Source organism: Catharus ustulatus, chromosome 4 (genome assembly GCF_009819885.2).
Source record: "Catharus ustulatus isolate bCatUst1 chromosome 4, bCatUst1.pri.v2, whole genome shotgun sequence".
Lineage (NCBI taxonomy): Eukaryota > Metazoa > Chordata > Aves > Passeriformes > Turdidae > Catharus > Catharus ustulatus.
This window is the reverse complement of record NC_046224.1, coordinates 54,237,490-54,309,578: the sequence shown is the minus strand read 5'-3', so window position 1 is coordinate 54,309,578 and position 72,089 is coordinate 54,237,490. Positions and strand designations below refer to the sequence as shown.

The 72,089-nt window shown below is 40.1% G+C and overlaps 1 protein-coding gene across 1 annotated transcript; it reads right to left on the bottom strand.

Annotated features, from left to right (window-relative positions):
• Positions 1 to 33,094: 33,094 nt before the first annotated feature.
• On the bottom strand, positions 33,095 to 53,164 carry SLC38A4 (solute carrier family 38 member 4). Its single transcript, XM_033058945.1, has 16 exons — positions 53,073 to 53,164; positions 49,205 to 49,435; positions 48,690 to 48,780; positions 47,272 to 47,387; positions 44,374 to 44,447; positions 44,147 to 44,239; positions 43,039 to 43,120; positions 42,865 to 42,947; positions 42,698 to 42,756; positions 42,048 to 42,326; positions 41,850 to 41,929; positions 40,671 to 40,771; positions 39,574 to 39,698; positions 36,875 to 37,019; positions 35,811 to 35,908; positions 33,095 to 34,390 (listed from the first exon to the last, which is right to left on the bottom strand). Exons 2-16 carry the CDS (start codon positions 49,321 to 49,323, stop codon positions 34,289 to 34,291), a joined length of 1,647 nt encoding a protein of 548 aa, XP_032914836.1. The 5' UTR covers positions 49,324 to 49,435; positions 53,073 to 53,164; the 3' UTR covers positions 33,095 to 34,288.
• Between the last annotated feature and the right edge of the window lie 18,925 nt (positions 53,165 to 72,089).

Below are 72,089 nucleotides of genomic sequence, written 5' to 3'. Positions count from 1 at the left end.
AGCCCAGGCAGAGCATCATGGTAATGCAGCTCTCACCTTTCTGCACTTGGAGCCTATAGTCCTAGACAATGACCACAGCCACAAAGACAACAAAATCCTACCTGAAATTCTAATGAAAACTGTAACAATATCTATTGGCCTAGAGGCGCTTTAATTTTTACTAGCATTTTCCTAGAGGTGCTCTCAGTTTGGTGGCAGCATAGAACATGTCAGCAATGCCATGCTGGTTAAGTGGTGGGCTGCAAGGTGCTTCTCCCAGCCAAGACCACATACATGTGCCTTGGCATCAAATCTGGAGACTCAACTCCCCAGTCGTGGGGCCAACATGTTGGCTAGTCATCCTGGGCTGTCTTCCTATTCCAGGAAGAGAACTGAGTGTGAAAATCTCACAGCTGAACCTCTGAGAGCTGGGACAGGCAGGGATGAATGGGAAAAACTGAATTTTGGATGCAGGCACAGGAGTTGTTGGCACATCCCCCGGCCATCAAGGCAGTGCCTTGACTGGCAGCTCATAGTGGGCAGCTGAACATGTCCCCAGAAGCACTGGCAGCATCTGCAGGGCCCAGGGCCTTTTGGCACTGCAAACCTGGGGACTGCTACAGGGCTGAAGCACTGCTCTGCCTCCACTGCAACAGGAGGAGTGATCTCCCTAGTCAACAGAAGTGATCTGCCCAGTACCAACTGAATATTTTAATCTGCCAAGGATTGATAGGCATAGGGGCCTGCTTTGCTCTTTTTTGAAGAAGAAAGTTTTGGCTTCTGGAGAAGTTTCACAATCTTTTCTTGCCTTGCAATAGGCATAGGCTTTTTAAAAAGGCTTCAGATTTAGATGTATCCCCCAGGCCATGTCTCCTGTACCCCAAATGCCTGTACTGCATCCATGAGACCGTGCTCAGCCCCATGTGGCTTATCCTATAGCTGCTGCTGCCCAGAGCCACATGTGAACTTCACCTTGCAAGTCACTAACTCTTACAAAAAGGTCATCCTGGCTGTAACTAGCACTAAAAAAGGACTGGCAGCAGTTGGACCTCCCCCATTTCTCGTCCCCACGTGAATTATCGGTGGCTGGTCACACCTAGCCGCACTGCTGATGGGGCTGTGCTGAGGTGTGGTGCAGTGCCAGTGCTTGGCTTGGGGACCACCCTTCCCAGGCACTTCTGAATGCACCGTCAGAGTGGTGAAATGTGGTACCATTTTACCAAGATAATATTCACCAGTAAGTTTTCCTTGTTATGCTTTTCCTTAGTAGGTTGCAGAGGATGGTCTTTGCCTCAAATATGAGGCATGGTCTGGTAAAGCCAGGGAGTGAGCTCCCTGGATGGAGGTGGCTGCAGTCTACCTCCATCAGCCAGCAGTAGGGTTGGGTTGTTAGGAGCTCTCAGATCCCGGTGTGATTTTCAGGAATCAGCCTCTTGCTTCCAAGGACTGATCCTGTTCCTTCAGCTTGTGCACTGACATGAAAATCCAACAAGGAGATGAAGAAAAGCAGCAACAACCCAGATGACTAGTGATGTATTTCAATAAACACAATGCTGCTTTTCATCACATCCCTCTCCTCTCCTCTTGTTACCCCAGGATGCTCTTAAAGCCTGCAGTGAGATGCCAAATTGCAGCTCATGCATTTCAGGGACCTAACTGAAAACAGATGCTGTGTTCCTGCAAGCTGCCTCCCTGGCTGTGGCAGATCTGCCATCTCAGGGATTGCCAGAACGTGGGGTACCCTGGGGGATACATCCTCCATGCCGAGCACATCACCCTACCCTTCAACTCTCCCCAAGAGCCTTGGCATGGGTTTTTGAGCCACTTTTCTCACATGGAGAGCAAGATGCCAAAAAGAAAATCAAGAGCAGTATCCAACTTCCCCTTCTCGCCCTCATCCCACCATTAGTGTTCAGGGAACACAGAACTAAAACAAACATGTTTAGGTACTGGCTAAAATTAGTACTCCTCATGAGTGATGACATTCTCACCAGACAGGCAATTAGTTATGTTTTTTTTTTCCTGCCATAGGTAGTGCTTTTTCTTGGTGTTACAGAGCACTTTGCTGTGCAGTTGGGAAAAAGATGTCCAAATCCCCTGCTTCCACTCACAGCAGAGTTGGCTGCTTCTTCATTACAGGAATTAAAAAAGGAGTTGGAAACATGATAAATGCATTCTTTAGGTGAGCTTGCCCTTTACTTGCTTGGACTTTTTCTGCAAACATAGTGCTGGTAAGAGTTCCCAGGAAGGCCATGGGAGCATGCATCATAATTCCTCCAGGATTTAGAAGGAGGGGCTGGAGGTACTGTGGTCCCTGCATGGGCTCACTAGCAACAGCTCTGCTGTGCTACAGTGAGGTTGGTCCCCATGGAAGCCATGGGGATGATCTGGCCCTGTGATAGCAAATAAAACTTCAGCCAGGGCTAGTTGCTTGTGACAAGTAGTGGCACTGTTTCAAGGCTTCATGAGCCTAAAGAAAGAAGAGGTTGAAGGGAGAGAGGTGTCCTTTATGTATTTGTTAAATAAATCAAGTTTGAGGGAGATCTACTATTGTGTACGGAAGAAAAGACGGTTGTTATGGAGCAAAGGAGCTGGAGTGTCTGCCAAAGTGTCTAATATGATTCAAAGCCTTTCAACTCTATATAAAGAAACTACACGGCCCAACTAAGTAGGCTGGTTAAAGCCAAGCAGTCTCTTACACTTTAAACAAAGACCAGATAAAAGCTTCTTTCTGCCACGTGGCTGGGAATAATGTGCTGCCTCTGGACTCCTTGAACCTGACCTGGCAGGCACTAATTTATCTGCCATGACTGGGCAGCACAGAAGAGCCCTTCCTTACTTCAAGGAGGCTGTAACTATGCCCACGGTGACAAATGTAGCTCTTGTTTACACTATACTAGGAGAAAACAACTTGCATGAAGAACACTTGACTCTAAGTTGGCAAGTTTTGGAGAGTATAGCACCAATCAAACCTTTAAAATCAGTAAAAATGTGCCATGGAAAAGACCCCAAATTCCATTGTGTTAAGTGTCTTGGTGTTTTTAAAGTGGTGATTGTTAAGGCGACGTAGGTTGTATCTGTCCACTTTAGAGTATTTTAACAACAGAAGAAATATTTTCATGTCTGGAATTCAGACACTGAAGGGAGTCTGTGTGGTCCAGGGCCTGATATCCTGGGAAGAGGGACCAGCTGGAGGCATGGGAAGGCCCATCTTACGGCTCTATAAGAAATCGTTTGAATGCTCTCTTCCACCAAAATACTAAAAATGAAAAGTCCACTCTTTCTAAAATAAACATTTTAATAAATAAATGAGAAAATGTGTGTGGAAAGGGCTGAGTGCCCTTTTTCTTCTATCATTATTGTGTAAGGTAAATCAGAGATATTCAAAATGTGTCCAGTGAGGCTTGAATGAAGCAGTGACTGGATGGAGGATGCTTCCTCCTGAAACAGCTACTGGCATTAAAACTACCCTTTGAATTTATGTCAGACAATATGCTGGATAGAACTGTCAATAGGCTACAAAATATATGTGTTCTTCTTTCATGACTTAATTTCTATGTACATACCTTGCTTTTTTTCTGGTTGGTTGGATTTTAATTTATTTATTTTTTTAAATTTGTTTGCTTGTTTGTTTACTTTCAGGATGTTTTCAAGCAAGTGCTCAGTTTTTCTGTTGGCGGGTGATACATCCACCAGGATGGGAAAACTCACTGACGCTTGCCAAAAATTTCATTTTAAGCACTCATATTTTTAATACAGTGACAGAGTTTTATTTTAAAACATGTCTGGTTTTGTTTAGGTAAGCATAGTGAACTTGGTGGTGGGGAAATAATGCCCATTACTGCTATTATTATATGTTAAGCCAAAACTTTTGAGTGTGAGTGGGTGAAAATTAAAAAAGTCACATTCTAATATGCCTTCGTCACATAACAGAGATTTTTTTTAAAGACATATTTGGAAATTGTGTGTTTCCTTGTGTTGACTACACAGGTGTATTTTAAAATGCTGGGGTTTTTACCTTCATTATTGACTCCATCTCAGAAATCAATTCCATGAGTGTGAGTAAAATGGGTTTATGTGTACTCTAGATACAGTCTCGTGGGGTGAAGACACTTTTGCCAATGTCTGTAGACATTTCTCCATCTACCCAAATCTACCTACCTGAGGGTAGAGGACCTGCTGTGGGAGTACAGAGGGGCAGCATCCTGCAGACCTGTCTGCCCATGGGATGAGGGCTCTGATCCTGCCTGTGAGGAGGGCACGAGTCCTGCAGGGAGCATAGCACTGGGACTGAGAGATCCCCTTGCTCTGCTTGCCTTGTTTTACTGTGGGATGTAGAACTTGATGCCCTTGGAATGCAGAGATGCAGGTACAAAAAGTAAGACAGAGGTTTCCCCGCTGTGATGAGGATGCCTGTGGTTTAGGATCAGCAGGGGTTTTATAACTGTAATTTTGGCCTCTGTGGATTTATAAATTGAAGCATGCTTTTTGGGAGTTTTATGTGTTCTGAAGCCTTTGTCCAAAGCAATTATATGATTTATTAAAAATTTTTGATATGAAGGGAATCTCATATAGCAAGGATGAAACAGGAGAGGTTCATTGTCAGAAGTCATTAATAAGCTCCAAGGGGAAGACACTGTCAGGAAAAGGAAATTCTCTGGCACAGAAAAATGGCAGGTAATTAATAATTGCTGCAATTATACTACATAATAACTAGAATACATTCTGACTTGTCATCATTGGCTTGCCAGTCTTTATCATTCCCAGGTTCTTTCTGGTAAAAAAGCCAAACCAACTAGCAAATCTCATCATGTCTTGGTGTGACGTCAGCTCTTCATGATATTTAGAAGGTGGTGTTTGATATTGAATCAGAACTGTTCTGGATTTGAATTTAGGGAGAGAAGTCCTTCTGAAGGCTTTGTCACAGCTGGACAGGGCTGTCACCAGAGCCTGACAAGACCTCCGATTTAAAAGAATCGTGACAAAAGTGTGTAGTGATTAAAAAAATTAGAAGTTTTTATTGTGTTAACTGGGAAGCTGAAGTTCTTGCGAGTAAAATTAGTGCTACTTAGTGATCTCTGATAGCCATTAAAACTGTGTGTGGACAATGACTTGTTTATTTTCATTCATGAAAAACACACAAATGCCTTTTGAATGCAGTGATCCAATGGTATGGGTGAGAGCTGGTCAATCAGCTGGCTTTTGCGGAGCTCAGTGAAAAAATGCCTGAAGACTTCCTACCTAGGATGGAAGATGTCTCAAAGAAATGACAGTGTTTCTTGACCAGGGAAAGGTCAACTGTATTATGGCAGCCTCAGTGACAGGGTCTTGGAATCTGCTCTCAGTAGAGTATAGGCTTATGAGAGGAATGTGCAGCTCTAGCAAATTAAATGTTTTGTTATGGATACCTTAGGATGATTTATTTGACTGACTGAAAGCATCCATGAGTCCTGAATTATTCTTAGTTATACAGGGCCTTTAATTCTGCTGTGTAAACACCAGAGCATTGACAAGGAGGCCATTTTCAGTGGCAGTCATGTTTGAGCCAAGCCTGTGCAAGTGTTGATGCTGTTGTGATGTTGCTGTTTTCAGGTAACTAAGCCCTGGTGGCACAGGCTAGAAGTTTTTTCCTCCACTATTGTTTAATGGATTATCTTTGTAAAAAAACCTTAATGATAAAAGATGGCTAAAGAAATGTAGCATGTCTAGTGGGCAATTTAGGGCTCAAGAAGTATTTTAGACTCTGAAATTTCAGTTCATGGCACACAAAGCAATGATACAAATATTGTTCACTAACAGGTGTTGGAAAGGAAGCAGAGGATGTAGAAATCACAGGTGAGGGGTGACCTTCAGAGGAGGATGCAAAGCCTCGAGCAGAACTTGTCATCTTTCCCAGAACTGGCTCTGAAGGTGTGCAAATGTGAGGGAAGGCAGTGGTACTCCAGGCTCTTAGGTAGGAGTTTCAAGAGTGATGTCATTTTGTAAATTATTATAAAGCTGTTGATAAACCCAGAGCTTTTGGCTGTGAGGAGCTCCCTTGCCATAAGCTTGGCAAGGTGAAACATTGTACAGGGACATTGGAAAGTATCTGGTCGTTGCTGAAGGGAATTCCATAATCAGACCAATGGGGTGTCATAAATATGACAAAGCAGATGAAGACTCCAAGACCTTCAGCAAAACAGAGCTGACTCAGTTAGGGTGTCAAATACTCCCCCTGACTCTCCCACTGAGCAACTGAAGGCAGAGGAACTGAGTGTCTCCTCATTCCAAAACTGCAGATAACCAGCAGCACTGATCGTCCTTCTGGCTTCCTCAAATTCATCGGGGCGCTCCTGGAAGTGCTATTAATGAACATGTGAAAGGGGAGAGTTTTCTCCAGAGAAAAAGGATTTCTACCAGCTTCTCTATGCTTTAAGTATAAAAAGTCACAATCACCCTGCTGGTGTAGCAACAAGAAGAGGTGCAATGGTGGCATTTGGTGCATGGAAAACTTCCATGTACCTTTTAAGAAGGCATGGAATTTGTGTGGCATTTTTCTCAGACAGCCAGACATGCTGCTTTCCTAAATTATCCATTTGACCCAAGCAAGTAGTGCTAGGGTTTCTGTTGTGGTGGTTTGAAAAGGGGAGCTTAAATGTAGCACTTTCTTGGTTGTTTACCAAGACAGAGAGATGAGACATCTGAGAGCTTGTGGGGATGCTGAGCCCTTTCCAGGAGTCCAGAAATTAAACTGAACAGTGCAAGCTAGATGGCATGGGAATAGGGTAAAAAAATAGGAGGCATGCCTTCAAGATGGTGAGAAACAAAGGTCATCATTGGATGGTCTCCCAGATGCCTAGCTTGTGACAACATTAGTAAGCAACCCAGGAAATATTAAAACACCTGTCTCCTTCCCTCTATATGGTTATGCAGCAGGTTGTGACCAGCTTGTGAACTGTGAGGTGGCATCTTCCAGCAAGGAGCAGCAGCAAAGTGCTGCAGAGGCAGACAAATGAGGAGGGCAATCATGTCTTGCTGCTGTTTAGCAGAGACCTTGTGAACCAGGAGCTGAGAGCTCCATTTTTATTTCCTTCCATTCTCTACAGGAGCTTTAACAGTGCACTCGAAGTCTGTCATATTTGCCAATAATTTTTCTAACATTAAGTAGGAGTTTTTATTCTTTTTCTGCTAAAAAACTCCACAGTAATTCCCTCCCCCATCACCTTTAGAGTTGCAGGCAGGCCTGTGTTTTGATCATGGTTATATACAGAAGGTTTTTGCTGCTTTAATAAATGGTTTAAAATCCTGTTTAAAATGCTTTCCTCTGCTTAATCAGTATTTTTTCAAAATAGTTTAAAAGGCCTTAGGATTTCATTGCTCATCTTGTTTTTCTAGGCTTAAAGCCTAGGTATTTTTTGATAGATTGCTTGTCTCACTGCAGATGTACTTTGAAAAAGTTTTGTTTGGAGAGGTGCTGCATACCTACACCCTGTAATCACCCAGTGTGTATCTGCAGCTGACCCCACCTATTGCTTCTTATAAAACTTAGTTTTGCTGGTTTGGGGAAAATATAGACAGTCTATAGTTGTAAAGCTGTTTTTTTACCTGCCTCTGAATTATTATTTCTTTTTGTTGCAGAGGGCTGATGCCCTTTTAAGCCCAAAATCCCATTGAGGCTGCAATAAATCTTGAAGAGATGCTTCAGTGCAGTCGGGACTGGTAGCTGTGCTGTCATGTGCCAATGTGAGAATGGAAGTCCTGCTCACACCATAAAAACTGACATAAAGATAAAGAACATTTCTATGGTAAAAAATAAAGTTTCCCAGCAGCTGGAGGATAGGATATACCTGTAAGTAGAGTCCCTTAAAACTACACTTATTTAGCTTACCCTCTTAAACAACCATGCTACAAAAAGGGGAAAAAAAAATGTTAAATGAGAAAATATATGTACAGGTTTGAAAAACCTCCAATGAAATTTTGCATTCAATATGAAGAGACTTTAAAAAGAAGTGAAGGTAGTGAGGCATGCTGTTGGGTTTGGATATACCTGGGATCATTTCTAAGCCAGAACCATCTACTTCTGGATGTTTTTTTCTGCAGAGACCTTTGGTTCGAACCATACACTGAGCAGTCCCAGCATGGGCTGCCTCTGTGCCCATTTGTTGTTAGCTTGTTAGCTAATGAACCACTCTCCTTGTCCAGCTCAGATCCTGGTTGCTGCTGCTCTCCTGCAGCCAGGCCAGCTCGCTTTGGTCCAGGGCATCCCTGGTCAGCTGGTTTTGACCTCACAACAGGGCTGGACCTGGGGCTTGTCTCCTGCTGGAGATTGTCTGGAGAAGATGAGCGCCAGGAGATCCTACTTTCTGCCTCCACTCCTACTTTAATAAAGATAGAGGCTTGTGGCACAGACTGTAAAGGCAGGATTTTGGATGTACTTGGCCTGTACCATATTACACCACATTTTTTTGCTTAGCACAAGGTATGGAGGTGTGCAATCTGCTCAGATGTTTACAGATGTCAGACCAGGCATGCTCTGCTATTCCACTGTAAGTTGAACTTGTGTCTTTTACTCTCAAAACGACCCCAAACTCAGCTGTAAGTTAATATATATTTGTGGACCCCCTGAATAGGCACCACTAGGACTGACTCTGGATGGAAGTGCCTACTTTGGATGTCAGAAGAGCCGTAACTTTTGCGTTATTGATCTGTTAGAAAAAAACTCCCAAAATTATTGGAGAAGAGTGAAAAAAGCCATGGCTGAATTCCTGATACAATGGCACATAGTTTTGCTTTCCATATGTGAGTTCCCCTAGCAGTAGTAATAGTAGTAATAATAATAATAAGCAACAACAACAACAAAAACAACAACAACAACAACAACAACAAAAACAACATGTTTATTTTGTAAATTTAAACGTTTGAGGAGATATTAAACACCTAAATGTGACCTCTTCCAATTTGCTCTCTGGTTCTTTGTTTTTGGAGCTATGACAAGCAGCACCAGCAAGATCCTGCTATGCTCCAACCCAGCGGTGTTTCCAGATGGTGTAACCCAGTTAGAAAGGTGGTCCATTTACAAGCAATTTGTACCTAACAGGTTGGATTACTTATTTGCAGCCAGCACCACAGTTGAAGTTTATTCTTCACAACATACTTCTACAAAAATTAATTTAAAAAATATTTGAGACTTTTGTACTATCTTTAACTCATGCCATATGCTGATGTTCCTGTCTGAAAGTTTTATTATAAATCAGCTGGGACAAGAATTTTCACAGCTCTCTTCATTAACATGAATACTGGGACAAGCAGTGATTGAATAATACTCAAAATTTCAAGCTGATGGTTTTGATAACAAAAGCTCATCCCGTAACTGTATATTTCTGATTATCTCTCAAAATCTTCTGCATGTTGTTTTTGAATATGCATGGAATGAAGATTGTAGTTGTGCTGCAGCATTGTAAAACTATTCAATTCGTGAGTCTTTGAAATCTTGTACATCTCTATCTTCTGCAACAAAAAAGGAAATCAGAATATAAAATTAACTTTTTTTCCATCAAAATAGCCTATAACAGCTAGTACTCTTTTAAACAAGAGATGGAATATGTGTGGATGACAAATGGTAGAGCTATCTGAATTGCCTGTATTTGCTCTTCTATTATGTGCTTGTGGTAATTGAAATTATGTAGAGGTTGAATACCAGCAGGTGTGTCTTTATTTCAATTCATTTTTTAAAAATAAAGCCAGAAATGAATATTAAAAATATGTACATATATGCTGCTAGGAAGACATTTGACACACTTGCTACAACTGTTGCCTTTTAGAAGTTGTGAAATATTTTTGGCTGCTAATTATATCCATTTCATTAAACAGAATTAATGAATTAAAGAGAATTAAAAAGTGGAAGTGTTTTGATACAAAAAAAATGTCCTTTTTATGTTAATGTGAATTCCAGAAGGTTTTTGCAGTTTGGATGTAGTGCTTGCTGGACAACTGCTGTTACTGAAATGAGCTGCAATAACAAGATCTTAATGGCTAGCTTTGGTACGGGGAGACTCACGGGAGCCAGGAACTTCCATAGAGCACAAGTCAAAGGGGCAGATTTTCAGATTTTTTCCTAAATATAGCTCTTTCTGGCAATCCCAGAAGTTAAACAAGCTTTGAATGTTGTCACTACAGTCTCTAGAGTGAGATTGGAGGTATGTGAGAGACTCCACCTTGAGCTCCCGTGGAGGTCAGGGCCAGAGAGCAGAGGTGAGGGGTAGGTCAGGTGAGGGTTGCACTCACATGGAATTGAGTACCACAGAGTTTGGATAACTCACTGATAGCCTACCTTGATATAATCCTAAGGGATGGGGCCAGAGAGGGGAAAGAAAGTATGAGTTATGTCAATATGGGATTTATCTAGATTCCTTTCCGGCTCTTGATTTTGGCTGTGCATGACAAGGATGTGCTGCCCCTCCTTTCTTTCATGCTGTGATTTAGAGCTGTATTCTTGCCTCTTGATGGATGTGAGGATTTTGACATGGGCAAGTTTTCCAGACACTTAATTTTTAAATTTCTCCTCTCTGTCTCTGAAAAAATAAATCTCTCTTGTTTGTCTTAAAACCCATTTGGATATTAAAACAACTGGATTTTTATTTCTTTCTTCAAATAGTTTGTGCCCTGCAAATGCAACTTTGGCTTATCATGGGCTGCCTATGGATTGGGGATAAGCTTGGCAACAGTATGGATGAAAAGAACAGGAAGAATGTCTTATAATTTTAAGAATGGTTTGCTTTGATGTTTCAGAAAGAAACCATATTTGCTACATAGAACAGTTGCAAAAAGAAGCCAATAGCTTGGGGGAAACCGATGACGTCTATCCCTTCTCTTGCTTCTCCCATCAAACATCCTCTACTAACCTGGCTGGGATTCTTCCTGAGATGGTTGTTTTCAACCCTTCTCTGAATTGGACCTGTTTACCTTCTGTAAGCTTGTTCTACCTGCTGGGAATAGGAAATTGGGTGGAATGTCTCCTTCGGGGTAACAGCATGTTGTCTAGTGGCATGAAAAATACAGTAAATAAAGGTTGATATTTGTCATCAATTAAAAAAAATATAAAAATTCCTTTCTTCTGTTCTCATTATACCTCAACTCTCACCCATCATGAGAGGTACTATGGATAGCTTCTGAGAAGAGCAGCCTGGGAAGAACAACACTGTTTGCATGCTCATACTGCCCTTCCGTTCCCTACTGCAGGATTTAGCAGCTGGAGATGTTTGCCAGTAGCAATATTTGGTGCAAAGACTGCTATACTGTGTTTAATGGTGATGAACAGGAATTGACTCTGCCCTAATGTATTTGTCCAAGCAAGAAAAATGAAGAGGAGTGTCATAAGGGACCTTGTATTTCCAAAATCAGCTCTGAGACACTGTGTACTCACAACAGTGCTATGAATACTCCCACGGACTTAGCATGGGTTTCCATGCTGGAAAGTGACAGATGCCAGTCCTCCCTCCCATTGGCAGCACTGCCAGTGTAGCTGCACCCTGGTGCTGTGGCAGTTCCTCTCACATGCAGACATGCTTGTCCCTTTCCACTGGCACAGGGTCTGTGTCATGCTTTCCATGGAGAAACTATTTATGCTCCATACCCAGAGGTGGGGTGACTTGTCATTTCCATGGTGATTTAAATTTAGTGATGGCTCCTTCTCAGGTGTCTTGCCAAGGCTTTGCTTGGAGCTAGCTTTGTGCCACCCTTGATGGCACTCATCCCTTGCAGAATTAAGTTGCCTGCATTGGGAAGGGAGAGCTACTGGGAAAGGTACAGCAAGTTGGTGATTTCATCAGGGGGACCTTGGAAAGGCACAGATCCTCCTTGTATGGGTGTCTGTGAGAAGTGCAGTGGGGGAAGCAAGAATGTTTTTCATGGCAGTCCTGGCACCTTGACAGGTCTGTTAACCCACCTGCCTGACTCACCTTCCCTTGGTGTTGTCAGCAGATACATTGGCCATCCTGAGACAGGCCAAGGGCAAAGGGGCCCTGGTCCATTCTGCTCTCCTCAAGAAGTTTGCTGCCTGTTCTGCCTGTACCAGGAACCAACCCTGCACTGGATACATTTTGCTGGTGTTCTGGCATTTGGTGCAGTCCCTTCCAGGCAGCCACCCCTAAGAATTTCCCTGGATCCAGCTCCTCATTCATGAAAAGTGATACCCGTCACAGAACAACAGCTGTGGTGAGGTAGGAAGCCCCTCCTGGGAGAAGGCATGGCCAGTTATGGGTTTTTGCCTACCATTAAAGAGTTTTTTCATAGTGAAAAATTACTTATGAAAGTGAATGAGACTTTGTTCTCTTGGAGGCCGAGTCAGAACTTCATGCTTCTGTCAGCCTCAGGAGACTAAAAGAACTTTTGCAGCCCCCTCTCGCCTGCATCTTCTGCAGGCTTGTTCTTTACCCTTTGATCTCCGGATCTACAGCCCTGGAAAAATAACAATTTCATTGGGTTGGGGCAGAGCCCTCACATCTTCCAGGCTGTAAATCTGACTATTGTGTTTGAGCATTGCCTGTGATGCTTCTTATCGAGATTATTGTTCCACCCTTTCCTGTTTGGTTTCTTTCACAATTTCTTTTGAATGGGCTCCCTAGTAAAGAATCCGTCATAAACAAACACATAGGGCTTTGCACAATGCAGAATAACATTGATTTCCCAGTTTTCCTCCCCAGCGGTATAAAAAATGCACCCCAAATATAAAATGAAAGAATCCCAAAGGGATGGAAATCATCCAAGAAAGTCATACACTCGAGTGGCAAACCACCACTGGTGTAGCTGAGACCCACCCCCATCCAACTTCCAGCTTTCCCAGAGCTTTCCTAAGTGGGAGAAGGCAGTGGTGTGTGCCCACAGAGCGCCCCCATCCCAGCCCTAGCAGCGCCCCCCACTTCAGCCCTCTGCAAGGTCTCATGTTGATTCAGTGTCCTCTAGTGGCAAACCTGCAACGCACACACGAGAGCAGTGGGACGTGGGGACCCTCTGCCTGGCTTCAGGAGAATCAGGAGGATGTGGCCTTGAAGTAAATATCTTGGGGAAAAGAGATTTATTGCACAAACCACTGATGCAATATGTGGCAATGTGTTGGACAAGTTAGTTAGAGTGTTACTGCTGTCTGCTGCGGTACTTGGAGTTAGACACTTCATAAAAGGCTTCTGGAAAGTGATGTCAGTAAAATACTTCAATGTATTCTTATAGGTAAACAAACAGTCCAAAAATTTTCAGGGTTCTTCACTATGAATGATTAAGATACTTTCTTAAGGTAGAATTTACAGCTTCACTGAGGTGAAAGATAGAGTGGCTAAGCTGCAATCATGAGATGGAGCCCACGGCTTCCCTGTCGCTTGCTGGGAGACAGTTTTGTGGTGCAGGCAGCAGTGCTCAGGGGGCTATCAGAATGGCCCCAAAATCTCTTGTCTGTACCTCTGGGAATAGCCAGAGATAAATGGCTCATTCTTCATGTTTTTAGCTTGTTGGCACAAATTCTTCTTGTCATATTCACTAACCTCTAATTACTTAAAGTATCATAACAAAACTGCATTTAAAGTGCTTTCATTAATGCCCGAAATTTTATTGCAATTTCTTGCTCTTTGTTTTTCCCCAACCTCTATTCCCATCCCACCAAATTCTTCTGATCTCTGTTGTTGGAAGCTATTTCCTGATCTATGATTTAGTGATTTCAAATCCCTCCAGACTCTGGGTATGTTTTCTGTCTGGAGACGGACTCTGGCTAAGCTCATTTCTAGTGGTGACATGAAGGCATGACTTGTTATTTTGGCATGCAGCACAAGTCGATAGAGAAATCAGATCAAATGGATCTCTGCATTAGATGAGCTTCCTGGAAAAGATGATGCACTTTTAGTTGTTATCACCACAAGCTCACAATTAAAAATATGTCATGACACTACCACTGAGGAATAATGAATCAGCTTCTCAGATAATGGAGTGTTTATCCACACCAGAACACAATATTTTTAGTGTCTGTAAAATGGCTCAGAATATCTTTCTGTGCTGTAAAACCATGCATCAAACTTTTGGCCATAATCATGCTCCCACAAATATGAAATCGAGCACTGTCTAGTGTTTTCCTTAAACAGATGCAGAAAAGATTTTTTCTTCCCCGTTCCTCTGTCCTCCTTCCCCCCTCCTTTCTTTTATCTGTTCTGGAAGGGCAAAGAAGACTCTATAAAAAGTCTGAGGCTTTTCAGATGGCACTGGTTAGATGGTTTTGTTCACTGTAGTGGGGCAAATCAAAACTGCAAAACGACCTTATTTCTACTTCTGTTTGCACAATGTTTCGCATCAGAAAAACTGTTTTGAACATGTCCAACACACTTTTTTCTTTAATAATCAGCATTGTTTGGATAAAATGCAGAGGCAGTTCTTGGAGGTTGTATAGGAGCCCAGACTTTTTCCCAGCCTTACCAAATGTTGAGAACCTAACCTTACTCTCTGGCCTCAGTGAAATTCCCTTGCAAGGTGGAACTGCTTTGGAAAACAGGCTTAAGGACTTCAAAATTAAAGATTGCTCTTGGGATCCATCTAGAAGGAAATCAACACTGAGAGAATCCCAGAACCTGTCTCTTTACTTGGTGAGGCAGGCAGAGGATCTGCTGAGAATTGCAGATGGTTTTACCAAAGATGGTAAAACACCTCTGGTCTTATCACCTGCTTGGACCAAGCCACAGGTGTGTAAAATGCAGGTTTGCTGCTTTCTACCCCTTAGGGACATGTTGGGACAGATGCTGAGTTCTTGTCTGGCCATTGCCAGTAGCAGCAATCACTCCATCACCTCCCTGACACAGTGGGCTGTAGAAATGAGCAGTCTGGCCCTTCTGCACCATGACATCCCTTTTGTCTTTCTCCCTTGCAAGGAATATCCACTTCCAATCCCTCAAACAGAGCATGGCAAACCTCAACTTTGCCCATGCTGCTAAAATTCCGGTGCTGGTTCGGATGGTGCTCATTGCATTACCTGTGTTCTGGAAATTAATGGAAAAGGTAGGGCTCACTCTAGGACAAAGCAGTGAAGTTGCTTTAGGGCTCCACTGAAGGTATTTTGCCTCAGATGCTCCTAGTTGCTGCTGTACATGGAAGCCCAGGGGAGCAACTAAATGCTAAATGAACTGGGCTGCTCCTCTGTGCCTGCAGAAATAATGCTCCTTGTAACGCTTGTCAATGTTTGCTTTTTCCGAGTATGCTCTTTAAACCTCTCCATAGTCCTGCTCTTTCACCTAACTACTGTCTGGGCAAGACACTTTGTGTCTGACTGGAGACATGGCCGAATAGGCCAGAGGAAGAAGACTTGATTTGAAACCTTTCCTCCCGTGAAGATTTGAAGCTTTTCCCTCTTAAGATGCTGATTTTGATGCAACTCTGGAAAGCATTAAATTTTTGAGGACTGTGAGATCTTGTCAGATTGCATTAGAACAAGCCAATAATTGGTCCAGAAAACTGCAAGAAGAGCTCATGGAGAGAAAAGAGAAATTACATAATCTTCATTTCCATGGGAGCCAAGGCCAACAGGAAGATTTTTATCCTATCAGTTATATCTGAGTAGTGAAAATAATAACAGATAATGTGATTTGTGGAAGTACAGGCTATGACTTTCAGCATGTCTTTGTGCCCTCATGAATCTCCACCATCTACTCCTTGCTACCACTCAACTTGATGCTCTTCCTTGTGCCAGGAATGCTGTCCCCATGATCTTGCAGAGAACAGCAGAGTAGCAGTGCTCTGGGCAACTCTCATTCCTACTCACTTTGTGCATGGCAGGGTAGGTGGAAGATCAACAGGGATGTGAAGAAATGTGTTTTGTGACTGGAGTGTCTAAATCCTACTTTAGGTGCCCAAATTATTTTGTTATTGGACCAGAGTTCAAAAGCTGTCAAGCAACTTTCCAATGGATCCATTGAAAGAGATTCTTAGTGAATTGAGGCACCCTTATATGAATAGCATTGATGGACCATGATTTTAATTTGACCTTTTACTTCAGACTACCTAAAAAATTTGCATTTATGTTCTGAAGAGTATTATGTATGAGAACTTAATAGTCCTATATGGTTTTATCTTTCCAAACACCTCTTTTGGATTTTTTATTTTTGTTTTTTCCCCTGTATCCTAGAGGAGATGAACCAGAATTTGATGCCTCGGAAGAAATGGAAAGTTTTCTTGCTGTTCTACTAGTGTGGTGTCACCTTTCTTCTTAGGGAGACAAGGTGATGCAGTTATAGAGCATATGATTTCTTATGAATAGGGATTTGACAAAAGTTCCCACAATTAGCTACTCAGAAAGCAAGGGGATACAGGTCAGGGCTGATAGTGTAACTAGTTAAAAAACCAGAAGGATATGACTTGATAACACATAGATCTGTCTTGACTTATGGTTTAAAACTATTTGTCTTCATAAGCTGGTGGAAGAGGGAGTGAGGAAAATCAGACATTAATCTTGCACATAAGGGTTTCTCTACTTTAATAAAAATATTGTGAAATTACTAGTCAGACGGACCAAACTCAGCTACACAACACAATGATACAACATCATATTAAATACTGCATATGCATGTGGAATGGGTAATTTGAGTTGGAAATGATTTTCAGTCACTCAGGAAATCAGATGTCATTGTGGATAGCTCAGTGAAAACATCTGCTACAGAGGATCAAAGGCAATGCTATTTTGGGTTGGAGTAGAGTGCTATTGAAAGTAATATGATAACATAATGTTTCAATCAATATTGTTTGATAGGTTTTGTTCAGTTTCAAGTGTAGAGGTACAGCCAAAGAAGCACATTGGAAAGAACCAGATTTTTGGAGGTGATGGTGCTGAAGAGACAGGTGGATGCTGGGCCAACAAGGTGGCTGGGCTCTCCTCCTGATACTGTTATTGGATTGTGGGACACTTAAATCAAGACACCATTTACTTATTTGCCATGAGGCAGGCAGGTGGAAGTGCTTAGTTATGGCAGTAGTAGAGAATTCAGCACTAGAAATCTTTACCCTAGGGCTTGATTATTTTATCTCCACAAGAATTCAGGGAGTCCTCTAGTCTGTGCTGACATGAGGAAAGGGTGCATAGCAATCCTTAGCTTTAAAATGTATCAGGACCAAATAAGAGAGGAAGGAGAACATAAGGAGAAAATAAATTACAATTTAGAGATCATATAAAAGTTCTAGAAACACATTTGAAGCAGAGGAAGAAGCATGATGGTTAATTTCTGGTGAACAGTAATAGATCCAGTGAAAAAGCTGTGTTCCTAGTTCATCTACATTAATGTAGCCAGATTATCCATGTTTAAAATCACCAGATATAAAATATTGTCCATGTCTGAAAGCTTTTTGTTGTCCTAGAAAGAAACATCCCATGTCCTAGAAAGAAAGATCCCATGTGTCAGAACAGCACCTGTTTTTTTTTCCTTTGTCCAGTCTACAAAGAATAAGATGGGTTTGAAATAATCCACACTAGGTTTTTTTCCCCAGATTTCTGGTTCCAACATAGTTTAACTCATGAGGGGCTCTGTACATGCACTAAAACAACAAACATTTTGATAAATTAGCTGGCTTAATAGGGACTGATGAATTTTATCATGAGATAGTCGAGAAATGCAAGGCATAATCAATCTAAGATAGATGGGGTTTACTGAGGAGAGCAGGAGAATTCCAAGTTAAATCCGTTGAGGAAATGTCATTATTAAACTTCAGCTGATTGATTTACAGAATCATAAAATCATAAAAGTTGTAAAAGATCTCTAAGATCAACATCAGGTAAGAAGTCCTGTGTCTAGTGAAGTGAAATCAGATGTGGAATTACAAACAAGATGCAGGCATTTATGCTGCAACAAAGCAAATCCATGAGGATCTGGGGGCTATAATGGAGTGCAAACCAAACATCAGTCAGCCACAGGCAGAGCCAGAGCTTCCACTGTGCTTACTGAGCAGCACCAGTGAGCATTGAGGTAAACTGCTTACCTAGCCTCCCATTCTCAGGATTGGCTCTATAAAACTTATTCTGCTATTTTAAAGTGATTTTGGAGCATATAAATGCTATTCCAATATCTGGAATAGCAAATGCAGAAAAAGTAGGTGGAGATCAAAGGTGGGAAAAAGAGAAATCCAGAGGTTTAGAAAGCAGACCCTGTGAGAAAGACTGAAGACAATATGCAATTATTTGGATTGAATGTTCTCTTTAAGACAGTTGAGAAAGAAAAAAAAACAAAACAAAACATGGAGAGTGGCTATTTTAGTGAGCTATGCTGACTATTTAGCTTGGGTAGCACATGCCTCAGAATTTCTTGTTGCAAAACCTGCTTCATATCTGATGTCATATGGCTGCTTAGGCCATGTGCTCCAGAGTGGCATACCACCTTGAAATAAGATCTTGGAAGCTCAGATGCTGTTGATGTGACCACTGTGTTTGCTCCCAGAGAATGACTGGGGTTCTGGGTTTCAGACCTTGGGTGGAGGATTATCAGGGCACATCCTGTGGTCCTTGGCAGAATGTGGTATCTAGTACCTATGACAAGAAAATAAAAAATGGATTTCATAGTGTTGTGCCATATTTTTCCATCGGGAAATGCAGACCCTTTGACAAGGGATTCCTTTCAAGGCTATATCTTGGCAAACAGAGGCCAAGTGGGCTAACCTGTGTGGCATTATCTTCAAAAGCTCGTCTTAAGCTCTGTTGTGTCTAATAATTCACAAGAAGGATATGTAAAATGTTAACTACATGCTGTTTGAAGACTGTTCAACAGCAGCCAGTCTGAAACTGCCAATCTTTCATGGTCTGGGAGCCAGAAACCAGAAAAAAGTGTGGCAATAAAGGGCAATGGGTCTTGAAGTGCTCAATTTATTATGTCAAAAATTTTATGACCAAGCATTGGCTTGATCTTTGCTTTCTTCCACTCAACTATTTTTTAAACATGCCAGTAAGTATGTTCATTATTATATACAATAATTTGTATATATCTACAAAATCCTGTTCTTACAGCAAATTTAATGGCAATAGTTACCCAGAGGCAGAGCTACAGAATGAAGCCATCTAGGATCAGTCTCCCCATGACTGTTTCATGCTACCCTGCAGCAGCCATAAGGCTGAAGCTTAGGCACATGAACACACACATGAACAACCCCCAGGTGCTGCAGCCTCACCTCAAGTCCTGGGACTCTACATCTTTACTTTCAAGTAAACAAACAGGAAAAGGGTTATTTTAGCAGTTCCCAGCTGCTCTTAGCCATGGTTTCCAGTGCTCTGCAGCCTGAAAGAATTATCTCCATCTGCCCAGCCAAATACAAGTGCAGTGGGGAAAAGCTCAGATGGTTTTGTGCATGACTGAAGGGTGCTATTGCCTCAGATTGTGCCTTTTGAGGGGTAAAACCAGGCAGGTTAGTCATAGCTGGTATAATGAAGAGGATACACAATTTTTTTCCAGTCACACTGGAGATGTGCTATCTGAGGAACGCACCTCAACAAGTTCCTCATGTGGGCAAGAGTCATCATAACAGCTGAAAACATCACAAAATCATTAAGGTTGGAAAAGATATCTTCGATCACTGAGTTGATCTCATGTTGCAATGGCTGAATTTACAGTTTCATGACACATAGTGAGCAAAGTCAGTATGAGACCAGTGCCACAAATGCAGCAGGCTATTATCAGGCCTTTTGGAAGCAGTTACTGCCACATTTAGGTGTATCTCACAAACTTGTTGAAATTTTCCCCCATTTTGCAATTACCTATTTATAATGAGGAATAATGGACTTCAATTTTCAGTAGCAAGTCATACAGGTCTGAAAATTCAGATATGAAAGTCTGTAGAGGCGGAAACTTTCATTTATTTGCTCAAATTTGGTCTCATTTTCAGAATGAAGCATTAAGACAGTAGCAACCACTCTACCTGCAAGGGCAGCACACATCTGGGAACATCTCCTCTGCCACAATTTAAAAGACAAGCAGGTCACTCTTCAGCTGAGTGAAGTATCACTGGTCTTGGTTGTGGAGCTACAGGCTGAGCTGCAGCCTCAAGTTGCAGATAAAGCCATCAGCATGGTTCTTAGCCTATGGAGCCCAGGCCAGCCAGGACCTTTTAGCACAACAGCAGTACAAATGTTAATAACAAATCACTGAATGGTTGAGAGATTTGCCCTAAAAGGAAATCTCCCCGCTCTATTCTTTCCAGCTATGTTGTTTCTGGGAGGTTGCTGTGCTGTTTTCTTACCAAAAAAAAGGCCCTTTTTCCTCCTCTATGTGAGATGCCAAGTCTTGAGGTCCCACTGCTCTGAATAATTAAGAACAGAAAGTCCCTTCCTACAATGTGACTTAGGCCTTGTGATCAGCTATGGTCTTCTGATTTCTGATTCTGACTTTAAATGACCAGATTTTGAATTCAATATGAGGCTGAATAAGCAGTTAGTCATACATGCAACCTGATTTCATCAAATGGAGCTAACTGAGCATGACTGCTTAGCTGCTGGCGTAAAGAGCTCATGACCTGCCTGCAATGACGATGTGGTCATTTTTAGCAACAGTACATTTTCCTTCCTTTTCAGATTTAGGGCAAATATGTTCCTGGACACAGGAAAGAAACACAGTATCTGACATTCCATGTGAAAGAGAGTAACTGAGTAACTGAACAAAAAGTGGGGCAAGAGTCCTCAGCTGAGCATGTCAAGCCCATGAATCAAGTTGTGTTATTACCTTTTGGAGTTTTTTTTTCAGCCAGCGTGCTAATCCCATGATTCAGATGGGTCTTAGGAGGCAGGAAAGGGCAGTCTGACCTCTTGTAGCCCCTGAGGGATGCCACTGTGATTTTTCCAAACAGCAGGTGTTTATTCCAGAGAACTGGCAAATTGCTAACCCTGGATTAGAGCTGCCATCCTTGAGCAACTACTCCTGAATCGGTAAAAGCTTTTCTTCAATAAGAGCTGGATGCAAACCAAAGATTATCTCAGGGTCTGACCATGGAGGTCTTACCTATACTGCTTCCTGTTCTCAGTTGAAAAATTTGTTTTGTGGTTGTTTTGCTGCCTGCAGTTTTCCTGTTGTGTAGTTCTGTGTTTCAGCCCAGAAATGGTAACTTTTACTAGCAGCTGAAATACCTCATTGTCTTGGGTTGCAATACAGGATGTAACCAAAAGTATCTATTCTATCACCATCTGATGAGATCAGGTGGGGCAGTGATCCTTATCTCCATGGCAGATATTCTGCTAATGGGCCATCCATTGAAACCAGGCGGGGCATTGTTCTTTATCTTTGCACACCCCATCCTTCCTCCAGCCAGTCATTTTCTGCTAATGGCCATTGAGTCCCACTGTGGGACTGATAAAATTACTGCATCCCATTGGAAGTTGCTCCAACCAGGGGGAGGAGCCAAACATTTTCTACCAAAACAAAAACCGAGATTTTGGGACACCAAGGGAACCCTTTTTCCATCTGGGCTTCAGAGGAATACCGGATTTCTCCACATCACCACTGGACCTCCAGAGGGAAACTGCACCTTGTACAGGAGCACTGCTCCAACTGAATCACATCTGTCACTGCAGGAGGATGCAGCCACCATTTAATGGGACTGCTGCCAACACCCTGCCTGACCGGGTGCCAGGTTGTACTCTGACTTTGTCAGGGTTTGGAGTTTGTTTCTTTGTAGTACTGTATTTCTTCTATTTTAATTTCCCTAGTAAAGAACTGTTATTCCTAATTCCCATATCTTTGCCTGAGAGCTGCTTGACTTCAAAATTATAACAATTTGGAGGGAGGGGGTTTCCATTCTCCATTTTCAAAGAGAAGCTCCTGCCTTTCTCAGCAGACACCTGTCCCCCAAACTAGGACACTCATCTGTTACCTCATCAGTTAAAGAGGTGTTAGATAATGATACTTTATCATTTAAAGAGCAATTCAGGACACTTTGGATTTCATATGAAGACAGATTTGTACATGTTAAGCCTGTTGAACAAACTTGCATCCACGGCCCTAATTTGGTTACATGAGTAAGTTATGAACAATCAGAAAACATGGAAGGTAACAAAAGCGTTGTGCAGAACCCTGAGAGAGGCTGGGAGGCAACCTGCCAGAGACAAAACTAGTAACAGAGGTATCTGGGAATCACTTGGTCTAAATCTTCCCTCTTATCGAATTTCCCTGTGGCCTCCACAACCAGTAGAAATCTCTCTATCTATAGAAAAGCTTATGGACAGCTGCCAGTAGATGATGCCTGGAAATCAAGAATGAGACAGCTGGTGTTTGACCTTGCTTTACTTGATCCTGGCTTATAAAAAAAGCTGGAAATCTCAGGGCTCCCATGACTCCAGTGGGAATCACCCTTTCCAGTCCTGTGGAACAGCCTTCTCAAGAAGATCTATAAGCCACAATTGAAATTTTCCATGTCCCCTGGAGACTTACCCCAGCTAGCCGTTGAATCATACCCCCAAAGGGAGTGTCAAAGATGTTCATTGGTAGTGATTGATTTTTTTTCCAAAACTGTCACTGCAGTCCTAGAATAGGCCATGCAATTGCAGCCTGAGAAAATCTAACTAACAGCTATGCAACAGATCCAGAAAATTGCACAGCAAGACTTAAAAACTCCAAGCATATTGCCTGAGTGACACAAACATTTCAAGAGGTGCATTGACAATTAAAATAAGCCTGGTACATTGACTAAAAATCAAAGGAAAAAGAGTGAGCTATATAGGAACTTCCCAAAGCTTTAATTAAAAAAAAAATTAAAAAAAAAAAAAATTCTACCTCTTCTCTGTCTTGCCCTGTACCGCTGTGGCCTGTCCCTCAACCTAACAAAAGCAGCTAAGAAAAATTTAACATTTCACACTAATTTCCAGAATTCCGGGGTCTCCCAGTAGAGGGAAGTATTGTTTCATTTCCTTTGGTTCTGAAAGGCTTTGCCAGGGGAAATAAAGCAAAAGTACAGAGACCAATAATGTACAAAGAAGGAGATTGAAATGATCACTTAGACCTTAGTCTTGCAGGTACACACCTTCTTGCATAAGCAGGAGCTCAAAATAAATGAATACATAAAAGCTGCAGGATCAGGCTCTACATCATTTAATATGCATGTGAAGGACACAGAAACTGTACCAAACAAAAGTCCTGCAATGCAAACCAAAAGTGCAAATTAATTTTTTTTTCCTGCTATTATCAGTGCTTTCCTGGATGATAGTCTGTAGCCTAAGCTTTTGCATATTTCCTTACTGCTCTTATGTCTGTCAGCTCTGATTATCCAGGGGAAAGTGGGGATGAAATATCTGAGTCATGCAGATACCATGGCTTCCCAAGGCAGCTCTGCAAAAAGCCAGCTTGATTTTCTGCACAATGCTGCCAGGTGAAATCAGGGAGGGCTTCCCAATTATTGTGTGCTGTTCTATGGGTACTGGAAACTAGCTGAGGAGGGATCAGGGTCGCTGCTCCTGAGCTCCTGAAGCAGGAGGGAGTCAGGCATGGAGCCTGCTAAGTTTACCAGCTCCTGGTGCTGTGCTCTGGGGCTGTGGACATGCTGGCTCAGTGGGAACAGAGCCATGCTTAAACCAAATAAAACTGGTTTGGGTGCTCCAACAATACAAAAAATGCTAGGACCAGAGCACAAACTCTGACAGGCATCCTTAATTTATTCACACACTCCTCAGCTGATTTTTCCTTGTGCTAATTAACTCTACTGCAGACCAAGATAAACAGGGACAATTTGGAGAGCTTGGGCTGGAGACAGAATTGACACAGTCATGTTAGTCTGGATTGAAAGCAAATTTGCCCATATGGACATGATCTATGTGGTATTGCATAGACTCACACTGCCTGAGTGGAGACAGATTTGTTCTTTCTGTCCTGTGAGGTGTTATCTGCAGACGGATTAAATTGCTGGCTGGTGAGAGAGCAGACAGAACAGATCATGTTGCAGAGCCTTTCTGCTCCTCAGGATGACAGTAGCTTATGTGGCTTCACCTTTTCAGGTGCTGGTATCAGGGTGAGCTCCAGCACCCTGAGCTGCAGCACTGGCCTGGTGCCCTGGGTAATCATCAAGGGCTGAAATGCTCAGGGATCCCTTTTGCTGCTGCTCCATCTGCATGCCTCTTAGGATCCCCTCCCAACTTGCCCTAGAGGCACCACATGGAAAGTCTCAGAGATGAGTGCATCCTCTTTCCTGTGGGACAAATGATATGATCCTGCTATATCCTGGGTTTGAATAATTTCTCCCAGCATTTTAGGTTCTGTGATGAGTTTAGCAGTTCAATGCTATTTGCAAAACTTGCTTTTCCGGCCAGCACGGTGCTGCTATTTTCCCAGTAAAGGCAAAGACAGGATTTTTGTACACTTGAATATGACTGCTTCAAGTTCTGTTCTTTCTTATTACTCATGGCAGCAGTAATTAAAACTTTAATGTCTGAAACTTTGTACTTATGGACCATCCCAATTATGGGTTTTTTTTCGACCTATAATACCATATAAAGTTGTTCTTCCTTTTTTCCTTTTTCTTGAAATCAATGAGATAAAATCTGTCTTCCCCCTATAGAGTCAAGATAGATGCACCTTCTCTCTCCCGGTTCAAAAGTGTGTTAACCTAGGGACTGGCCTGACATTTTCTCAGCTGTAAGTGGGGCAAACACTTTTTTGCCCCATCTAGACTCTATTGTGGTAAATTTGTCATCTTGAAGTCAGATTGATTTCTGCTTCCCCACTTCTGCTGACTGCCTAATACCTCAGGAATCATGTGAAATTATTCTGCACGCAACAGCTCATGGTGGCTTCCTCAAAACATGAGTCAAAGAGCTGGACAGACAGCACACCACTACTCTGCATGGTGGCATAGAGCAAATAGTGGCTATGTATGATCTGTCTCCATACTTGGCTCTTATTCAATAATTTTGAGGGTGATGTTTTAAAACACACGAGTGGGTATGGCAGAAAATCCTCCTTAGCTTGTTAGTGGTAGTTGTGAGGATTAGTATTTCATGCTTTACAGGAACTCAAGAACAGTTATACTCTTTACACAGGGAGGAGCAGTAGGGAAAGAACAATGTAGAGATTATTCTAAAATATACATTTGTCTTGTGCACATTGTGGGTTACTGAGTGCAGAGCTATTTAACATTGCCAGAAATGTCAGAGAAATTTTCTTTCCTCATACAGAACGTCAAATGCAAGCAGAAGCAATTTTGTTGGTTACAATACATAGATTAACTCAGAGAACAGGTATGAGTTGATTTGTTTTAGCATCAATTTTACTCATAACTTGAAGTTAAAGGATATCAGACATCTGCCTTCAGTGACCCTACATATGACAGATGAGCATGTGTTCACTGGAGAAAGGACTTCAGCACTTAGAAATAAGTCTTGTCTTCTGCTCTATTGCTGCCCTTTGCTAGAAATGCTGTCCCATGCAGAGCCACTGGAAGGGAGGTGTGAGTGCTCATCCAGGGTTTCAGAGCACGATCTGCCTGCTGGGCTCATGTTGCTCTGGCAAGCTCTGGAGAAGATGCCTGGGCACTGCTGGGTGCAGTGCTGGGGCAGGTGATCTCGACAGCCAGCAAGCAGCTGTGTCTGCTGTCACTAGGTTCACTTCTCCTCCTTCTTCTGGAAAGATTTAGTGTCTCACTATTAGCAGTTTATAAGGTTTTGCTAATGCTGAAAACTCTTGTCAGAGTTATGTGGCTGCATGCTTTCTCCAGGCAGAAGTGTCAGCAGAATTATCCACAGGCACCAGTCAGGGCAAGTGTCTGGCTGTTTCTGATTCCAGGCTGTTGCTGGGTCTAGTATGGAAGCATGCCAGTGAGCAGTGCCAATTAGGAAAGGGCATTTAACACAAAAAAAGAGATCTAATCAGTGTCTAGTAAACAAAGACGTCTTGCCTTGTGTCAACAATACACTGGGCACACGGCTACAGCTTCCTCCAATTGTGTGACCTCCATGATATGCAACTTTGTCCAACAATGTTTAGAATAGCCACCCACATAAACTGGTCTTAAAAATGACATTGTTTTAGGCGGAGGCTCATCAGTGTGATGACAGACACTTTAAAAGAAAAGGCAAAATACAATTCCTTATATTGCATAAACCTCAGGACTGGATTATTGGTTTATTTTGCTGTCAGGTTTCACCCCTGCCTTCCTTCTTTCCCCCTATCATATGTAAGGTTGTAACCATGGACAGATATAACAGAGGGCAACTGCTAAATGTTCTCTCAAAGATGGGACAAGATTTCATCTTCTACTACAACTACTACTACTAGTACTACTGCTACTACTACTACTATTACTACCACCACTACTACTATTACTACTACTACTACTACTACTACTACTACTACTACTACTACTACTACTACTTTACACATTTTGTTTCTGACTGGGATCTACCTCATTGAGCTTAAAATCAATGAGAATTTTGGATGTCATTAAGCAGAATGCTTTCAAAGGGCATGTTAATATTATCAGTAGATCAATGGAAACTGAATCCAAATATATAATTTCACATTCAACTCAACTGAATTATCTCTGTGCAGGGTAAATGTAAATATAAGGTGATTTTAACCCACATGTCAGAAATATTACACGTTTGGTTCAGTGCATCACATGCTTGGCATATCACATTTTGTATTCATGGTTTCAATGAAAATCAGAAAATAGTGACACCTCAGAAGAAAGCCCAGTGAATTATGCTGTAATTGATATATTATACAAAGGTGTCAGATTCAATGAATAAACCACACGCTCAGTGTGTGCATAATTGTTTTCCATTATAAGTTAATACATGAGGATCCTTAAAACAGAAGGGAAATTATTTCAGGACTATGTAGAAGATGCTCCTTCCTGTTTTGTCATTGGGTACATGTGAATCTTTCTACTTGCTTTTAATGGAGCAACTTCATGCTAGCCAGTGATAGATATATGTTGCAGAGATACTTTAGCAGAGATTACCTAACTCATCAGGGCAAACAGTTAACTCCGTATTTCCTAAGTGATGTGCATTGTCATAGGAAGATGATGTATTTTTATGAATACTTCTGTTTTCCTGAGTTCTGGAGGGTTTCGGTCAGATGTTGGATTTCTCACAAACTATTTCCCATCACTTGTTTCAGCCCCAAGTGTCCAGTAATTCATACAATGTGTGGTGCATTGGCCGCCTCCATCTCATGGGATTGTGTCTGCTCTCTCACTGGCAAGCTGAAACTTTTAATGAAGACTTGAATGAGTCTCTTGGGGAATGGACTTTTCTGCAAATATATATTTGTGTAAGTGTTGCTATAGCAATGTGTGTTTGTGTATTTTCTGTCACAGCTTGCAAGTCTCCCCAAAGCAGCAGCAATTCTGATGAATTCATTTGCACATCAGTGCTTTTCAGGTCATCTCCTTGCATGAGAATTGTGACAAACAAAGTATTTCTGTGTTCAGGAATGAGAAAAGTGAAACACATGGGTGATACTTGGATACTTAAGCAGATGTTGCAGAAAAGTTAATTTTTCTCTACTTCACCTTCTACACTCCAACTGAAGGAGAGAGGTTTTGTATCTCTGTTTTCAAGTGGGGGTGGTTTTTTCTGCGTCCAAGAGGGCAAAAGAGTTGCCTTTATTACTGACTGCTGATTTAAGAACAGAAAATGCTGGTTCCATGGTGCCAGAAGAGAATGCTCAGAAAACCTTGCAGGCCCTCTGCTCCTGGCATTTATGGTTTATTGCTAGTACCCATACACTGGCTGAGTTCATATTATTCAGTGATGGTGAGGCATATGGTTAATAGAAAAACAAAACATGGAATTGAAAAAAAAATCTCCTTTATCTGTGGAGTAGTACAGTTTGACTGTAGGAGACTTTTCTTATTCTCATTCTAGCAATTTACTTCATGGTGTTTGGAGTGATAACCAATCAAAATAATCTATCAGGCTGTGCTAAGTAATACGAAAAGCTTTTAACCATGTGCACAGAGCTGTGAGGTCTTTCTCTGATTTGGCATTGAATCTGGAAGATGTTGACTGAGGACTGTGTTATTTGACACCAGTGTTTCAGCAAAACTTCCCCCCGCTGCATAAATAACCTACCCCTGGTGGTGCTTGGCTGAAGTACAGATTGAGGTGGTGTTAACTGCGTGCTCCCAATCTCTGAAGTTAAGGGTTGAGCTGGTGGCACAGTGTCTATGGGAGGGAAATGTTTTCAGTCCCATCCAGAGAATAACAGTGATATATTTTTTTTTCTTTTTACTGAAATATTGAACTTGTGCTTGTCTTTCTTTTGTACCTGGAACCAGACATAATAATCCCATTTAACCCAAATACATGTTCATGGCTTTGGCCACGTGTATGACTCTACGTAGAGAAATGAGTCATCCTGGACTTGGTTGCCTGAGTCACCCCATTGGGAATGTGTTAGTCTGAATGCAATTCAATGTATTTCACGTAGTACTATGAGATCTTGGACATTGGAGGCAATTTCAGAGAAACTTGTCTTCTGAGTAATCCTATCTTTGATTTCCCAACAGTTTCTAAGAATGCACTTGCTTTAATTGACATCTGTTTCAGCCACAAATTGTGCAAATGTTTGCCCAGCTTGCTATAGGTGAGGTTTGTAGGAGTATTCAGTGTCTTGCAGACTCCTAATGAGCAATACCAGGAACAACCCAATTTCCTGCAACAGCTAGGGTTTAGCATCTCCTGTAGAAAATAATGGGGAAATAATTTTCTGTTGGGTTTGTATCTGCCCAGTTACTCATAGGTGTAAAAGCAGGGGTAATTAATATATATTTTTTTTTTGAGGCTGGGTTGTAAAAAGGGCTAATTGTTATTTTGCAGAAGGTTTAGAAGAAGAACTTTAGAGTGCAAAAAAGTTATTTAGTGTAAAGGGGTAAATTAAGACAGCTCAGGCCACATCAGAAGATTTATAGCAGTTAATTGCAGGTTCCAGATAGATGTAAGTTATATCACTCTGTAGCTGAAGGAGGGAAACAGGTGGCTTCTTACCACTAAAATGGGGCTTTGAGAATGTAAGTAGGGCACCTATTTCTGTTCACTGCTGATATATGAGGCTGAAGTGCCTCTGAATGGTGAAGAGGTGTTACAAGCCAAGGGGAGACCATCAAGTGACCTGTAGGAAAAGTAACTAAGGTCAGGTATATGAAATAGGTATATGAGGTGCCTGCCTCAGCAGCTGCTTCTTCTGGGGAAGTTTAGGAAGGTTTTGTGCCAAGCCCTCCAACTTTGCTTAGAATAGACCAAGTTAAAGGTGGAGATTCAAAGGAGAAGTGTCAATCCTAGTATGAGCACTTGCATTAACTCCTGCATGTGGAGTTTGTGGGGTTAGCCTGACTGTGGCAATCGGGAAACTGGCTCAATTGCTTGAGCTGATAGTGAAAAAATTAAAAGCCATCTTGGAAAGAAAGGCTGGGAAGAGCTGGATAGTCTGTGGTAGAAAAGACAGAAATTCCTAGGTCAGAGAGCGAAAAGGAGGGTGATGCTGATGGCACACAGTCATTGCTTCCTGCCATCTGCAAGCTTCCCCTGAGAGGAGGTACAGACCTTCTTTTTGGGAATAAACAGGTAATAATTTATGTGCAGACAATCTGTGTACTGAGGATAGGATAACTTTCCCAAGCCTCAAAATAAATGAGCCAGAAGAGGTGCGTGCTACATGTAAAGCTGAATGAATGCTGTGGACACTTTCCATTCGAATGTGTGGAACCTTGAAACATCCACTTCAAAGTGTCCTGGAGAGCTGCAGACAAGCAAGTGTCCTTTTATGTTTAGTTTTGCTTCTGCTGGGAGATAAACACCTTCTGTTTCAGTTAGTAACAGTATAAGGTTGCCTTCCCATTTTATGTAGAAAAATTAGGACATCATCTTGATTTCCAAAGTTATTTATCATTATGTGATGCATTGGGTTTAGATCTTGGTTCACCTGGTGGGGAATTAGGCTCCACAGGACTTAACTCCTGTCAGTGTTGATGCTCTGCCAATGAAGGCAGCAGCTCTGTAGCACTCTGAATGCCCCCACTACCTCTTTGTTCAGAGGATACTGAAATGTCCATGATGTGTCCTGCATAGCTGGAAATAACATCTCTAACACAATGTAATGATTGTACTCCAGTTAGCACATCCAATTTTTTTCTTTGACTTAATTAAATGTTGGAAATTAACAGCCAGAGCCAATGTTGTTGGCTTCAAACACTAGTCTAACACTGTCTAATCTACGTGTGGAATAGGAGAATACCTGAGATCCCTTTCAGCTTCATATATCTCATATTCTTAAGAAAACAGTTTTTATCAGCTAGATTCAGCACAAGATTTTAACTGTGTTCATGAAGTGGTGATTTCATTTACTAAAACCATGTTTTCTGTTTTTTTTTTTCCCCAGGGTGGTACTAGACAACACAATATGGCATGGAAGTATTGACAGTCTTTCCACTGGAGCACCAAGGCTGAGCTCCACAGAAGGAAACTCTGTGACCCTGAGCTCACCCCGGACCCTCAGCCGAAGCACTGGGGCTGTCCATGCTGGCTGTGAGTGGGCTGGCCTTGTCCATTGCCAGGAGAGGTGGAAGCCAAGAACTGTGAGCCCCCCTGGAGCCCACAGCACTTTGCCAGGCAGGTTAATGGAAAACAGATGGAGCTCTGCAAGAATTTTGTTGCAATTGCACAATTTCAGTAAAACTTCCATTGAAATTTAAAGTCAAATGAATGGAAATATTCCATCTATAGCACCACCTAGACCTCTTAGTGAGTAATTGCTAACTAGCTTTATTTACTATTATGTCAGCCACTGAGAACCAGCAGGGTTTAATGAAAATGAACACCAGATCCAGCTACTCTGACTTACTAGGCCAGCTGCCCTTCTTTAAGATAGATGCTATTGAATAAAGTCTTTAGTTATTTATGGACTAGAGATGATTTTGCCCTCTAATGAATGTCCCATCTTCTGCCCTTTACTAAATCCAAAGCTGAAATATGCATTACTTCTGTTTTTGTTTTTTTTTTTTTTTTCTGCATCACTTCTAGCATTCTTGACAAATCCATCTAATGTCACACCTCTATGGCCACTAAAATTGCTAACATTTTCATTGATTTTTTTTTTTGTCCTTGAAGGCACACTTTTGACTTTTCCTTAACTCCCCTCATTCATTTACTACAACTGTAATAGTTTAAATAATGTAGCCTTCTTACACAAGAAAATTACACCTCAAGCATCATCAAGACAGAGTAGAGCTCATGCTGCAGGGAATGGAGGCTGCCTGACTAGAAGGGAAGGAGAAATCAGGGCAAGTGTTTGTGGAATAGGTGTTGAGCACGTGTCTGGGGCTGCAGGGTCTCCCTTGTTAGTGGGCAGGTTGCAAATGCTGGCTTGCCAAGGGCATGGTTCTTACATGAGCTCATTGAAGCTGGAGCTGTGTGTAGACTAGTATATTTTGGGCTATGAGTATGCATCAGACAAGTATGTAACAGCAGGAAAACCTGCAGCTGCAATGGTAGGAAGTATTTATACATAGTGGAACAATGTGGTGTGCGCTCCTATACTATAGTTAGTGATATCCTATTTATATTCTCATACTATATTTAGTTGTTGTACCATGCTAATCCAAAGAATGAGGCATTCAATATCTCACAGATAACCCCCCTTTTAACCCCAGACATTCACCATACCCAATGACATCAATGCAGCTCCATGAATAGACAGAAAACAGGGAATGCCAAAAGGATTATTATACGAAGGGGCTGCCATTTTGCTCATCTGCAAACACATGTATACACAAATTTCTCTCTTAAAAGGGAATGAAGTTTTAGCAATACCTGCATTAAGGCTACCACCTTGACTCTGCCTGGCTGTCAAACAAAAATTCTTCTCCTGGTCGAGTAAAGCAGATAAAGAATTATCTGCAGTCTTAGAAAAAATTCTTTATTATACATTCATGGATAGTCTAACAATAAAAATCCTCACCAAACCTATTGTCAACATTACAAAATGAATAAGAAACTCTAACATCCAGCATTCCTATCAGTGCTAATAGTTAGTGAGCAATACTGCCCTTACTCCCAGAGTGAGCAGCAGCTGCATATCACTGTGACCAATGTATTTTAACTCAAAGACTTGACATTTACAGCCACTCTACCTCTGTTGTTTTTGCCATAAAAAGGTGGTGAGTTATGCCATTGTTCTATAATTTTGTTACTTTTCTTGAGGTCATCTATATATTTTAGGTGCACTACATAGATTCCTAAGTCTCTACACTCAGCTACAGTCACAATATATGTTTTTACTCTGAAGTAACGGTACAGTTACAATTTCATAAATACAACTCCCAGTAATGGTAACAGGAAGAGAGATAGGCTGGTGTTCTACTATTAATTGTAGTCCATGTTAAAGGTCTCTTCAGTAACATTATTTGTATTAGTCTGCTTAAAATAGAGAAGAATATTATTGGCACTGTTTTCTTTAAAAAAATGCAAAGCCAGGCTTAGCATTCACGACAAAGTGTTTCCCAGTATATTAAGGATACAGTACTCAAGTGAGCAGGTAATTCTGCTCAGAAAGATAGCATTTGACATGGAATATATATTTGATATTCCTTTCCAGGTAATCTGTAAGTATATACAATTTATATGCATACAGACACACAAAAAAACCAGAATTTTGTGTGAAAGCAAGGTGGGAGCAGAGACAACTTTCAAGTGCTTCACAGCCTTCTGAACTCACAGGTATGTACTCAGCAGATTTTTAAGTCAGAAAATGAAAAAGCCTATTATATAAGCTTGAATTTGTGGAAGTGTGATAAACCCAACAGTTACACCTTCCCACTCATTCCCTCTGCTAAGGAGTCAGCAAGACCTCTCTGGCTGATTTTCCTTGGTGAGTGCAGACAGCATATGTAGTGAGTGCTCCACAACACAGTCCAATTCATGATCTGACTGTTATTTAACCATGAATATAACATGAACTACATACAACCCTTTTTTTGCTGTATTGCACAGCTGTATAGCACGATACACTTGAGATTGTCAGCAGTGCTCTTACCCTCACATAACTTAACTATACAGGATGTTGCTGAATGCTGACATGTCCATGGACAAGACGAGGTACAGCAATTGATCAAGTAATTCAAATTTGTGGTGTACAATGTTAACACAAAACTTTAAGACGTATTAAAAATTCTCAAGAGGAAAACATCTTGAAATTTATTATAACGTAACTAGTAAACATATGAATGTGTTTTTACACAGGTAGCAGTTAGTGCTTGCTACAGGTATGTTTCAACGACTGGTGAAATAAAATGAACCTTTTACAAATTCACCAATTCAATATATTTCCTTCAAAACAATATTAAGTGTGTGGTTACGAAAACAGAGTGACACATAAAAAAAAAAAATCAAAAATCATATACCACAGGGTAACATTTTTATGACTAGAGGAAAACAAAAAATTATGTACATAAATACATACATTTTTATATATAGCAAATTACAGTTTCCTGCACTGAACATTTATCAAATACGCAAGTGCTGAACAATACTGGATAGGGTGCTTTGTCACACCTTGTGGTCTCCTTAAATTCCTGTGAGTGGAAGACAAGTTTTTATGAAGGATACAACTTGTTCAGTGGTGTAAGCTCACACAATAATTAAAAATTAAAGAACAAAAAATCCTACAGCAGAATTGACTGATATTTCCAGCACAGGCATCTTTAAAAACAAAATGACAATACTCTACTGTTCTTCAAGCACATGCCCAAACAGAGAATGTGTCAGAGAGCTTTATTCTGTACAACAGCTGAGCAGCGAATCTGGGCAACAAATCTAACACTCAGCTTTTTCTACTGGCTTGTCAAAGCTGTTGTCTTTCTGATAGGCAGGTCAGCCTATCAGGCAGGGAGGAATCACCTTCCAGATCCCCTCCAGAAATCATACCCTTTCTCTTGGACCTGGGCAGCCACTCTCACAATCTTCAAATCAAAAACAAGGCACTGGCTGGTTTTCTGGCCATTACCTCTCCAAGGCTCTAGGAACTGTGGTTACTATCACGGGAGATTTTGAAAGGGGTGACACCAAACTATTTTTGAGGACTATGTACAAAGTTATTTTGGTTTTGAAAATACAAAGCTTTCACACCACACTTTTCATTTCACCTGGCCAGAAATGCTAAGCTCAGATTCCTAATGCATAAATAACAATCCTTATTGACAAGGATCATATAGACTCCATTGGGTTCTTGTAACCTTACCAGAAACTGTCTTCAAAGTATTGCAGTTACTAGCTAGGAACAATCCCATTTAGATGTTCTTCAGAGCACACAATATGAATATTTATATATTATAAAAAGCACTTGGTTGTCTTCACAGGTTAATGATGTCTTGAACTTGGGGGATTGTAAATCCAGTCCATTACAATAAGAGTCATACTCACAACCATGAAGATTATGCCAACTATGAGGAAAATTAGAGCCTGTAATTGGAAAATGAAATTTAATAAATAAAGCAAGTAACTGAGCAGGTAGTAGCTCACAGATTGTCCCACTGGAGTTGCATTAGTGTAATACCCATGGCCTAAGTTTGGCTTATTTTATGTGATGAAAACCCAAGTAATGTTGTACAGGGATACATGAATCAAAATTAGTCATGTGTGAATTTCAGTCCAAGAGACATCGATTTCACACAGCTAGATCTGAAAACAACCCCCTTTGGTACTGTGAACAATAACAAAATATATAACAAAGAAACAACTTTTTTTTTTTTTGGTATCTTTAAAAAAATGACAATTTTTCAGTCAATGATTATAGTCTCTGGTTTTAAAACAACTTCAGAGTTAAACTGCTTAATCCTTATTAGACAAACAGGTAAGTCCATATCTCTTATCTGACAGTATTTATGTATATATTAAAGTGATTCAGACGCTTGTAGTCACCCTTTGCTTTAGTGGACTTTTAGTTCACCATAATCTGTCCCCATTTAAAAATATTCTGTCTTGTGAAACAAAGATGAGTATTGTATGTGATCTCAGTGCAGGGTGTGAAATTCCAGATGTGCCTAACACACAGCAACATGAAAAGTGAACAAAGACACATGAAAAAGTATTCACAGTCTCTCTACAATAACAGCTACAAAAGACATTGTAGAAATCACCTCACCATAATAAATTTCTTTTATGCTGGAAATATGTATCAGTTGCACTCACATGACTTCTGTGAATGTGTATATATATGTACATATATAGATGCATATATGTCCATCATTTACATTCTGTACCCACATATATATTTCATCAATAACTTTTCTAATCACATTTTCAAAGAATATTTCCTCAGTGGTAGTTAAATGTGCAGACACAATGTTATCAATGCTCAGGAACAAAGGCATTGCAGTGGCAGTCCAGCGTAACATATAGACACATGCTGTACATAAATGATGGACTTTCATATATGTATCCTGTAGGTGTGTGGATCTCTCAGAGGAGAGCTCACTGTTACTTATTTATCTCTGCAGTAAAAATTTCTTATTAACCTTGACCTCAAATCTTCCTGTTAATCCACAGCTGGTCTTCTAGTGTGAACCAACAACTTCTTATAGACTGTGACAGTACTACTTATGCAAATGTCAACCAGAGTTTAGATCAGATTAAATAACCACTTTTTCTAGTGGTTTAAGACACACTTTATCCTAAACACTTAGGTGAGTGTCAGGAGCACTAAAGGCTTTGTCTTGAGAAGCCTCAGGTGAATCCCACTGCCCAACCTGTATTTTGAGTGAGACTCTACCATTTAGGAGCAAGTGCTAGATGTTGCAAGTCAAAGGTCTGAGCATTAATGAAGAGTGGAAATCACACACTCTCCCACCCTTCCTTTTGCAACTGGCCCCAGTTCTCTTACCCCAATCTTCTGGGGAGACCTCATGGGTTCCTTCTTAACAATTCGCAGGTAGAAGGCACCAGGGAGGATGAAAATCAACATTGTAGCCGAAGAGGCTCCTGGAAGAGAGAGCAGAGGTGACTGTTCCATTTGTGCACCTTTTGAAAGAAAAGCAGAGTGGTGCACCTGCAAAAGAGAGCCCATGGGGAGGAAGCTGCCATTCTGAGCCCAGGGGTACAAAGGGTTTTCTCTGTAGATATCATTCATTGAAAACCGTGATGTCCAAACACTTATTTGGGTGCTTGGTGCCCGAAGAGACACTTGTTACTGGGAGGGTTTTTTCAAAGTGGTGAGGCTGTGGTGGAGATGTCCGCATGTGAGCTGGTGAAGTAAGGACAAACAGACTTTCCCAGGGCGGGGTGACCCTGGAAAGCAGGTATCAAAAGGAGAGTGGATGAACTGTGCCTAAGAAGTGCCTACTCCTCTATGCTCAGCAGAGTCCAGCATGAAGGCAGCATGGGAGAGACCAGCATAGAAGGCAGGAAGGAGCAAACTAGCTGCAGAAACCCCATGGCGATACCTTTCTCAGGGGCATCTGCATCCCTGAGTCCCCAGGGACTTCAGACCACAGAGGTTCTTCAGGGACCTCTTTGGTCAGAGGTGAAAACTGACCCAAAGGAAGTGGAAGGGAGGGAACTGATGTGTGGCTTTTCTTCTTTTTCTTCTTTTTCTAGTACAACAGATTGGAAGTCAAGACATTTTTTCATGCTATAGGTGCTTGAAAACCAAAGGTGATTTCCCTCTCCTCCACATATATTAAATTCCGTTTTGGTCAAAAATGAGAATTCCTTAGCAGTTTTATATTGGGATTATTGGATTCCTTGTGCCTCATGCAAAGGAGCAACAAAGTTTGATAGCCTGTAGCTTTGTCTGTCAGCTGTTTTGGAATTCTTATATCCCCTTTACCTTCAGTTTGTGTTTATATTACTCTACTGTAAGACTCAAACAGAGATTGACCTTCAGTCCATGAATGTAAATATGTTGTAGAAAGATAACAGTCAACAAAAAGTATTTACGAAACTTACCTATAAATCCAAAAATGTCTTTAATAGTTGGGACAAAAATGACAAGCAGATTATTAAAAGCCAAAATTACTGCTGCAATCAGGAAATGTCTTATCCAGCTGAATGGCCTTTTGGGAAACAGCAATGCACTGATAGATGAACGGATCTGCAAGATGAAAAACAGCAGGGAAGGTAAAGCAACAATTAATTTATATTTGCTTTCACTTAAAAAAAAAGATATCTATATTAATTATTTCTGCTGTGAGAAATTCTGACTCAAAAAATGTGTTTTCTGTCTTTGATTCCCTTAATAATCTCACTCTGATGTAGTTTTTTGAGAACTGAGTTCACAGTTTAACGCAGAAACTCAAATATTTGCAGTGTAGGAGAAAGTCAAGTAAATAGGGTGTAAAATCAGGGACATGAAATCTGTTCAACTGAAAGATGCTAGTATCAGCAAAAAAATCCTCAAAGAACTCCCCACTATAAGTACTAATCAGTAGGGAAAAAAGGAGTACATGTGAAATATGAATTGCTGTATTTCTGAACCTGATGAAAAGCCCACAACAATCCCACAAGTCATTTACTTTTCTAAGAGAAAGAGGAAGCTGTTGTTTTACTTTATCATTGAATATATACATATGTATATCTGAAAAGGAAAGCAAATTTTTTAATGCCACTCGGAAATGATAATCCTAAAACCTATTGCAGAGGATCCTTTTTTACTTCACTGATTTTCTCACACACCATGAGGGTTTTTTGGCTTTTACAACATAAAAGATGGTAAGTAGAAAAAAGGTCAAAAGAAAATCCATTTGGTGACTGGAGATGATGCTATTCTCAAGTACCACAATTAACTTAGAAGTTGATATTTAGACATGGAACAAAAATATTTTTATATTCAAAAAATCTCCAAATGCGCTTCTGTTTGGTTGTTTTAAAAAACATATAACTGCTTTTGGGTGAGTTTGGCAATTGAATATATAGATGGGGTTCTCCTAGAGATAGTACATCACTTGAAAACACACCATTAGTTGTATATTTAATGTTTTTCAGGTTGATTGATGTAAACCAGTATTAGGAAGAGGGAGGCAGATTGAAAGTATCTTGTCCAGTTTTTGAGTTGGTGTAAAACAGGTCTATTACAGAAAAAGCATTCTTCCTGCATTCCTGTGGACTTACTGTCAGCATATTGTGCATTATTCCTTTTGTGATACAGTCCTTAAAAAGAAGCTATCAAACTGAAGCTTTACAGTGACTAATGGTATATAGATCTATATTTAATTAATTTTTCTGGCAATGCAATAATTTTATTTTTTAAATAAAAACTGTTTACTTTAAGAAAACACAAATGATATGATTCATTAAAAAAATAGCTGATACAATTATACTGTTTGTTTGAAGTAATAAGATCTGCTGAGCAGGCTGTTCTGGTAGAATGATATTCTGGCTTACAAGCAAGTGGTATTTTCTCAGGGGCTCTTTCAATAGAACAATCAGTGCTGTGATATGTAACTGCTAACTATTCAAATAAAAAATGATTATACAGAAATCTAAAAATACAAAGTGCTACACCTGACAGAGAGGGTTTTGCAATGCCCTTAGCTTGTTTTCCCATGAAGACTGATCAATTTGTTAAGACTAATTTAAACATTTAACCACTGGTTTTAACATGATGTTTAAGGTAGGGCACTGGAGCTCTCCAAGCTAGAAGGACTGACCGTGCTGTGTGCTTTATACCTGGACTTTTATTTATTTTTTTATTTAGTAGACAATATTGAACAGTGATCACTGCTCTCAAGCATTTGTCAGCAAACCTGGAAACAGTACTTACACAGAGAGTGTTTTGCATCCAGGACGACAGAGCAGCAGGACCCCATGGCTACTCGGATGGGAACACTGCTGGGATGCAGCTTGCTGGGAGCCCTCCAGCAGCATGGTGCTGGGCTTGTACATGCTGTACTAATGACACAGCAGCCTCCCAAAACAAAATGATGAGGACCAGCTATTTTCTCCTCTGCTGCATGGCAGCTCAGGGAAGGCATGAGGCACAGTCTTATACATTCAGAGGCCTGGAGCTCTGCTTACTGGGGGAGATTGATCCCTGTGGAGGGTCAGTCCCTCTGCAGAGTGATTTTTTTAGTTGCGCCTTTCTGTCCCTACTACTGTGGTTATAGTGTTTTTTCCCAGTGAAGAGCAAACTTTGCTCATATAACTGACTTTGCAGTTCTTTTATGCCTCTTATTTCTGGCATTTAGTTTCCTCACCTGTCCATGGACTCAAGCCTGTAAAGTGAGCTCAGGAGCTCTCTCCTTGTACTTTGGCAGCCCAGTGTGGGAGTCCTGCACAATGTGTGACCTGAGCTTTGTGTGTCTGTCCTAAGTTTGGACGCTATTGTAGGTGCCTGTGTCTCATAAATGGGTTCAGTATATCTCCAAGACTTTGGTACGTAGCACTGCTGTGATAAATATAGAACAGAAAGAGCCAGAGAGAACCAGAGAAGTAATTCCTGGTTTATTTATAAAGACTGATTTATTTCAGTCTTTCAAATTTTGCGACCCTAACTGCCTAAGGTCCATGCTCTGGTCAAACTGCATATGAGAAAAGAAGCCCTCTATATAAAAAGCTCGGAGTTACTTTTCTTCAGTGTTAAAATCTGTGTGCTGATCACATTCAGTCACCGTATATGGGTTAGCCCTGATTTCAGCTGTGTTACTTACAGGGAAAAGGACAAGGGGCACAGTCAGGGTTACAGCCACCAGTACCGCCAGGCGAACTGACAGCAAAAGGCTGTCAAAGGTGTACACTTTAGTGTATGTATGAAGTAGCTCATCTTCAACTTCTCCTACGGAAAGGAAACAGAAAGGAGTTAAATCACTTAAGCCATACCTTGAACATCTAAAAGGACCTTTATACTGCAGCCAGATAAAATAGAAGATTAACTTTAGCCCAGCTGCTGTCATTAGATACAAGTTGTGGGCTTGACATGAAAGAGGAATTTTCCCACTGTGACTGATACAAGTCCATCATTCACTGATGATGAGGGTAATGCAGGTCTGAGGTGATGCTTTGTACTCTAGTATCTTTGAGATGACTTTGAGAAAGTCATTAAGTGGATGTAGAACCTGAAGTAAAAATATTTTCTGTGATATGAAACAGCTCACTGAACTGGCAACAGCTCCTTTTGACCTCCATCCAGATGCCCCAGCTCTCAAACAGAGCCCTCTTGCCCCAGTGATAGGGAGCAGATTGTGCTGTATCATTCACTTCTCTGCTCTATGGAGGAACTAACAAGGTAAAAAGAGGTGGCGTTTGCACAAAATGATGTGCTAATAGAGGGACTATTCTGTTTGCCTATCGGTTAGTCTAGCTCATCCAGATTTTTTTTACACTAGAATGATTTGCACCTGTTTTTCAGCATAGATGAAACTGAACTGGTGGCGTCAGAGACAGATTGGATAGCACTTAATAGCGCCATGTAAAACTGTTGAGCACTAGAGTATTTTTAGTACTCTTGGCAAAGGCCAAGAGTCAAGTTTACAGCAGCTTCTTGTCTGAGTTCACAAAGTCAAGGGAAACAAAGCTACTCCCCCTAGTAGGTGCCTCTGAGTCTCTCATAGGTGAGGAACTTGTGGCCTGATAGTTGGATAAGTCCCATAGTTCATTCAGAAGGTTACACAATATATATTGAATGTTGCTTGAACTTGGATTCAGGCTCCCAGAAAATACATTAATACTTGAGGTCTTTGTGATAGAACCCGCTTGCCTGCATTAAAAAGCGAGGGAAAATTCTGCAGAAAACAGGGTTTTGACCTACCATAGAAGGTAAGGTATCCAAAGAGGGCAGCCAGAAGATACATGATGAGCATGCCAGTGATGGAGATATTTGAGACATTCTGCATCCGCTTTCGGGAGCGACTGAAAGAAAGAGAATAACAGTCCTATAAAGCCTCTATTTGTACAAGAAATGCTCTGAAATGTCTTAGGTCTCTGACATACCCTCACTGGATAGTAAGTTCATAGCAACTATATTGGTTACACAGAGATCTCAATGCTTTACAACTCTGTGCAGAGCTGCACAGATTTATAAAATGTGTTGAAAATGCATTTCTAGTGCTTTCTCTGTGGCAACATAAAAATGTGCCCCATTATTTTGTATATAATTATTTATTAACTATATATATTAGTATATTTTAGATTTTAAAAATGGAGGGACTAGAATTACAGGTCTGTTAATAATAATAGACAAGAGTTTTCAACCATCTCTATATGAACATACCCTTATATCTACATAGGGCTGTTCTGCAGGTTCAAGAACCCCTTGCAGATCACATCCTTTCTTCATAAATCCTTTGGTTAAAGAAAATCTTCATCTTATAGGACCTGCAAGCATTTTCCCAAGTCATGAGAATTTTTACTGCTTCTGAGGATAAACCTACTGAAATAGGCAGGAATGGTTCTTAGCCTCCTTGAGGTTTGCAACACACCCTCCTGTAATGCAATTTTTGCTGTTCAACAAATGCCTTTTCTAATCCCTTCCCAACTATCAACTCTGTGCTTTTTTTTTAGCAAGTGTATTTGATTTCTGATATTTGTTAAGCAAAACAGGCTGAGTGGAGAACCTAAGACATCAAAACCAATGGCATCCCAAGAAACTTTAAGTGTAAGCAGCAACTGACGCAGACACAGAACACGTTTAGTTATTATTAGAAACCAGAATTATCTGTTTCAGTACAACCAAGTTCCCCAGTTTATTTCAGATCATTTGAAGGACTGTTCAGATTCCTCCTTTACTAAGTAATATTGATCAATGCAGTGGTTCTCTCACCAACATGTGACTATAAGATCAAAGCAAAGGCAAAATCTGCTTACTATGGAAAGCAATAAATCATTTATCATGTGGGTGTTTACACACCATCAATCAAGGGACAACATGTAGAAGGTGATTTCTATCTATGGTTAACTGGAAGTATTGGACAAAATTTAAGAACCTTACTCTTTGAGTTCACTGTATATTGGTAGCACCTCAGGGTGGCATACGAATGCAAATGCCAGGATGGGTATTGCATAGGCAGTCTGTAAAATAAAGCTCCCATTAGTAAGAATGGTCACGGCTGTACCTCTGACTTTTGGCAGGCAGCAGTTTAGCTGTGGTACAAGTGATGGAAGACAAATCCTACAGAATGTCCCTTACCCGTGAGTTGAACACAAAGTATTTTGGCTGGCACTTGTCACTATTGTCGCTGTGTGCTTCGTATTCTACACCACTTTTCGGGGACGTATCTTTTGGCTCCTCAAGGCCTGGGAAGTGCCCAGCTGTGTTGTCCATCATGAAATTCACACCAGAACCAAGTGACTCATTTGATAACATGACCAGGTGCATTGGCACTGTGTTATTGGTGGTGGTCCAGTTTTCAACTCCGTGGTCCATGATGGGAAGAGGACAGGGTATCTGGGATTTCTTGAAGATCACCTATGAAAAGTAGACAATGTTATCAGAAAAGTACCATTATAAGAGATTACACATCTGTGGTATTCCAACTGAGGTATAAATAGACACTGAGAAAGAGAGGAAGCAGAAAAACAAGTGCTACCAATTCTGCTTATTCTGCAAATATTTGTTGTTACTCTGTCTCTGCTGTTTTCCTGCTTCATTTTTTTATTCTCAATTGTTTTTAAACTGATTTTTTATTCTGACTTCATTTATCCATGGGTTGTTGATTTGATTCACTTGCAGGGGCTATTCTAATATCCACACGAAATTGTCATGGTATGAAGTACAAAAGTTTTTAATGTTTACATAGTCTGTATTTGGCTAGAGACAATACCCAAACAGTCACCTACCACACTGACAAAGAAAACCATACAGGTCAGCGAAAACCCACTCGTATAACCAAGATAACCTGTGCAGCAAGAAAAACAAAACAAAACAGAACAAAATAGTTCAGTTACATGTAAATCACTATCCTAACAGGACTAAGAAATGAGCTTAAGTGGGGCATTAAGCTTACCTAAAGTTTTTAGAAGGGAGAGGGGAAGAATAACCACAACTGTTACAAGTATGACGAGGTAGTTCCCATTAATGTACCATTCTCTAAAGAGGAAGAATTAAAATAAAAACAGTCATCATTGACATCATAGCAAAAATTTTTCATCTCAGATTCAGGCTGGGAAGAGGCACCTACCCAGAATTCTCCTCAAGATTCATAAATGCTCTGATGACTTCAGGAAGTTCATATTTAATAATAAAGAGGTAGCTTGACATTGCTGAAAAGAAACCCAAACAAAACAAACACCTTCAGAGAAAACTGGAGTTCAACAAAAGAGAAAAGTGTTTGCTAAAGTAGAGAAATTAGTTTTGTTTAAATAACAGTGTGACTAAATAAATAAACAAATCATTAATATTGTTCTGAATGACATCTAGCATTCTGTATTAGAATACTATACAGTTACTACTGATTTTATAGCACACTTATATCACTTTTAACATTTCCTTTTGCTTTTTTGCTGTGTATGTTTGTTTTTTTTTTTTCCAATGGATGCTGTCCATCCCCATTGTAGATTTGCAAAACATTATAAGTTCTAATAGGGAAATCACAAAAAAACCTGCATAAATTTAATTGACTAATGGCACATTTAATTTAAATTTCAATTACTTTTCCTTAAGGAATCAGTGAAAAATTACAAATTCCCTTTTGCTTTCAGACCTCATGTTCTTCAGCCTCCTAAAAGACTTCTTCCATGATAGTAAAGCAAAAAAGCTTTGTTGAAGGAATTTACACTCTATCACTACTGTTTATATTGTTCTGAGAAGATGGAGATAACTTCACAGATATTTCACAGAAAGTGAAATTGAAAATTACTTTAAACACAACCCAACTGTTATTTGAAGGAGAAATTCAACTGAAAAATGAATTACTGAAGAGCCTCTAATGGAGAAGTCAGAGCACTGTGCTGTTCCTTTTAGGTCAAACTAATCTTTTCTAAGTTGAAGCAGATGCTTCAACTAGATGCTAAGAGCAGTCTGAGCCACACTCAATGAAGAGAACTCCCTGAGGACAGTCAGTCAGGCCACTTTAAGCATCACTGAAGCCTCTTCACTGGCCATGGAGAGATCCCAGGCAACTGTCTTTACCCATACACTGAAGTGTTCTTCATAGCCTTCATTTCTACAATACAATGTATGCTGTATCTGGCTTATCTCTGATGCCATTTAGCCAGACAGAGGAGAGAAAGAAATCACTTGTGTTCTGTAGAAAGAGCATTGGAAGCTAGAAAACTTTTGTCTCTTACCTCCAATATTCTGCATTGTGACTGCAATGAAAACACTGCACTTCCCTGGCCAGCCAAATGCCTTCGCTCCCAGTTTTTCATATATTAATGATCCTGAAAAAAACCCCAATCAAAACCAAAACCAGAAAAGAAACATGAGCCACTACATTGGATACACTTGATAAATTGCATTCAAAAGTAAAATACATGCATGCAATACAGACTCTTCATTAATCACAGTCTCTTACCTCCTTCTTTTGATATCTTCAGTAAAAGGTGGACTGAGTAGAGTGACAATATTGCTACGCTGAGCAGCAAAACTCTGCAAGGCAAAGCAGAAATCAGAATCCTAAGCAGGACACCAGAAACATTCAGTTGATTTGAACATACACTCGCTGGTTCTCATGAAGTTCAGCATGTAAACAGTTTTCAGCAAGTTTGTTCTTTGGTCTTCCAGTGGTAAATGCAGAACTAAGTGCCAACTGTAGCTTACTTGTGAGTACAGTTGTACCTTATACACTCCAAAAGCCCCTGAAGGCTTTTAAAGTCCAGTAAGCGCCAATTCTGTGGTAGTCCACAAAGAAAGAAACTTATCTCTTAACAAGATCCCACTAAAGTAAACAGATTTCTATACAAGAATCTGGTCTTTGGACTCACACCTGACTTTTCATTTTCAAATCTCTCCTTAATCAGAGCTGTCAAAAAAACCCACAAAAATGAAACCCAAAACTAATTGTGATTGCACAACTTCAATGCTACCTCTTGGCTGGTGACTGCTTTTGACTTTTGCCAATATCACTGTGCAGTGGAGGTTAGATGCCTGCTATGTAAGTACATTAGAAATCCTGCATATTGTTAATGCATGGCACAACAGTGGAAAATCTGTTCTTGGAGCACTGGTGGCTTAGTCTTGTAGTCTTAGTCTGCTTGAAGATACTGACACCTGAATTCAATAATTCTGATTACTGCCATGTTCCTTGCACACAACAAGTTAATCCTATGTGATTTCAGCTATCTGCCTCTTGTAAATTGCTTGTGGAAAATGTAGCTTTGTATGACATTTCAGGGCACAGCACTGTGGACAGCATATCTTATTACAATAATTATTTTGTCTCAGCTTGCCTAAGTCCTGGTGAGGATGATAACATGACAGAGATAGGAAATATGGATGCGCTTTATCCCGTGGCTGGACAGGAGGTTGTGCCCACAGCCTCCACTCCACTGAACATGTGGTTTGTTTTAGACATAGACACTGACAGACAGGTTGGTAAATGAGTTGCAGTCTAGGACCAGACACAGGCCCTGGGGCTGGGTGATCACCAGGCCATCACAATATGGTAAGGGGGGCTCATGTCTGAGGTGGCAGTGCATCCTGCTGAGGTGGCATCCTCAATCAGGGCACCCATGCAGCTGCTGTCCAGAGACATGATCACCCTGTCCTGACACATGAGGTGGGATAAACCAAAGTCCTCCTGGTTGCACTTGCTTAATTATATTGGACAGCAAAGTGGCCACTGTAAACCTCCCCTGTGGCAAGGATATAATTGTAACTTTTGGGGAACGTCTGAGTTTTCTGAGGCATCTATTTGCCTTCACCCTGTAGAACACCTTCCAGCATGAAAGCACTTGGGCAACATAAGAACAGTAAATGAAAACAATTTTGATGATGCTACCAACATCATCTAAATTAGAATTAATGTCTGATAGTTTCCATTTAGTAGCTGGGATTTTTCTGTCCCACTAACACTAACATCACGATCTGTGAAAACAGAGAAACTTCAAGTAAGTGGGTAATTGCTGTAGGGTTAACAATATCTACACACAAGTTTATATTTTAAATAAAATTCCTTCCTGTACTGGAAGGGAGAATGTTCTACTGCAAGAAATATGGAAATAGCATAGTAAAGAAAGTGAGCTGTGGGGGGAGATGCCTTTGTTTTTTGCTTTAGCATTACTCCCAATTACTAGCCAATAGAGCTAATGCCGTTAGGGTTTTATCAGAATCTTTAGCCATCAGTCAGCATGAACAGTGTTTCAAAACAAAGATATAAAGGTATTTTTCCCTGTTAGTGATGCTTAAAATATCCAGTGATCATATATGAACATACTAGTTAGTGTAAGTGCTCAGAGAAAGTTGGAGGAGAAAAAAAATCCTACATTTTTCTGACCCTGATACAATGTCAATTTTAGAACAGGCTTTCCTTTTTTGCTCTGCAAGTACTATATCTAAACCAGTTGAGTGCAGGTGTTATGAAGTACTTATACAGAACAGCATTTGAATCCACAGTTAATTTTCAGTTAAAAATTATATTGGCAAAACAGGAGATGTTTCTTAGCAACTGGGAGCCACATGTAACATTTCAAATGCTGTTGCTGTCATAGTTACACAGTCCCCACAAGCAAGAAGCTCTTTAAAAACATGCTAGATTTCAGTAATGCAAAAAATGGCTTATTGTCACAGAGTAATATTATGGTCTATTCCTGTCTCATGGGAGGCTAAAATTAAGGCTTCAGCTAAAATTAAAACCAATTATTAAAAAATCCTCCCAAATTTATTTTTGATACAGTTTGTCTCATCAAAAGTAGCCATCAATTAAAAAACTTCCCATGGCTATATGTTACTGTCTATCAAAACCCATTCTGTGTGGATACTGTTTGTCAGTCACAGACCGATACTGTCCTCTGTGCACACTGCCTACAGATGGACTTGAAGCAGTAACATTAAATCTGTGAATGCCTTTTCACTCAAAACATGTTGCCATTTAAGATTACATCCGACACTCTTCTTGCCTTTCTACATCGTGATTAGATAATTGAGGCGATGCAAACATATTTATGAGTGATTTAATTCCTTGTTGGATTCCCATATTGAAATGGTAAGATCACTCTTGTTATTTTAGGACCAGCATGTTGTTCTTCCCTTCCGTTTTTTGACTGCACAGTATCAGTTCACAGTCATGTTCCTAACACAAAGGAGGTCTAAAATATTAAAAACATAAAAGGATTTTCAGCAGTGGATGGTTCCTTGTGGTGAAGCTGAAATGCTTTCATGACAGAGGATCTTACAAGAATACCCTTCTAACCAGAAAAACTTGAGCTCCAGCCCCGTGTTTATATTCTATTTGGTTCTTTTTCTATGTACTTACATGAAAAGGATAATTCCTGTGTTGGCCATGGCGTAGGAGAGCCCTAAGATGCCGCTGCCCATAATGGCATTGCTGAGGTTGAACGAGGACATTCCAAAGGAAGTTCTACCCCTGTGCTGTTGGGTGCAAGAACAGAAAACAGTGATTCATTTGCATTTTACTGGTTAATTATCCTCATTGCTGATATTCCCTGTACTGCTCCCTTGATCCCTAGAGGTGGAGCTTTTTCAAGGCTCCCAAGCCCAGAGGCACCTGCCACTATAACAAGTCTCTTTACCCCAAAGACAGCTGTGCTAGTAGAGCTCGCCTCTTCCCACTCTTTCATTGTCTCAGTCAGGAGGAGGTCTACATTCCTGACAGGTGACTAAAAGGTGACACAGTTACACTGGCTGTGCTGGCCAGCCTCTATGGAAATCTGTGCTGTTATCAAATAGATTTCTCAATCATTGATTTTTAAACATTTAGATTTTCAAGAAAATGGATACAACAGATTATTGAATTTGTCTCCAAGTAGAATCTTGGATCTAAAAATATGTCTGGGGAAGGAAAGAAAGGAGTACTGTGTGCCTAGGGCTGGAAGCAGAAGAATAGAAGAGGACAAAACCTAGGAGAGAGGGGATGGTGTGTGAGTGAGTTACAACTGAGTAACACCAAGTGGAACTGAAAAAGGGAACTTGGCTCCTAATTTTAGTTTATAATCACTAATAAAGTTTTTGATTTGATGTTATTCCTTAATAAAATCTGTAACACAACTGATAAAATAGTGCCTTTCATTTAATCAAATTCACTAAAAATTTAGTAACTTTAAATCCCAAGCAGAGAGGCATCCATACTCATGCCCCAGGAACCGGTGCTGTGCTTCCACTTGCATTGGAGCTATCTAGGGAGTTGGAGGTGTTCTGACCCAAGCATCATAAAGCCAGAACAATAGTGTTCTTTCTTTAAAGCAATGCAGTTGAACGTAGATTCATTTAGACTAACGCTGGAAACCAGAAATACAAGCATGTATGCACTGAGGCACAGATCTACCTGGCTATAGAGTAGTTCTCTCAGAAAATGTCCTGACAGGAAAATATGTGCAAACAGAGTCCTTCTGAGCACAGTGTCCTGTCAGGAAAATGGATGCAAACACATCCTGTTTGCACATGTCAACTGAGATTATATGGAGATGCTACTGAAGTTCAAGTGTGATCTGAGAATTTTTGTGATTACTTGTGAAGGAAATATGTATTTTACTTGAAAGACAACAGAAAGAGCTTGCTGCACTAACTGTTAGAAAATGTGTTTATTCTTTGAAAGCCAAGATTATGCTGGTGGGCCTCCAGAGTTTTCCTTACTGAAAATTTTAGAAAAAATTCAGGTCAATAAGATCTACTCTATAATTATTTATTCATTCATTAAAAATGAATAAAACTTACACATTCTTCATTATAGTCTTCTAATTTCTTTTTATCCAGATATCCATTTGTAAGGAACTTCTGACTTTCTGCATCATCACTAGCAAAGGGACTGAACACAAGGAAAAATAAGAAAACATTAGATAAAGCTTATGACACATATTTTGTTTGAGTAGTGCCTTTTGTGATTAGTGGAAACTTTCCTTTGACATTACTATGAATATTCAAAAATCCTTCAAAAGAAAAGCTCTGTTCTCATGTTCAACGGCATGTTTAGTAGATCTTTGCTTTGATTTGGAATTTAGTTTTAGACTAAAAAACTATGGAAAGCAGATCCATACAGCCAGTATGCTAAAGGTGAGAACATGCTTCATGTCTGGGGAGCAAAGGGCCTTACAACTGTCCTGTTGGAGATATGTCCTCTAGAGCACAGAGCAGGCAAGGTCAGTGCTGTGGGGGAACTACCCAGATGCCATTAGTGAAGGCTGTTTATTGATTACTGCTTTCTAGCCTTAGCAGAACGGGTAAATGCTTACCTCCCGATTGCAGCCTTTCCGGAATCAGTCTGCTCTGTGTAGTTGTCTTCGAGGCTTTCCCCGCTGTTGCTCTGGTCATCAGGATCAATGTTGACTTTTTGCAGCTCCATGCGATCCATTAGAAGGGTCAGCGCTTTCCAGCACACACACTCGCTTCCTCAGGGTAAACAGCTCTGTGCCGTCTGCTTGCAGGCCCTCTCTATCATGCAGGGACTGCCAGAACACTCTGTTCTGCAAACAAAACACAACAGAGCTCATTAGAGTTTTCTTCAAATTAGATAAACCAGTGTGAATTGTTTGGTTTGTGTTCGATCTTTGTAATAGCATTAAGAGGGGAAACTCTTGCCGACTGCGAAAATTCTGGGCAAGCATAAAAGTCTCTTTATATGCCAGCACTTGGTTCCCCTGTCTCCCTTCAAATGGTAAAGGGTGCAGAGGCCAAAACATGCACAGCAGATATCCAGCATCTGGAAAAAATATAAAGCCAGTAGAAAATAATTTCCTGAACTTCTGCTTTTGAGTTTCTAGGAGAGGTGATGCAGAAATGCTTTCTAATAAAAGCAAGAGTATAGCTGGCGTTCCCATTTATTGTAAGATTAATGTTGTCACAGGTTTAAATGTTTTGTAGATTTGTCCTTTTCACTGAGATCTGACAGAGGCAAGCATCTCTGTATGATAATTTTTTGATAACTAAGAGGTGCAATTCTGATAAGCCCATTTCTAAGTGGACCAGTGTTTAATTCTTACTTGACCCCTCACTGGAAGCTCTGTCTCACACAGGATTATTACATGGATATTAGCCTGATTATCTTTATCCCATGATAAAAATTCTTGCCTTTCAAAAATCATACAAATAAATGCTCAAGTCTTTATTTCTTGTATGGACCGAAAGAAACTGTATGACCCAAATTTACAAAGAGAACTTCACCTCTGGGATTTCAGCAGCTGTGCTACAGATTCATCTGTAGATATACATGTGAATTCATTTGTTTGTTATCAGATTCAAGAGGAAGACACTGTGCAAGAAATGTTGCAGTTCTGTAATCCTTCTCCCTGCCCAAAGATATTCCTTTATGCATTCTATATTTCCATTCCTCTACTGAGCAGACATCAGTGAAGAGAGTGAGCAGAGATCAGAGAGCACATGCTTGGGGCCAGTTACAGTTTACTGGACGTTTACCAGCTGCCTTGCAATCAGGCACACTGGACAATTCATGACAATTTTCATAAATATGACATGCCAAATGCAACTCAGCACTCCATAATAACAATATAAGAAAACACTGCAACAAATAATTTCTGAGTCTGTCTCTTTGCAACACTAAGTCTGCAATTATTTAATAGCCTTTCTCCTGGGTTTGCATTTATGGGTGTATAGGTCCAGCTCAACGACTTATACTTCTCTATCCTCTGATACTGATCATATACTGTTCTTAAGAACGTCTACAAGCATATCTGTAGTGGCAAATATCAACCCTGGAGGTTAAAACTGACTCCAGGCCAGATATTAATGTCAAATTCCTTGCTTCTTACTAAAATCATTCACCCAGACCAGACAACTGAAAAGGAGAAGCAATATCACAGTGCATTAGGAAATTTCCTACCAGAGAGAGTGGCTGGCTTTAATTCTTTCTGTTGCCTCATGGAGTGCCGTGTGTGTGAGGGGATGAGTGACTCAGGCATCAGGGGAGAGCTGCTGGCACTCACATTCCAGTGCCTGGGGCATTCTGCCCGCTCAGGATATGAATAACTCCATGAGATAAAAAACAAGACTCCCTCCTCACCCCTCCACCCCCAGCAGAGCCCTAACAACTGTGGTTTCATTCACAGAACTGTCTTCAAATGCAGACACTGCCCTGTCTGAGGAGGGGAGTTTTTCCAATTCTTGATGCTTATTTTTAATCTGTGGTGTAAAAGTCAGGCAAACAAGTCTAACTGTGCTTATCCCTGTTGCGGTAAAGGGTAAAACTTCCCCTAACTGTTAACTGCACTGCCTAACTGTTGTTGGAGAAATGCCTTTTCTAGAAATGTCATTCCAAAAAATACAGATCTTCAAAGAGATGGGAAATGGAGGAAAAGTAAGCAAAAAAGTTGCCAGGAGTTAAGCCACACAAAGATTAGGCTGAGGATGAAAGCTTGTGCAGCACAGCAAACAATTTGGAAAAATTGACTGAAAATACATGTTACAGCATAAGAATCATTTGGACATTGCCCTGTCAAACATTTACACAAGTCATCTGATTTATGTGTGTCACTTCAAGAGGCTGTGGAATTACTGCACAAAGTCGTGATTTTTCTATTTTATTTTATTGTTTCTAGTCAGTGAATTCCTAAAAGTCTTCTCCAGTCTTGCCTCAGGTGGCAAAATTAAGTCTGTTGAACATCTCCTAAACCAGGCTTGCTATTAGATTTGAATCCTGCAAAGACTAATGACTGTGATTATGAGCAATGATGAACTTTAGCAGGACTTGGCAGAGCCGGTCCTTAGCTGGTGGCAATCCATATCTTCAGGTTCCTAGCACTGCAGATGCTGAAGGGCTTTGGGAGCTGTGCAGGCATTGGCACCCTGTTCTCCCACGAGGGCATAGAAGAGGCACAGCTGTCACTTCTTCGCCTGAGGGGGACGTGGGGTGACCCTGCACCTTTGGAGTCATTACTCAGCCTGAAAGATATTTGGATAAAGGGGAATGCACTGCCATTGGGAGCTCAGTTGCACCCCTCCAGGGGTTTGTGCTGGCTGGATTGCTGCTCCTGAGGGGATGGCCAGGAACCAGGGCAGGGATAGTAAAAGCACAGCCACCAAGGTTGGGCAGGCCTGGGCTCTGTAATATTGGAGGAGAAACATCAAAGTTCATCTGCTTTAGTTTCCGTGGGATTTTATACTTTCTGCTTCAGAGCTATGATTTTGGTGCCTAAACATAAAAGCGAAATCTCTTAGATTTCCAGTGTTCCTCAAACTTGCCTTCAATACAGTGATGTTTTTGCTGCTACTTGTAGATTTGGCTGAACAGAACAGATTTTTGCTAAAGTAGGGTATTAAAATGGAAATACTCATTGCAAAAGAAATTCACCTATTATTAGAGGGCATTTATTTATCTCTATAAAACTAACTTCCCTCTTCAAGTATAGGGTACTGTTCTGCATCATTTATTAAGTAATGGTTTTCAGCAATGATTCGGAAAATGATGAAATTTTTGGCATCTGATTTCACAATGTTATTGATTACTGTCCAGTCTGCAGTCAGAACATTAGGGGAATGGACAACCACTGGGCAAATAATGCCAGGTCATAGATATGACTAACACTTCCATGGGTTTTGCAATATCAATATTTGTCATCTCTGCCATGGTATCTGATTTAGTAGATTTTGCCAGATTCTTCATCTTCATGGCAGCGACTTTAAAAAATTATTGTCTATGTGGCTACTTCAAAATGAAATAAGTGTTGCAGCTGTGAAATAAACATTTAAAATGTAAAGCCTGTTTTCCCAAATTAATTTGTTTAAAGAAATATTAGCCAAATAACACAAGAGCCTGGAAAAATTTCTCAGAATATAGCCAAGGACTGCAAAGGAAAGCAATCATTCATTTCTTAATTAACTGGGCAATTCTGAAAATGAATACTTTTGCTGCTTTTCTGGTTGCTTAGGTTTTGATTTTCTGTACAAAAAAAGAAGACTAAATTTAATTCCTGAAGAAATACCAAAGATATTTGCCAGTGGAAATTACCATGTCAGTAAATCATGAGAGCCCATCCTTCATACTGCATTTATATTTACAGATAAATTAAATTTATAATTCCTAATTTCTGAGGATGTGGCCAGTGTTTAAAATATATTGATAACATTTTATAAAGAAAAAAAGTTTACCTTTGAGTTGAGCAGGTTCCTTTCCTCACTTGCTCGTCAGGTTATATCTTTTAGGATTTGCACCTGTAAGAAAAAGTTTACTCATATGCAACCTAGAGCAGTTGAACAGTGATTTAAAGACAAATGGGAGTGTATGGGATGAACCAATCAACAGCTGCTACACCCAACAACTCCCTTTGACAAATTTGCGTCAGCTCTTTAAAAAAAAGAGGAGAAAAAAAAGAAGAAAGGTAAATCAGTTTATTGGAGCACACTGAGGGCAAACATCTCAGTTACCGGAGCTATTTGCTCTCTGAGCTTAGCCCTGTTTCAAAATGCTTATCCTCAGAATACACCACCCAAGCTTGATCACACTTTCATTTGACAGTCTGGATTTTTGAATAATGCACATGCATTAAACTTGCAGTAACACAATAATAAAGAGCCTGGAAAATAAGTTCTGAGAGAAATACCTATTGACTCCCACACGGCGCTTATCTCTGTGACAACAGAGCTACACCTTGCACTGCCTGTCTGGAAGTGTGTGCTTTCAAAGGGGCTGCTTGACCTGTGCCTTAGTTTCCCACTTGCAATATTTAATGTAATTTCAACTGAGGAGATATATGTCCAGTGACAAATGTTATTCATTTAATGGCAATATAGGCCTGTGGAGAAGTATTTAATTATCTGTGATGTGCCTGCAATACTGCAGAATTTACTGTAGAATTCTATCCAATTACATAATGGCCATAATTAAAACCCACAACTAACCCTCCAGCCCTCCCACCCATGTAAGCTTTGTGATTAAAGTCCTCAGACTGGCCTGATTGTGAAGGCAGGAGGGCAAGTGAGGGGATGTAATTTTTAATTCTTAGAGTTTCCTGTGGAGCACTCAGACTGCTTTAGCTCAGGCTAGGTGACAACCTGTGGGAATCCAGCCCTGCTCCACTGTGACCAGGTCCTCTGCTTGCTCACTGCCAGCACTGGCTACGGTGTGCCGGTTTCAGAGTTTTCCCCCTGCCCCCAGAAAAGAAATTTGAGTTCCAATATAGACTCAGACAAATAGTTTAATAAAAATAAGCTCTGTCTCCCTCAGTTCTGCATTCCCATGAAAAGACAACTGATTGTGAGGCCAGTCATGCCATATGATGCCAAAAGTAGTGCAATCCAAAGATTAAGAGGTGCAAGGTTTGGAGCCAGAGGTCCTATCTTGATTTAAACCTAGCTGGAAGAATGAACAAATTTTTGGGCCTAGACTGGTTAAATGGACTTTGAGTCTGAAAGCTCCCTGTGTTTTCCATTTCATCAGTTGATCTAATGAAGGAAACAGGCTTTCCCTCTAAGGCATATGACCAAGAATAGGTGGCCTTAATGTGTTAAGGCAGCTCCCAGCAGAAGTTTGGCACCAGGTTGTCCAATGCCATTGCTCGGGTGAGGGAGCAGAGCTGCTGGGGGAGCTGGGGGAGGCAGCTGTGCTCTGCTTGAACCTGTTTGCTTTGCACACTTGACAGGGCTGTGGGTATGGGCAGCCCCCTTTGCACTGCTGCTCATGTGGCTATTTCATGTAACAATAGGGGAGAGAAAAACATTTCTTTAAACAAAGGAAAATAAGACCGCAAAGCATAAAGAAAACAGCAGGGAGATTTGGGGACACATGTACTAACAAATCAGCAACAGCTGTGAAAATTACTTCTCATGCATTTTTTTGAACCTGATTAAATAAATAATAATCAAGATTAGAGGTAATTTCCTTTTCAAAGACCACAAATATCCATGTGTATCCCTGATTCCCACTGAGTCTAAGCAGTGTGGCACAATTCTCTCTGTAGCTGCCTCATGGTAGTTGGGTGAATTTTTCCTCAGTGCATGGGGGAACGGAGTCCTCAGGGTTAGTGGTGCTCAGCAGTGTCCCTTTCCCAACACCTGATACCTCAAAGATGCCAGGCAAGGTGTCCAGGCAGGTAGAACTGGTAGAAATCATTCACATGCCTGTAGGCAATTTTTTTTCTGCAGAGAAGAGCCAGCTAGCACAGTTTTCTAACATAGGTTTTTGACTCTGACAGTTCTTTCTGCCTATCCCTAAGTAGAAAGCACTGCTTAATTTTCATCAGAAAAGACTTCCTTCAGTGGAGCACAAATGTCAGCATCCAATCTCCACACTGAAGGAAGGCACATGCTAACTCAAGACCCTTTCTGTTTTGTCTTCAGCTTGGCTATGTTTGATTTCACTATTTGTAAAGAAAACTTTGTATTTGCTAGCATTGCTTGAGGTCATGCAGAAGTTCAAAGAAAAAAAATACATTTTATTTTTGCTTTCTGACAAATAATGGGATTAAATTCTTGATTAGAATGTTGGAAACAGTGAACAAAAGAAGCACAACAGTGTGATATCCGTCCTTGCCTCTAGCTTTCTGTGTGACATGTCTCTACCACAAAGTCAGAACAGCTCCACTTAAATTCAAAAAAAGGGCCAAGTGTACTTTTGGTTACATTTCCACCAAAAGCTACTAAATAAAGCTCTTTGTTAATTTGTGGGATCATACTACAAGCCCCATTATCCACCTTGGTGCCTGTGGAGCACAGTGCAGCTCACCAGGGAGTGTTTGACCAGCCCAGACCCCTGTTTACCCTTTCTCTCAAGAAGCCAGATTAACTGCAGTTAAAATTATATTTGGTAGATGTTATATTTTTCTCTTCTGGTGATTTTTGGCTACTTTATGTCTCATGGAGAAAACTCCTGCTGCAGTGGTACCTGCCATCTGAGGCTGAGGCCACATTTCCTGAACAGAGAAAGCAGGAACAATCTTCTGGAGCTATAAGTGTGTATTTCCAGATTCTTCTAGAGTTAGAAGGGTACTTCCAGAGCAGAGGTTTTTGGCAGAACCTAGTGCTCACAGTGGTGACAGTGCCATTAAGCTCAGTGGTTCTTTGCCCTGCAGCCACAACAGGTTACATTTTCTGATCACTAAAATGCTCTTTGGGGAGCAAAACTTCCCAGCCATTGCTCTGAGCCCTTGTTTGAGTCAAAGAGTAATCAGAGCTGGTCTGGTTGTGTAAACTGGAGGTGCTGGCCCAGAGCTTGGTACTTGATATCCCCCAAACATGGGGATCACTGCTGGGGTAAGTCCAGAACATTCTGCTGCCTGCCTCTGCCCCAGCCTTTGCCCCCCAGGCAGCCTCCAGGACCTGGGCTTGGGCAGTGCAGGTCAGGGCTGTGCTGCTGTCCCTGGGGCTGCTTACATTGCTGTGTCTGGAGCCTAGGTTGACAAAAAGGCTTTATAGCACGAAATAAGATTATACTGAACATGCTGGAGATGTTTTTATCAAAATACTAAGCATATTTTTTTCCTGCATTTTGCCCTCGTTTTTATGGAGCTTGAGGTTGTGTTAAATGTTTCATTAACATTTTCCTGTTTTGTAATAATTTCTGCTCTCTGACTCATGCTACTTTCCTCTTGACACAAGAGCCTCTAGCTGTCTGTGTGTTGCTTCTTGCTCAAATACTATCTTCTGTAGTTGAAGGAGATTTTGTTGTAGCTCTCTGTTTAGTTTTCACTCTGTGTTCATTGTCATTGGCACTGAGACAGTGTGCAGGGTAAACCAAAGTGTATTTTGCAATTTTGTTGTGGCTGTCTGCTCTGCACTAATACACTACAAGTAAAAGTAATCCTGGTGGTGATAAACCAGCTGCATTCAAAGCACCTGACCCTACATGCTGCTGTATACACAGGTCCAAAACCCACTTAAAAGGGTTAGGATGCTTTTTGCAGGGATCTTTTTAGTATTGTTTGACTCTTGTTTCCCCCTTAGAAGTACCCATTAAAGATTAGGGTTTTTTCTCAGTTTATAAAGTTTAAGGCCAAGAGGTGTGGTGATACCTCCTGCATCTCAAGCAACCTGAATTCTCATTCAAATCCTGCCAATTCAAGGTGCTGCATGATTTCAGCTGGACAGAAACATTTTAAGTTTTCAATATAGAAAAGTTTGGGAAAGAGATGTTTGTTTAAGCTGGGGGAAGATAAAGGGAGGCATGAGAGCAAGCTACAGCTACTTAAAGGGTAGTTACAAAGATTATAGAGGCAGACTCTTCTCAGTTGGACCAGGAAGCCCAGACATGGGTTAGAAGTCACCAGAGTGTGGGAGGTTCAGATTGGATATGAGGAGAATGGAAGTGCAAATTTGGAACAGGTCTGTGAGGGAGCAGAAGCTGCAGGGCCACTGTCCTTGAAGGTTTTTGAGGCTTTACAAGGCAAAGCCGTGTCTGAGATGACCTGGTGTTCGTGTGCAGGAGGCTGGACCAGCTGCTCTCCACAAGTCCCTTACAGTGTTTTGATGAGCCTGTAAAACTGCTCAGTGCCACAGACACAGCACAAAGATATTAAAGATGCTCTCAAAAATACTGATGGTAGGAATGCAAATAGGTGAGACATGGCCAGACATTAGGCAAACAACACTCCATGTGCCAGAAACAAGTTATAAAAAGGACTTACCGAGGAATTCAATGGTCCATTGACTTCTTGAAGAGATTTGCTGTAGAAAGTGGGCAGGTTCTGCCTTAAGTGGTCTTTTTGTCTTCACACATACACTGTAAACACATAACTACCCACAAAAGAACTGAAAGTGCTCTTTTAAAATATTAATATTCACAAATTTTGCAAAACAAAACTGAGGATAACTGGTAAATGTATTAAGTTATTCATATCAGAATAACTGGCATGTTTTGAAAAAGGTTGCAACATCCTGTGTTTCCTTTCCAAAACCAGAATTTCTTCTTATCCCCAAGTTTATTTCAGTCTCTCTGGAAATAATGATCTTCACAGGGCAAGTATGAAAAGCTGCATTTGCAATTGACTACAGTGAACTAAGAGGAAGAGTTAAAAAAGAATATTAAATAAAGCCCATGTGATTAGTTTTGTGAAATAGAATTCCTAATAACAAACATAAGTTGTGGAGTCATAACTATAATTTACTATGTATTAACTGCTTTTCTAATATACTTTTTGAATTATAAAATATTAGATATGTATATTCAATACATTATATATACAGTATATTATATATAAAAATTATATATAGTGTGTGTTTATAATATTAAGTGTAACTACTGAGAGCACAGGATATTTCCTTTGTGACATTACTACCTCTCCCTGTTGCAACGATTCCTGCTGCTGCAGAGTGTATTTATTGCTGCCCAATATTTTTAAGTAAAAAGGAAAACTGGAGGTTCATAGCACCTGACAAAAGGGAATTCACTGCAATGACTAGGAATGGAAGCCATTTACCTCAGTGTCTATAATCTCAATAGAGGGAGAGATGAACATGCCTGAAAATGATTCAAACTCCCTAGAAGGGGCTTATGGTCACTAGTTAGGTTCTTTAATGTACCTCAGACTGTTACTTAAAGGCTTGCTAGATGAATCTAGGCTTTGGGAAGGATATAAGATGTTACTCATACTATTTCAAAGAGAAACTTGCCACACAACTTTTTTTTGGGTCTTCTTTCTATTTGAATAATGTCAGGAACAGAGGAAAAACACCCTGTAGATTTTTACCCCATGTCTTCTGTTTTTCTACATCTTCACCTAAAAAAATTATTTCAGTGTTGCCATTTCCCTCCTCCAGTATTTTCAGAATATATTTGGGAGCATCTTGCACCATCAGGGCAATTATACCTGGCTTCAAGCATTGCCTGAGCAAAGGCAGGGGCTACCTGAAATTTTCACCACAAGCCTGTCTATTGTTTGCTCCGAAAATGTCCATTTGTGCTAGAAAGAACATGTTGTCCATGCTCTACATGGAATGAAGCTGAGCAAACAAAGCTGCATGGCAAAAGAATGATGAATTGTCTAAGTAGTAGATTGGCACTGCTGCATATTACAGAGTATAAAACTATGATTTTATGTGTTTTTAAATATAATAGCTGAGTAATATTGAGCTATTATGTCCCTTTCTGTACTGATATATATGAGAAATCTTATTGAAATTTATTCAGTCTCTTCTCGCTCTGCCTTTTGCTAAGGGTAGAGAACTGCATTTTCAGCTGACTGCAGAGTGCCTGAGGTTTCTCACAGCTGCTACCATGTTCTGCCCAAATGTGAACAAGTGATTCAGGCTCTCAAATGTGCCACTGGTTTGGCACCTGTGACTTGGGCAGTGAGAGCTGCTGAGACTCAGGAGCTCTAGGAGCATCATGCTAGGCATGGCTTTGGAACCTCTTCTTCTTTTAAGATCTGGAAAACATGTAGGTCCAGAAAGAAAAGGAGTTAGTTTAATATTTTGATCTCCATCCTTATTTTAGGAGGCTAATTTTTGCAGCAGATGCAATGACTTGGTAAATCCTGAACAGCTCATCAGAACAGGCTCGGCTCATATCCAGCCTTCCAGAGCATTTCATCTGGGTAGTTCTACCCTGGCTACCACCTCTCATGGAGGCCCTTAAGCTGTGAGTAAGGAAAGGTCTCCAGCAGGATTACATGCTAGGCTAGCCTGCTTATGGATCCCTCTTTGCTGGGGCCCAGTGCCTGTCCCATTGTATGACCAGATGTGTCTACTACAGCTTGTACCTGCAGTTATCTGCTGTGAGATAAACACTCCCAGTCACACAGACTGGGAAGAACTCACTGTTCGTCATTATATAGGGAGCACATGGAACATATGCATTCATTTTTGTTCATATTTAATGAACCAGAGGAGCCCATGTTGGTTTAGTAGTGTACAGTTTCAAATGCCTCTGTATGTGCCAGCATGATGTTCTGGGATGGAAGGCCTGGCCATCATGACTCCTAACCTCATGGTCACAGAGTGAAGGCCTGGAAGACTCCTCATGAAACCATCCGGATTGTATTAGCTGGAGTCCAGTCAGAAGTCGAAGGTGTGGAAGAGATTATTCCCCTCCATAAGGCAATTTTGAGTTTTGCTCCACCAAGAAGGAGTACAACAAGATAGTGGTGGAGTGCAAGGCATACAAGATAAGGTTGAAGGAGTTAGCCTGCAGAAAAAAAGGATGAGTAGGGATATTCACCAGTATTACTGGTGAAACTTAGTTATCAGTAGCACTACAGTTCTGTTTATAAAAGTAATAAGATTTTAATGTATACCAGATGCAATTAAAATCAGCCTGAGAAAGCAATCAGATTCCTCTTTCATTAGCAGACTTGGTGGGAGACCAGTATTGTTGTATGTGCTGTCTGAACAGTAGTTAATTCTTTGCACCACTTAACAACTTCTCTCAGACCCTGAACGCAGAGACAGCTCTTTAGAATCAGTCACAATGAGATATCATTCTTAAAAAGTTCTACCTTCACACAAGGGTAAAAGCACACCTTTGGAGACTTATGGGTGTTGTCACCTTACAACAATTTCCCATTTATTAAAATCAGTGAAAGAAGGGTGAAACCAATGCATTCATTTATGGCCCAACACAATCTGAGCCCATTAAACTCTTCTGGCATGAGAGGGAAATGCTGTTCTCCCAGAGTACTCCACAGGAGTCCTGCAGTTTGTCCAGGGAAAAAAAAACAACTTAATTCTTGGTTCTGCTGCAGACTTTTCCTCCTTACTGAACACACCTCTAGGGCAATATTCATGGAGAGCTCAGGTACCAGAGTGGCAGCCAGTGCTCACACAGTGTGCTAGGCGCTGACATTTTCCCCAGGGAGAGTGTCTTGTCTGGATGGCCTGGGTAGGGCTAAGCAGCTCAGCACCCAGGCAACTCAGGCCCTGTAAAGTCAAAGTTTCTTCACTCTTCCATCTCCCCAACCTGTTCAAAAGACACCAAGCGTACTGATGTGGGATCTGACAACCTAACAAAACTTCGGTTCTCCTCTGTTGTACTCCTAAGGGCTCCATGGGCTGCACCGACTTTGAGCATGGGCAGTGCTGGTGCATGTCTGTCCAAAACATACCTCTTACATAAACTCACAACTGCTCAGAGTCAGGTGTTGCAATTTCCTCCATGAATTTAATCCACGCTCTGCTCTACAGTCCTCAGTCTGCAAAACTGGGAATGTAGTACATCTCTGTTTCGTTTGGAGTTCATAGGGATAAGTACATTCATCTGCTACTTATCAGCTATTTAATGATGTACAAAACCACATGAAACAAAAGGAAATGCAAAAAAGGTTTGAAACATACTCTATGTGACACATTCTTGTTCCTATAATTTTTTTCTTTTGAAACTTCATAGCTAAAAAACCTTTGTCTCTATCAGTTCTACATACTTCTTTTGATATTATACCGCACCCCATGGTAGTGATTTTCTATAATGCTTTATAAGTTTGTAAAAAAAAAAAAATAAATCACCAGATGACTTATAACTATGATTCATGTTATTGTTATTGGTCATTATTATCATTTGTCATATGAGACAATGCCTGGCTATGCACTTTTCCTCTTCTGAAAGAGAAATCTGGCTCAGCTCTGAAGGCTCCAAATTCTGTTTGTTATACTAGCTGAAACATGTTTATTACACTGTCATGTTTTTATATCCCTCCTGCTACCTTGTGCAAAACATACTTTTGCACTGACCAAATTGTGAAAATTCTGCAAGGCTTTGCTCTCTTTCATCAAGCCACTGATCCACTGAGTTTAGCAGCCTCATGTGGTGGTAGCCTGTATCTGACCCAGCAGTCTCCCCTCCCTCTCAGTACCACACCTAATCCTGAGAGGCCTTTCATGGGAAAGTGCCTTCATGACTTTCAATCCTAAGATTCCTCGAGTTTTAAGCTCTATTCTTTCCTCAAAAATTGTGAATTAGAGTCATGTACTACCTGTCTGTATGATTGTTATATATATCCATGTATATATACTATAGTATAATAATGTTTGATTGAGAGGAAAAGCCACAGGAGACATATATATATATATATATAATAGCTAAAAATAGCAGTGATAAAGCGACAGTAATGACAACCCTATTTTCATGTTGCAGCTGCAGTGAGTTTCTGTACGACTTCACCAAGAGGTTTTTAAGGCATTTTGGCCAAAGCCTTTTGAACCCCTGAGCTACACTGACTTCACAACTTGATGGCAGGAAGTCTGTCAAGTGACATTCTGAAAACAAATAACAAGTAAGTCATCTTATGAGAACTCAGTCACTTGTACCTCCTTGATTTTGTACCACATCTGAAAGACTACAAGCTCTATCTTTGGACAAGTGCTATCTAGAAATGTGATTGTTTTCTCCTGATTTCTGCTGTTGTATCTAATAAGTTGCTTTTCCCTCCCCTCAAAAACTTACATCATCAGGTTTGTCTGTGACTCCATAACCAGAGGAGTATGGCCAGAAACAGGCGGAAGGTTCATGGTTGCATGAAAACTTCCCAAACACGTTGCTTGGCTTAGCAATGATGTCAATATTTATTGTCACTGCCACAGACCCAGAGAGATTACACAGACACAGCCAGGATACCGCAGTTGCAGTTTGTATAGGGTTACATGCAGCACTCTCCCTCTGGCATTGAATTTGAGATATTGCATCACAGCAGGTGTCAATGAGATGAATTTTTTGTTCAGTCCAAACACTGCTGGGAGAGGAAGGGAACCAGTGGCTGACGTATCTGGGTTCCTGTTTCTTGCTCCACAGATCCCAGCTGGGTTTGAGCCTCATAAGAGTGATGCTAATTCTGTAGTCCCACAACTCCCTTAAGTCAACATAAGTAAATGCTGATGCTAAAAGAAGCAGTGCCAACTTCCCACTGACCCAATCAGTGTTTTCACTCTCCTTGCTTCTCCAGAGGCTGCAAATAGTCATATATACATATGGGAGGGGGAAATAAAAAGTGGCTAGTTTTAACCCAGAGTGTTGTCCTGTTCCCACTGGCTGTGTGGCTGCATGAACATCTGGCAGATGAGAAAGGGAGATGCAAATGGCAATAAGCAGGTAGAGGACCAGAAGATAAGCCATCACTGGTTATTACAGTTAAATGAATTCTGGAACTAGCAAGAAAATTACAACACTTTTACAATGACCCCTCATGGTTAAATGGCAGTGTGCAAAATCACAAGGCAAACATCCCTGGTCCATTATATCTGGATTAGGCAGGTTAGATGAAACAAATTTTCAGACTCAGAAAATGCCATTGGACCTCTTTAAGCTAGGTTAAATGTACCTAAAGAATCCCTGACTTACAAAGTGCTTTACATTATCTATGTTGACATCCAAAATCAAATACTGGTAGTTTCTAATAGAACATAGCCAAAACAAGTCAAGATGCTATTTTAAATCAAAACCATTGTCTCTTTTTTTTTTTTTTTTAAATGAAAATCACTTTCCTCATAAAAAGTTTTTATGTTTCAGAAAATTATATTGAGAATAATGTGTCTTAATAATGACTCTTATAATGGCATTACTTAAAACAATTAAATCAATTAGTTCAATAAAATTCTTCAACAGAACTACAATATTTTGACACTATGACTGATTGAGTTTACTGCCTTTGCAATTAATGAAAGATTGGTTCCTTTAGCAATTACACTCTGATTAGTCCACAGCAAGAACATTTTTCCATTACTCATCCCCCACTGCTATCAAAGGGCCTTTACTTTGGGCTTTTAGTTCTCTCTTTTATCCTAAATTTATAGAGTTTATCAAAGCCCTTGCTCACTAAAAATCTTGGAGCAAATTTGATTTTGTATTTACCTGTGCTAAAACTTCAAAATAAGAAAATCCAAGAAGTAGCTAGACACTAAGGCACAGGCACCTAATATTTTTGGTTTAATTTAAAAAATAGTAGCTGTGACTGTTCAAGAACTGGTAAGAGTTAATGTTAAAAACCTGTGATTAAAAAACCCAACTGTTTATTACAAAACAGCATAAAGAATCTTTTCATAGCCCAAGTAATCAAGCTTCTGTCAAAGTGAGATAATTGTCAATCAAACTTTCAATTCAAACACAGCTGCTGAAAATCAGAGACAAGAAGCCAGACGCGTCACTCCATGTTGAGCACTAACTCCGAAGCAAGTACAGAGGATTGGCAGTAGCTGAGACCTTGTAATTCTGTACAGTTGTGGAAGCACTCAGAAAAAATCCCTAAATTGGAGAGTTTTGTCTTTCTGAAGTTGAAAACAAATGTGTTTACCATGCTGGTCAAGGTAGTACTTAATGAGAAAAATATGTTAGCATATAAGCTTTTATTTAACTGAAAACCCCCAAAGTACTAAAGGTGGCTCTTGACTTCAAGTACACAATTAATATTTCTTTTAATCTAATCCAATTAGTAAAGGTTTTTCTTGGCTCAACAGTTTGAATGAACATGGCAGGGAGGATTGTGAGACTAGTGCAGTGACCAGGCACCATTCCTGCAAAGACCAATCATTCTTTACTCTGCTCTTGTCTGTTGAAAATAATCAGATATTAAATATACAGGTATTGCTAAAACAGATCTGCAGTATGTATTTATTTTGTCACCATTAGTTTCCATTTCTTTTTTTCCCCCTCATATGTTAAAAATAATTTGACATGGTATAAGTTTTGTTTTGTTTGCTCTGCTTGACTCTGTTAAGTAGAGTTTGAAGTAAAACTTGGAAAACAACTGTTCTCACAGGAAATTAATGTTCTGCTTATATGTACTGCATATTCATACCACTATTGTTCATTATACTGTTTTGCAAATGTGCACAATTATCAACTAGTAATTTCATAAATCTGAAAACCACAATTCCCAGGTGATGACCATGACCCTAGAAAAAACCTAGAGAAAACAACCTCTTTACGAGACATACCTTGCAATAGATGTTTGTTTAACTGGAAATCCACAAGAGCAGCTGCCCAGTGCAAGGGTACATATTTGCTTCTGAATCCTTTCTCAAAGACACTATTTAAACATGTTGATGAACTGAGCTCTATTTTTCCCCACCTCCATTCCAGCAAAATAAGGAGACTCAGAAGATAAAATTTGTTTTGTTATTGCAAGTAGTGCTATGTGGTAAGTGAGAAATTTACTTTCTATAGTCCTATGTAATTATGAAGGTGGCAAATGTCCATTTCCTGTACAGATGCAATGTCTGTGTGTACTGCTCAGTGATATTTCTATTTGAAAATGAATATGCTTCTATTTCTAGAAATGTTTGTGCATAGAGCTCCTTATTGTCCATATTTGGCTTGACGTTAAAGATCTGCTACTTTAGCTTCACCACTTTGGCAAGAAGAAACAAGTATTTCTTGTGTTGGGACTGTAACTCCAGGCTATACGATGTGTTTCAGTCTGGTTCTGATTTATGTTAAGCTGTAAACAACTGAGATTTATAACATGGGTTTTATGATGTGTGCAGCTGGACTAGCTATCACCAAGTTTCATGCAGCATCCTGATTAGGAGCAGTGATAACAGAGATTTTTCAAATGCCTCAGTTCTGTGCTAAGTTTGATGCTTTCACCTAGAGGGAAACTTTGTGCCTCTTGAGCCAGTCACTCTTTACACTTTCTTCCTGGACTCTGTTTTAGCCTTTCCTGTGCCATTTTTTGGATAGGACTCCTTTAACCCAGTGAACAACTTCAATTGGCAGAAAAAATTTCTAAAGTGCTCCTTCTCTCTTAGAACTGTTTCTGCACTCCTTCTCCAAAACCAAAGGAGTCAGGAATGACCGTAGCTGAGGTGGTGTCACTCGCCTTCTCCTCCACCACTGGACAATGGTGTAACTGTCAGAAAAGACTTGACTCAATGTCCCTTCTACTCCTGTGGGCAGCATTTATGCATGGGACAGACTTCACTCTCACACAGAGAAAGATCTGATCTGAGGGTACCCTAAGTGACCCTAAAATAAACTTTCTCAGAGTAGGAATGATATTTTCCATTGCAAAATAGAAACAAAAAGGTACAAGATGAGTCATGCTTTTAAGATGTGTGAAATCCTGTGACACCTGTTTCAAACAAAACTAAAAATGTCCATTAGCCACTTACTCTTTTGTTTACCCTGTGTTTTCACTTGCTTTGGAGTTTGTAGGTAATAAATCATAAAGTAAAAACATGAGCTGAATCCTGAGATATTTATTCAGACTAAAGTCTTATTACTGGCAAAGGTCTGCCTGAGTGGCCTTATTATCCCCTAATTTTTTCACTGTAAAAAGGAAATATAATAAAAAAATCATATTCCTGCAACATTCAACAATTTTGCTTCTCTCAGTTTCAATAATCAGAACATTACCCACTAATCTGCTTTAAAAGACGAAGGGTAAAACCATGCTTTATAACAAGACTTGGGACGAGTTTGAGGAGCACAGGTTTATTCCTTAGATATCAGTCTTTGGTTTCATAGTGGAATTTTCTGGTTCTGGCTAACTTATCCCATCTTTTCTCATCTCCTGCAATAACTTTAACAGTAATTTCTGAAAAATTACTTTAAAATTTTTAGATAAAATTTCTGGACAAATTAAAGGAAAAAAAAAAGAGAAAATGAGCTGTATTAAAAATCACAGGTACTTTGTAAATGAAGATAATTTTTAGGTTTCCAGGAAAACAAGATGTTATACCTTTTGTTGCAATGTACTTTGAAGAAAACTTTGCCTTGAAGCAAAATGATGGTGGAACAGTGTATAGAGAAACTGTTCATGGTGGCTATGAAATCCAAACTGAATCATCAAGACCAGATGGTAATCTTGACTAGTACTACCACGATTTTCAAGACCCATCAGTAGTAGTGATGTGAGTGATGTTTTAAGACCTATTTTTCAGTTCTGATGAGAAAGAAAGTGTGACAATAATCTTCTCTGTTCTTCACAATGATTTTATGAAAATCAGTTATTGTTTGTAGAATTTTTTGGTTGGCTAATATGCTGCATGAACATTCATATTTTAATTGGATAGCTGAACTTAATGCAATATTCTTAAACATTCTTAATATGTTTCTTAGTTACACAAGTCTTATATTTTTTATTTCTTCCTTCAAACTCTGAACTCTTTAGCAATGATATGATTTAGCATCTGTTATTTTACACAAGGTTCTGTTTTCCATGATAGGAAAATGAAGTTCAAAATATTGACAAGATGATGAATTTTCCCCTTGTACACATGTGGATAATGATGAAAATCATCATATTGTGGTTTTGATGTTTTTAGTTTCTGGTGCTAATAGTTCACAGTAGTAGATGAAAATAATGTCAAATTATGTACCAAGGGTGTCTATTCCGCAACTTCCAAGGCCTGGAATCTGAAATTTTCTGTCATAAAGAAGGTAGCAATAAAAATTTTAGCTGCTGCTGATTGTCACTAAGAAGTTCTGGATTTACCACTAAGCAAAAGCAAGGAATATGTATTGATAACTTTAAAAAATTTATTGTGACTCAGAAAAGTGATACATACCACAAATGTTATCATGCTGGTACAAATTTTTAACCGTGGACCAATAATTTTTTCAATCTATTCTATTCTATTCTATTCTATTCTATTCTATTCTATTCTATTCTATTCTATTCTATTCTATTCTATTCTATTCTATTCTATTCTCAAGGTTATACTTTGAATGTATTCTAAAGGCAATAGCCATAAGGAAGCCAAAAGTGTCAACTGTTTCAACATGTCCATACTGATTTCCTAAGGGATGGTGAGAGGTGCCTTTTAACATGTTGCTGTGGTGAACCATGCCATTTTCTGTAGGTTTTCTCCAGAGACCTCAGACGAGACCTATTTATTTGAAAAACTCATTTGTGTCTTATCATACATGAGATGGACAGAGCTACCAGGCTTTACCCTGGTGATATTACACGAGTATTCATGTTCGGGGTGAAAATTTTCCAATAAAGATCCTTAAATGTAGAACTTATTTCATTCATTCCAGTCCTCCTTTGTTCCAGCTCTTTTATGCACAAGTGAAGGAAAAAGGAAGCGAAACAAACTGACTTACTGTTTTAGAAGTATTTCTTTGTACATTGAGTAATACAACTGAAGAAAATTGGTATGGAAAATATAAATAGAGCACCCCAATAAAAGAAAAAAACAAATTACAATAATTTCACAATTATAAGCTGCACTGACTATAAACCACACTTCCAGGTGCCAGCAACTTTTCGTTCTTTGTCCATATATAAGCTGCACCTGATTATAAGCCGCACGTTACAATACAGAGTGTGATAAAAGGTATCTGTTCTATCACCATCTGTTGATGGTGGGGGCAGTGATCCTTATCTCCATGTGAGATATCTGCTAATGGGCCATCCATTGAAACCAGGCAGGGCATTGTTCTTTATCTTTTCACAACCCATCCTTCCTCCAGGGAGTCATTTTCTGCTAATGGCCCATTGAGTCCCACTGTGGGACTGATAAAATTACTGCATCCCATTGGAAGTTGCTCCAGCCAGGGGAAAGAGCCCAACATTTCTTACCAAGATAAAAACAGAGGTTTTGGGACACTAAGGGAGCCCCTTTCTCCACTGGACCCCAGAGGAAAACCGGATTTCTCCACATCACCACTGGATCTCCAGAGGGAAACTGCACCTAGTACAGGAGCACTGCTCCAACTGAGCCACATCTGTCACTGCAGGAGGATGCAGCCACCATTTAATGGGACTGCTACCAACACCCTGCCTGATGGGGTGTCAGGTTGTACTCTGACTTTGTCAGGGCTTGGAGTTTGTTTCTTTGTAGTACTGTATTTCTATTTTAATTTCCCTAGAAAAGAACTGTTATTCCTAATTCCCATATCTTTGCCTGAGAGCTGCTTGAGTTCAAAATTATAATAATTTGGAGGGAGGGGGTTTCCATTCTCCATTTTCAAAGAGAAGCTCCTGCCTTTCTCAGCAGACACCTGTCCTCCAAACTAAAACAGCAACTTTTTGTTCTTTGTCCATATATAAGGCACACCTGATTATAAGCCGCACTTTGGGTTTGGACCAAAATTTTAGTCAAAATGGTGCGGCTTATAATCGTGAAATTACTTCTTCTTAGTGATAATTCTTTTGAAATGTAGGTAGGTTGGTACTTTAGTCATGTTCTACTCATAGGCACATACCACAAGAAAAATGAAATTCACTATGTTCTACTATTACTATGTTTATGTTATTAAACAGCATTTTCTAAAGTTTTTAGTGCTGTTGCTTTTGACCCCAATACTGCAATGTAAGATATTGGTTGGTCTTTGGAATGAAGGCCTTATAGCAGAAGATTGAGAGAACATTTCTCATCTTCTAGTGCTGTAGTATTTGATTTTGTAGAGCTTGAGGTCTATCCTATGCAGGAACTGAGCAACAAGTTGAGCAGTAACATCCAAATACAGTAGCATTTAAAACTTGGAGCCCAAAACACCATCAACATTATCTCAACTATATCTATGAATATTTATCACAAAGGGCCCTAATTTAAGCTGTGTAAAAAATTACACTTCTATAGTTTATGCCAGGGCAACATCTGAACCTATCACTCCTCTCTCCTTCTGCCTATTGGAATAAATTCTCTAAAAATAAACTTCCCTTGTCATTACCAGCTAATGATGTACATTTATGATCTGAGTTTCTCCATCCAACCATGTCCTTCCTGACTTTTGAGGAAGATGTGTTTGTTCAGCCACACTGTTTATCCACTTCAGAAATGACCATCCACTCTTACTGGCTGACAGGAAGCAGAGAAGGAAGTGTTTCACTTTAAAGTACAGTTTTCACAAGGTCAGCTTGGAAGCCCAAGGATAATAATCAGACCTTATGGACAAGTTGGATAAACTTATTTGGTTTTTTATGGTAAATTCTGTCTTGTCCACACAGGTCTTTAAAAGTTACAGTTTAAATAAGCACACGAATATTTAGAAATATTTTTGTAGAAGTTTTGCTTCAAAAATTTTATTATCTGTTGTAAGAGATTTTGTCAAATATAGAGATTTGCCACAAAAGTTGGTTAAAAATGCCCATGAAAGGAAAACATTTCATCAGGTAAACCTAAAAATGCATACAAGAATTGTCCTGGCATACACAGGATAGCTCATGGAGAAAAATATTCTCAGAAGCCTACTCACTCTTTTTCAGAGCAAATGATTAGGACAGTAAATAGGTGCCAAAAAGATAAAAGTATTCAATTACTTCCAACTAAGCATTCATTTCATAAACATTAGGCTGGAAAGTCACTCCAATATTTGCTGAAAAGAATGCACTGGAGTCTACATGTTACATTTCTGATGCCATTTAGTTAAACGGATTCATTAAATACAAGAACTAAGGACCCGGTTCGGCTTTATACAGAAGTGTCTTTATGTGACTCTGGCACTACAGATGGGCTGTAAAACAAGTGCTGCAATTAATGCCTGACTGAAGGACCACTGGTACTGACTGAAACAGTGAAATGAAAACTAACATCCAAATTTTCCTAAAGATTTTTCTAAATGAGAAATCCCACATCTGTAATCAAAATTACTAACTACTAAAGAATAGAAACAAATACATCGATTTTTAAATTTGATTTTTATGGCTGAAGACTTTGGAAAGGTATTGATACTGGGCTAAAAATACACTGGAAGAGTACAAAGGGCTTCTGAGGATTTGGTTTAGGAATAGCTTTCTTTGTGTTTTGGCCAATTCATAACAGGAAAACAAGTATTTTTCATAGAAATGCTGACATAACTTTACTAATAGCACCTTTAACAGAGGTTGCTACAATGTGTATTTACTCAGGTACAGGATTAAATAAGAGATGTGAACTCACCATAGCAACCCCTGCAACACATTGCAGATATGCTGCTTCTAAGATACAGCAAATGTTTATGAAGAAATACACGAGTATGAGGCAAACATCTATCAATTCCAAGTTGTGTTTCAAAAACACTTTGCCATACAGTATAACAAAAACATTATAAACTTGATGCTCTGTAAATCGATGTATTACTGGATTTTTTTCATTGTGTTACAACTTTTGGCTCAAAATAAAGATTTAGATGATTCTCCAATTCACTATAGCAAAAGTAGTGACAAACACACTATCAAGCTCCTCGGGAATATTGCTGTGAATCCTTACACTCCCTAGGAATCCAGGCAGCTCACCTGTCTGTTTTGAATCTCCTGCTGATGATCTGAGATCTTGCAATAAATATTAATGTTCACCATAAGATATTCAGCAGACTTTTGTGAATACAGTTGAAGTTGGAAGTAAGTTTTCTTCTAAAGTCTTTTTTTCCCACTTTTACACTCTTTACTGTTCCCTCTTCATTATCATCTGCATCTTGAATTTTATCAGCTAATATATGTTCCTTCCATTTATCTTTATTCAAGTTGGCTTTTCTTACTTTGCATAAGAAACCTGTCATTGTATTTACAAATTTACTGCTTGGTTTTGTTTTTATTTTTCCTTAAGTGTTTTCACTTTCACCTTCAAACCACTTAGGCAGTGCCTAAGGTGAGATCCTGTGATATCCAGTGGGTTGCTAAACCTCCTGAAATTAAGTTTTACTGTTGTATCTTTCTTATACTTTACCCAAAAATTCATGGCAGAATTTTACTCCCGCAAGGAGAACTAAGTGGTTATCTTGCTTTGGAATTTTTCTTGATATTAAGCAACTCTATTGTCTCTTGCCACATTTCACTTGTGGAGGGAGAACACCTGTTTTCTCACATTGCCTGAGATGATCGATAAAGCAGACAAGTATTCTGGACTGCTACATAAACTTGTTTCCATACATTCTTTTATCACTGTTCAAGGTTTTGTCTCGGTGGTACCTAAATGCAGGATCACTAAATAAATTTGGAATATTTTTGGCAGCAGAGGAGGAGATTTAATTAAAACCTAAAAACATTTTATTAAGCCCAAAAACCTCATTGTCAATCCACATACCTACATTTTATCAGAAGGAAATGTTTTTTATTCATGCAAACTAACAAGTTTGTTCATTGAAGATGTTAAAAAATCCATTTAAAAATCTGCTGATAAAATGCATCCTCTCATATGCAGTTTATTTTTCTCTCAACACCACTTCCCCATTGGTTTACTATATGTTTTCACAGAGGGTTTTTTATACTTGGAGTAAGGGATGATGTACAGTAATTTCACGAATACAAGCTGCACGGACTATAAGCCGCATCTCTGGGTGTCAGCAACATTTCGTTCTTTGTCCATAAATAAGTCACACCTGAT

Excerpts from the sequence above, each read along its gene's own strand:
- SLC38A4 (XM_033058945.1), bottom strand. The coding sequence starts at position 49,323 with ATGGATCGCATGGAGCTGCAAAAAGTCAACATTGATCCTGATGACCAG. Across the intron at positions 42,948-43,038 it reads AATCTTGAGGAGAATTCTGG|AGAATGGTACATTAATGGGA; the intron begins GTAGGTGCCTCT and ends CTTCCTCTTTAG. Across the intron at positions 42,327-42,697 it reads TGGTTTTCTTTGTCAGTGTG|GTGATCTTCAAGAAATCCCA; the intron begins GTAGGTGACTGT and ends TACTTTTCATAG.